The sequence below is a fragment of the Aegilops tauschii genome, chromosome 1, assembly GCF_002575655.3.
Source record: "Aegilops tauschii subsp. strangulata cultivar AL8/78 chromosome 1, Aet v6.0, whole genome shotgun sequence".
In the NCBI taxonomy this organism is placed as follows: Eukaryota; Viridiplantae; Streptophyta; class Magnoliopsida; order Poales; family Poaceae; genus Aegilops; species Aegilops tauschii.
In genome coordinates, this window is record NC_053035.3 from 259,419,968 (window position 1) to 259,480,915 (window position 60,948).

Consider the following 60,948-nt stretch of genomic DNA (forward strand, 5'->3'; position numbering starts at 1 on the left):
CGCATTCGGGGAGGAAGAGGTGTCACGGGATGGAGGGAGGCGCCAGGGCTTGGGGTGCTGCTCCCATGCGCCTCCCCACTATATATTTGGGTGGAGGGGGCTGGTTTCTTGCCCTCCAAGTCCATTGGGGCGTTGGCAAAGGTGGGGGAAAGAAATCCCATCATTTCCCTTCCCCACCGATTGTTATCCCTCTTTTTTAGGTATCTTGATCTTATCCCTTCGGGATATGATCTTATTCCTTCTAAGGTGGGATCTTGGTGCGCCTTGACCAGGGGTGTGGGGCCTTGCCCCCACTACCCACGTTCATGTGGGTCCCCCCATGCAGGTGGGCCCCACTTCGGAACCTTCTAGAACCTTCCCGGTACAATACTGAAAAATCCCGAACATTTTCCGGTGGCCAAAATAGGACTTCCCATATATAAATCTTTACCTCCGGACCATTCCGGAACTCCTCGTGACGTCCGGGATCTCATCCGGGACTCTGAACAACTTTCGGTTAACCACATACTAATATCTCTACAACTCTAGCGTCACCGAACCTTAAGTGTGTAGACCCTACGGGTTCGGGAGACATGTAGACATGACCGAGACGACTCTCCGGTCAATAACCAACATCGGGATCTGGATACCCATGTTGGCTCCCACATGTTCCACGATGATCTCATCGGATGAACCACGATGTCGAGGATTCAATCAATCCCGTATACAATTCCCTTTGTCAATCGGTACGTTACTTGCCCGAGATTCGATCGTCGGTATCCCAATACCTTGTTCAATCTCGTTACCGGCAAGTCACTTTACTCGTACCGTAACGCATGATCCCGTGGCTAACTCCTTAGTCACATTGAGCTCATTATGATGATGCATTACCGAGTGGGCCCAGAGATACCTCTCCGTCATACGGAGTGACAAATCCCAGTCTCGATTCGTGCCAACCCGACAGACACTTTCGGAGATACCTGTAGTGCACCTTTATAGCCACCCAGTTACGTTGTGACGTTTGGTACACCCAAAGCATTCCTACGGTATCCGGGAGTTGCACAATCTCATGGTCTAAGGAAATGATACTTGACATTAGAAAAGCTCTAGCAAACGAACTACACGATCTTGTGCTATGCTTAGGATTGGGTCTTGTCCATCACATCATTCTCCTAATGATGTGATCCCGTTATCAATGACATCCAATGTCCATGGTCAGGAAACCATAACCATCTATTGATCAACGAGCTAGTCAACTAGAGGCTTACTAGGGACATGTTGTGGTCTATGTATTCGCACATGTATTACGGTTTCCAGTTAATACAATTATAGCATGAACAATAGACAATTATCATGAACAAGGAAATACAATAATAACCATTTTATTATTGCCTCTAGGGCATATTTCCAACAGTCTCCCACTTGCACTAGAGTCAATAATCTAGTTCACATCACCATGTGATTAACACTCAAAGTTCACATCGCCATGTGACTAATACCCAAGAGTTTACTAGAGTCAATAATCTAGTTCACATCACCATGTGATTAACACTCAATGAGTTCTAGGGTTTGATCATGTTATGCTTACGAGAGAGGTTTTAGTCAACAGGTCTGCAACATTCAGATCCGTGTGTGCTTTACAAATCTCTATGTCATCTTGTAGATGCAGCTACCACGCGCTACTTGGAGCTATTCCAAATAACTGCTCTACTATACGAATCCGGTTCACTACTCAGAGTCATCCGGATTAGTGTCAAAGTTTGCATCGACGTAACCCTTTACGACAAACCCCATTTCCACCTCCATAATCGAGAAAATTCCTTAGTCCACTAGATACTAAGGATAAGTTCGACCGCTGTCATGTGATCCCTTCCTGGATCACTATTGTACCCCTTGACTAACTCATGGCAAGGCACACTTCAGGTGCGGTACACAGCATAGCACATTGTAGAGCCTACGTCTAAAGCATAGGGGACGACCTTCGTCCTTTCTCTTTCTTCTGCCGTGGTCAGGTCTTGAGTCTTACTCAATACTCACACCTTGTAACACAGCCAAGAACTCCTTCTTTGCTGATCTATTTTGAACTCCTTCAAAATCTTGTCACGGTATGTATTCATTTGAAAGTACTATTAAGCGTTTTTGATCTATCCTTATAGATCTTGATGCTCAATGTTCAAGTAGCTTAATCCAGGTTTTCCATTAAAAAACACTTTTCAAATAACCCTGGATGCTTTCCAGAAATTCTACATCATTTCTGATCAACAATATGTTAACAACATATACTCATCAAAAATTCTATAGTGCTCCCACTCACTTCTTTGGAAATACAAGTTTCTCATTAACTTTGTATAAACCCAAAATCTTTGATCATCTCATCAAAGTGTTCATTCCAACTCCGAGATGCTTACTCCAATCCTTAGAAGGATTGCTGGAGCTTTGCATACTTGTTAGCATCTTTCAGGATTGACAAAACCTTCTGGTTGTATCACATACAACCTTTCCTCAAGAAAATCGTCGAGGAAACAATGTTTTGACATCCTATCTGCAAGATTTCATAAATAATGCAGTAACTGCTAATATAATTCTAACAGACTCTTAGCATCGCTACGAGTGAGAAAGTCTCATCGCAGTCAACTCCTTGAACTTGCCGGAAAACATCTTAACGACAAGTCGAGCTTTTGTTAATGGTGACACTTACCATCATTGTCTGTCTTCCCTTTAAGATCCATCTGTACCCAACAGTCTTACGACCATCAAGTAGTTCTTTCAAAGTCTATACTTTGTTTTCATACATGGATCCTCTCGGATTTCATGGCCTCGAGCCATTCGTCGGAATCCGGGCCCACCATCGCTTCTCCATAGCTCGTAGGTTCATTGTTGTCTAGCAACATGACTTCCAAGACAGGATTACGTACCACTCTGAAGTAGTACGCATCCTTGTCGTCCTATGAGGTTTGGTAGTGACTTGATCTGAAGTTTCATGATCACTATCATAAGCTTCCACTTCAATTGGTGTAGGTGCCACATGAACAACTTCCTGTGCCCTGCTACACATTAGTTGAAGTGACGGTTCAATGACCTCATCAAGTCTCCACCATCCTCCCACTCAATTCTTTCAAGAGAAACTTTTCCTCGAGAAAGGACCCGTTTCTAGAAACAATCACTTTTGCTTCCAGATCTGAAATAGGAGGTATACCCAACTGTTTTGGGTATTCTATGAAGATGCATTTATCCGCTTTGGGTTCGAGCTTATCAGCCTGAAACTTTTTCACATAAGCGTCGCAGCCCCAAACTTTTAAGAAACGACAGCTTAGGTTTCTCTAAACCATAGTTCATACGGTGTCGTCTCAACGGAATTGCGTGGTGCCCTATTTAAAGTGAATGCGGTTGTCTCTAATGCCTAACCCATAAACGATAGTTGTAATTCGATAAGAGACATCATGGTATGCACCATATCCAATAGGGTGCAGTTATGATGTTCGGACACACCATCACAATATGGTGTTCCAGGCGGTATTAGTCGTGAAACAATTTCCACAATTTCTTAATTGTGTGCCAAACTCGTAACTCAGATATTCATCTCTATGATCATATCACAGACATTGTATCCTCTTGTCACGACGATCTTCAACTTCACTCTGAAATTACTTGAACCTTTCAATAATTCAGACTTGTGTTTCATCAAGTAAATATTCTCAGCATCTACTCAAATCATCTGTGAAGTAAGAACATAACGATATCCACTGCGTGCGTCAGCACTCATTGGACTACACACATCAAATGTATTACTTCCAACAAGTTGCTCTCTTGTTCCATCTTACTGAAAACGAGGCCTTTCAGTCATCTTGCCCATGTGGTATGATTTGCATGTCTCAAGTGATTCAAAATCAAGTGAGTCCAAATGATCCATCTGTATGGACTTTCTTCATGCATATATACTAATAGACATGGTTCGCATGTCTCAAGTGATTCAAAATCAAGTGAGTCCAAATGATCCATCTGTATGGACTTTCTTCATGCATATATACTAATATACATGGTTCGCATGTCTCAATCCTTTCAAAAACGAGTGAGTCCAAAGATCCATCAACATGGAGCTTCTTCATGCGTTTTATACCAATATGACTCAAGTGGCAGTGCCACAAGTATGTGGTACTATCATTACTATCTTATATCTTTTGGCATGAACATGTGTATCACTACGATCGAGATTCAATAAACCATTCATTTTAGGTGCAAGACCATTGAAGGTATTATTCAAATAGACAGAGTAACCATTATTCTCCTTTAATGAATAACCGTATTGCGATAAACATAATCCAATCATGTCTATGCTCAACGCAAACACCAAATAATTATTATTCAGGTTTAACCCCAATCTCGATGGTAGAGGGAGCATGCGATGCTTGATCACATCAACCTTGGAAACACTTCCAACACATATCGTCATCTCACCTTTAGCTAGTCTCCGTTTATTCCGCAGCTTTTATTTCGAGTTACTAACACTTAGCAACCGAACCGGTATCTAATACCCTGGTGCTACTAGGAGTACTAGTCAAGTACACATTAATATAATGTATATCCAATATACTTTTGTCGACCTTGCCAGCCTTCTCATCTATGAAGTATCTAGGGTAGTTCTGCTTCAGTGACCGTTCCCCTCATTTTAGAAGCACTTAGTCTCGGGTTTGGGTTCAACCTTGGGTTTCTTCACTAGAGCAGCAACTGATTTGCCGTTTCATGAAGTATCCCTTCTTGCCCTTGCCCTTCTAGAAACTAGTGGTTTTACTAACCATCAACAATTGATGCTCCTTCTTGATTTCTACTTTCGCGGTGTTAAACATCGCGAGTTGCTCAAGGATCATCATGTCTATCCCTGATATGTTATAGTTCATCACGAAGCTCTAATAGCTTGGTGGCAGTGACTATGGAGAACCATCACTATCTCATCTGGAAGATTAACTCCCACTCGATTCAAGTGATTGTAGTACTCAGACAATCTGAGCACATGCTCAACGATTGAGCTTTTCTCCCTTAGTTTGCAGGCTTAAGAAACTTGTCAGAGGTCTCATACCTCTTGACGTGGGCATTAGTCTGAAATCCCAATTTCAGTCTTTGGAACATCTCATATGTTCTGCGACGTTTCAAAACCGTCTTTGGTGCCACAATTTTAAACCGTTAGCATCACACACTGAACTATCACATAGTCATCAAAACGTGTATGTCAGATGTTTCGTAACATCTACAGACGACGCTCGAGGTTCAGCACACCGAGCGGTGCATTAAGGACATAAGCCTTCTGCAGCAATGAGGACAATCCTCAGTTTACGGACCCAGTCCGCATAATTGCTACTATCAACTTTCAACTAAATTTTCTCTAGGAACATATCTTAGTAGAACTAAAGCGTAAGCTACGACATTATTTGCAAAGACCTTTTGACTATGTTCATGATAATTAAGTTCATCTGATTATTTAATGAACTCCCACTTAGATAGACATCCCTCTAGTCATCTAAGTGATACATGATCCGAATCGACTAGGCCGTGTCCGATCATCACGTGAGACGGACTAGTCATCATCGGTGAACATCTCCATGTTGATCGTATCTACTATGCGACTCATGTTCGACCTTTCGATCTCTTGTGTTCCGAGGCCATGTCTGTACATGCTAGGCTCGTCAAGTCAACCTAAGTGTTTTGCTTGTGTTCCGAGGCCATGTCTGTACATGCTAGGCTCGTCAACACCCGTTGTATGCGAACGTTAGAATCTATCACACCCGATCATCACGTGGTGCTTCGAAACAACGAACCTTCGCAACGGTGCACAGTTAGGGGGAACACATCTCTTGAAATTTTAGTGAGGGATCATCTTATTTATGCTACCGCCGTTCTAAGCAAATAAGATGTAAACATGACAAACATCACATGCAAATCATAAAGTGACATGATATGGCCAATATCATCTTGCGCCTTTTGATCTCCATCTTCGAGGCGCGACATGATCACCTTCGTCACCGGCATGACACCATGATCTCCATCATCATGATCTCCATCATCGTGTCTTCATGAAGTTGTCTCGCCAACTATTACTTCTACTATGGCTAACGGTTAGCAATAAAGTAAAGTAATTACATGGCATTTTTCATTGACACGCAGGTCATACAATAAATTAAGACAACTCCTATGGCTCCTGCCGGTTGTCATACTCATCGACATGCAAGTCGTGATTCCTATTACAAGAACATGATCAATCTCATACATCACATATATCATTCATCACATCCTTTTGGCCATATCACATCACATAGCATACCCTGCAAAAACAAGTTAGACGTCCTCTAATTGTTGTTGCATGTTTTACGTGGCTGCTATGGGTTTCTAGCAAGAACGTTTCTTACCTACGCAAAAGCCACAACGGTGATATGCCAATTGCTATTTACCCTTCATAAGGACCCTTTTCATCGAACCCGATCCGACTAAAGTGGGAGAGACAGACACCCGCTAGCCACCTTATGCATCAAGTGCATGTCAGTCGGTGGAACCTGTCTCACGTAAGAGTACGTGTAAGGTCGGTCCGGGCCGCTTCATCCCACAATGCCGCCGAATCAAGATAAGACTAGTAACGATAAGCAAATTGAACAAATCGTCGCCCACAACTACTTTGTGTTCTACTCGTGCATAGAATCTACGCATAAACCTGGCTCATGATGCCACTGTTGGGGAACGTAGCAGAAATTCAAAATTTTCCTACGTGTCACCAAGATCAATCTAGGAGATGCTAGCAACGAGAGGGGAGGAGTGCATCTACATACCCTTGTAGATCGCGAGCGGAAGCGTTCAAGAGAACGGGGTTGATGGAGTCGTACTCGTCGTGATCCAAATCACCGATGATCCTAGCGCCGAACGGACGGCACCTCCGTGCTCAACACACGTACGGAGCGGGGACGTCTCCTCCTTCTTGATCCAGCAAGGCGGGAGGAGAAGTTGATGGAGATCCAGCAGCACGACGGCGTGGTTGTGGAAGTAGCGGGATCCCGGCAGGGCTTCGCCAAGCGCAAGCGGGGAGGAAGAGGTGTCACGGGAGGGAGGGAGGCGCCAGGGCTTGGGGTGCTGCTCCCATGCGCCTCCCCACTATATATTTGGGTGGAGGGGGCTGGTTTCTTGCCCTCCAAGTCCATTGGGGCGTTGGCACAGGTGGGGGAAAGAAATCCCATCATTTCCCTTCCCCACCGATTGTTATCCCCCTTTTTTAGGTATCTTGATCTTATCCCTTCGGGATATGATCTTATTCCTTCTAAGGTGGGATCTTGGTGCGCCTTGACCAGGGGTGTGGGGCCTTGCCCCCACTACCCACGTTCATGTGGGTCCCCCCATGCAGTTGGGCCCCACTTCGAAACCTTCTAGAACCTTCCCGGTACAATACCGAAAAATCCCGAACATTTTCCGGTGGCCAAAATAGGACTTCCCATATATAAATCTTTACCTCCGGACCATTCCGGAACTCCTCGTGACGTCCGGGATCTCATCCGAGACTCTGAACAACTTTCGGTTAACCGCATACTAATATCTCTACAACTCTAGCGTCACCGAACCTTAAGTGTGTAGACCCTACGGGTTCGGGAGACATGTAGACATGTCCGAGACGACTCTCCGGTCAATAACCAACATCGGGATCTGGATACCCATGTTGGCTCCCACATGTTCCACGATGATCTCATCGGATGAACCACGATGTCGAGGATTCAATCAATCCCGTATACAATTCCCTTTGTCAATCGGTACGTTACTTGCCCGAGATTCGATCGTCGGTATCCCAATACCTTGTTCAATCTCGTTACCGGCAAGTCACTTTACTCGTACCGTAACGCATGATCCCGTGGCTAACTCCTTAGTCACATTGAGCTCATTATGATGATGCATTACCGAGTGGGCCCAGAGATACCTCTCCGTCATACGGAGTGACAAATCCCAGTCTCGATTCGTGCCAACCCGACAGACACTTTCGGAGATACCTGTAGTGCACCTTTATAGCCACCCAGTTACGTTGTGACGTTTGGTACACCCAAAGCATTCCTACGGTATCCGGGAGTTGCACAATCTCATGGTCTAAGGAAATGATACTTGACATTAGAAAAGCTCTAGCAAACGAACTACACGATCTTGTGCTATGCTTAGGATTGGGTCTTGTCCATCACATCATTCTCCTAATGATGTGATCCCGTTATCAATGACATCCAATGTCCATGGTCAGGAAACCATAACCATCTATTGATCAACGAGCTAGTCAACTAGAGGCTTACTAGGGACATGTTGTGGTCTATGTATTCACACATGTATTACGGTTTCCAGTTAATACAATTATAGCATGAACAACAGACAATTATCATGAACAAGGAAATACAATAATAACCATTTTATTATTGCCTCTAGGGCATATTTCCAACACCAAGTACCCATCACAATCCCTATCTCTCGCACTACATTATTTGCCATTTGCCTCTCGTTTTCCTCTCCCCACTTCACCCTTGCCGTTTTATTCGCCCTCTCTTTTCCGTTTGCCTCTTTCTCGCTTGCTTTTTGTTTGCTCGTGTGTTGGATTGCTTGTTCGTCACGATGGCTCAGGATAATACCAAATTGTGTGACTATACCAATACCAACAATAATGATTTCTTTAGCACTCCGATTGCTCCTCTTGCCAATACTGAATCTTGTGAAATCAATACTGCTTTGTTGAATCTTGTTATGAAAGATCAATTCGCCGGCCTTCCTAGTGAAGATGCCGCTACTCATCTGAATAGCTTCGTTGATTTATGTGATATGCAAAAGAAGAAAGATGTCGATAATGATATTGTTAAATTGAAGCTATTTCCTTTTTCGCTTAGAGATCATGCTAAAGCTTGGTTTTCGTCTTTGCCTAAAAATAGTATTGATTCTTGGAACAAGTGCAAAGATGCTTTTATCTCTAAGTATTTTCCTCCCGCTAAGATCATCTCTCTTAGAAACGATATTATGAATTTTAAGCAACTTGATCATGAACATGTTGCACAAGCTTGGGAGAGAATGAAATTGATGATACGTAATTGCCCTACTCATGGTTTGAATTTGTGGATGATTATACAAAAAATTTATGCCAGATTGAATTTTGCTTCTAGAAATCTTTTAGATTCGGCCGCGGGAGGCACTTTTATGGAAATCACTTTAGGAGATGCTACTAAACTCCTAGATAATATTATGGTTAATTATTCTCAATGGCATATGAAAGATCTACTAATAAAAAAGTGCATGCGATAGAAGAAATCAATGTTTTGAGTGGAAAGATGGATGAACTTATGAAATTATTTGCTAATAAGAGTGTTTCTTCTGATCCTAATGATATGCCTTTGTCTACTTTGATCGAGAATAATAATGAATCTATGGATGTGAATTTTGTTGGTAAGAATAATTTTGGCAACAACGCGTATAGAGGGAATTTTAATCCTAGGCCTTATCCTAGTAATCCTTCTAATAATTATGGAAATTCCTACAACAACTCTTATGAAAATTTTAATAAGATTCCCTCTGAATTTGAGAATAGTGTTAAAGAGTTTATGAATTCACAAAAGAATTTTAATGCTTTGCTTGAAGAGAAATTACTTAAAGTTGATGAATTGGCTAGGAACATTGATAGAATTTCTCTTGATGTTGATTCTTTAAAGCTTAGATCTATTCCTCCCAAGCATGATATCAATGAGTCTCTCAAAGCCATGAGAATTTCCATTGATGAGTGCAAGGAAAGAACCGCTAGGATGCGTGCTACGAAAGATGCCTTTATTAAAGCGTGTTGTTCCAATTTCCATGAAAATAAAGATGAAGATCTAAAAGTTATTGATGTGTCCCCTATTAAATCTTTGTTTTGCAATATGAATCTTTATTAAACTGAATATGATCCACCCTTACCTAGACGGCGTTTTCCAAAAATTCGGAGTATTTAGATCTTGATGATGAAATTGATAAAAGGGGGATTGAAAAGAATAAAACCCTAGATGATGCTAAACCCACTATATTGGATTTCAAGGAATTTAATTATGAAAGTTGCTATTTAATTGATTGTATTTCCTTGTTGCAATCCGTGCTAAATTCTCCTCATGCTTATAGTCAAAATAAAGCGTTTACTAAACATATCGTTGATGCCTTGATGCAATCTTATGAAGAAACACTTGAGTTGGAAGTTTCTATCCCTAGAAAACTTTATGATGAGTGGGAAGCAACTATTAAAATTAAGATTAAGGATCATGAATTTTATGCTTTATGTGACTTGGGTGCTAGTGTCTCCACTATCCCCAAAACTTTGTGTGATTTGCTAGATTTCCGTGATTTTGATGATTGCTCTCTAAACTTGCATCTTGCGGATTCCACTATTAAGAAACCTATGGGAAGAATTAATGATGTTCTTATTGTTGCAAATAGGAATTATGTGCCCATAGATTTTATCATTCTTGATATAGATTGCAATCCTTCTTGCCCTATTATTCTTGGTAGACCTTTCCTTAGAACGATTGGTGCAATTATTGATATGAAGGAAGGGAATATTAGATTCCAATTCCCATTAAAGAAGGGCATGGAACACTTCCCTAGAAAGAAAATAAAACTACCATATGAATCTTTCATGAGAGCCACTTATGGATTGCCTACCAAAGATGGCAATACCTAGATCTATCCTTGCTTTTATGCCTAGCTAGGGGCGTTAAACGATAGCACTTATTGGGAGGCAACCCAATTTTATTTTAGTTTTTTTTGTTTTTGCTTCTGTTTAGGAATAAATAATCCATCTACCTTCTGTTTAGATGTGGTTTTATCTTTTAATTAGTGTTTGTGCCAAGTTAAACCTATAGGATCTTCTTGGATGATAGTTATTTGATCTTGCTGTAATTTCCAGAAACTTTCTGTTCATGAAAACAATTGTTAAAAATCATCAGAACGTGATAAATAGTGATTCCAATTGCTGCTGATCAATAAACAAATTGTCTAGGTCTTCCTAGTTTGGCTGATTTTTTGGAGTTCCAGAAGTTTGTGTTGGTTATAGATTACTACAGACTGTTCTGTTTTTGACAGATTCTGTTTTTCGTGTGTTGTTTGCTTATTTTGATGAATCTATGGCTAGTAAAATAGTTTATAATCCATAGAGAAGTTGGAATACAGTAGGTTTAACACAATTATAAATAAAAAATGAGTTCATTACAGTACCTTGAAGTGGTCTTTTGTTTTCTTTCGCTAACGGAGCTCACGAGATTTCTGTTGAGTTTTGTGTTGTGAAGTTTTCAAGTTTTGGGTGAAATCTTTTGATGGATTATGGAACAAGGAGTGGAAAGAGCCTAAGCTTGGGGATGCCCATGGCACCCCCAAGATAATCCAAGGACACCAAAAATTCAAAGCTTGGGGATGCCCCGGAAGGCATCCCCTCTTTCGTCTACTTCCATCGGTAATTTTACTTGGAGCTATATTTTTATTCACCACATGATATGTGTTTTGCTTGGAGCGTCTTGTATGATTTGAGTCTTTGCTTTTTAGTCTACCACAATCATCCTTGCTGTACACACCTTTTGAGAGATCCATACATGAATTGGAATTTGATAGAATACTCTATGTGCTTCACTTATATCTTTTGAGCTCTATAGTTTTGCTCTTGTGCTTCACTTATATCTTTTAGAGCACGGTGGTGGATTTGTTTCAAAGAAACTATTGATCTCTCATGCTTCACTTAGATTAATTTGAGAGTCTTAAATAGCATGGTAATTTGCTTAAAAATAATAATATGCTTGGTATTCAAGATTTGTAAAACTTTCTTTTGAGTGCGTTGAATACTAACAAAAGTTTGATGCTTGATAATTGTTTTGAGATATGGAGGTGATAATATCAAAGTCATGCTAGTAGAGTAATTGTGAATTTGAGAAGTGCTTGTGTTGAAGTTAGCAAGTCCCGTAGCATGCACGTATGGTAAACGTTATGTAACAAATTTGAAACATGAGGTGTTATTTGATTGTCCTCCTTATGAGTGGCGGTCGGGGACGAGCGATGGTCTTTTCCTACCAATCTATCCCCCTAGGAGCATGCGCGTAATGCTTTGGTTTTTGATGACTTGTAGATTTTTGCAATAAGTATATGAGTTCTTTATGACTAATGTTGAGTCCATGGATTATACGCACTCTCACCCTTCCATCATTGCTAGCCTCTTCGGTACCGTGCATTGCCCTTTCTCACATTGAGAGTTGGTGCAAACTTCGCCGGTGCATCCAAACCCCGTGATATGATACGCTCTTTCACACATAAACCTCCTTATATCTTCCTCAAAACAGCCACCATACCTACCTATTATGGCATTTCCATAGCCATTCCGAGATATATTGCCATGCAACATTCCACCATACCGTTCCTCATGACACATTCATCATTGTCATATTGCCTAGCATGATCATGTAGTTGACATAGTATTTGTGGCAAAGCCACCGTTCATAATTCTTTCATACATGTCGCTCTTGGTTCATTGCATATCCCAGTACACCGCCGGAAGCATTCATATAGAGTCATACTTTGTTCTAGTATCGAGTTGTAATCATTGAGTTGTAAATAAATAGAAGTGTGATGATCATCATTCAATACAGCATTGTCCCAATAAAAAAAAGATAAAGGCCAAAAAGTAAAAAAGAAGAAGGCCCAAAAAAATAAAAAAAATAAAAAGGGGCAATGCTACTATCCTTTTTTCCACACTTGTGCTTCAAAGTAGCACCATAATCTTCATGATAGAGAGTCTCTTGTTTTGTCATTTTCATATACTAGTGGGAATCTTTCATTATAGAACTTGACTTGTATATTCCAACGATGGGCTTCCTCAAATGCCCTAGGTCTTCGTGAGCAAGCAAGTTGGATGCACACCCACTTAGTTTCTTTAGTTGAGCTTTCATACATTTATAGCTCTAGTGCATCCGTTGCATGGCAATCCCTACTCCTTGCATTAACATCAATCGATGGGCATCTCCATAGCCTATTTGATTAGCCTCGTTGATGTGAGATCTTCTCCTTTTTTGTCTTCTCCACATAACCCCCATCATCATATTCTATTCCACCCATAGTGCTATATCCATGGCTCACGCTCATGTATTGCGTGAAGGTTTACGAGTTTGAGATTATTAAAGTATGAAACAATTGCTTGGCTTGTCATCAGGGTTGTGCATGATGAGAGCATTCTTGTGTGACGAAAATGGAGCATGACTAAACTATATGATTTTGTAGGGATAAACTTTCTTTGGCCATGTTACTTTGAGAAGACATAATTGCTTTGTTAGTATGCTTGAAGTATTATTATTTTTATGTCAATATGAACTTTTGTCTTGAATCTTTCGGATCTGAATATTCATACCACAATTGAGAAGATTTAAATTGAAATTATGCCAAGTAGCACTCCGCATCAAAAATTCTCTTTTTATCATTTACCTACTCGAGGACGAGCAGGAATTAAGCTTGGGGATGCCTGATACGTCTCCAATGTATCTATAATTTTTGATTGCTCCATGCTATATTATCTACTGTTTTGGACTATATTGGGCTTTATTTTCCACTTTTATATTACTTTTGGGACTAACCTATTAACCGGAGGCCCAGCCCAGAATTGGTGTTTTTTTTACCTATTTCAGTGTTTCGAAGAAACAGAATATCAAACGGAGTCCAAACGGAATGAAACCTTCGGGAACGTGATTTTCTCATCAGATAAGATCCAGGAGACTTGGACCCTCTGTCAAGAAAGCCACGAGGCGGTCACGAGGGTGGAGGGCGCGCCCCCCCTAGGGCGCGCCCCCTGCCTCGTGGGCCCCTCGGAGCTCCACCGACGTACTCCTTCCTCCTATATATACCTACGTACCACCGAACGATCAGAAACGGAGCCAAAAACCTAATTCCACCACCGCAACCTTCTGTACCCACGAGATCCCATCTTGGGGCCTGTTCCGGAGCTCCGTCGGAGGGGGCATCCATCACGGAGGGCTTCTACATCATCATCATAGCCTCTCCGATGAAGTGTGAGTAGTTTACCTCAGACCTTCGGGTCCATAGTTAGTAGCTAGATGGCTTCTTCTCTCTTTTTGGATCTCAATACAATGTTCTCCCCCTCTCTCGTGGAGATCTATTCGATGTAATCTTCTTTTTGCGGTGTGTTTGTTGAGACCGATGAATTGTGGGTTTATGATTAAGATTATCTACGAACAATATTTGAATCTTCTCTGAATTCTTTTATGTATGATTGGTTATCTTTGCAAGTCTCTTCGAATTATCAGTTTGGTTTGGCCTACTAGATTGGTTTTTCTTGCAATGGGAGAAGTGCTTAGCTTTGGGTTCAATCTTGCGGTGTCCTTACCGAGTGACAGAAGGGCAGCAAGGCACGTATTGTATTGTTGCCATCAAGGATAACAAGATGGGGTATTTATCATATTGCATGAATTTATTCCTCTACATCATGTCATCTTGCTTAAGGCGTTACTCTGTTTTCTTGAACTTAATACTCTAGATGCATGCTGGTTAGCGGTCGATGAGTGGAGTAATAGTAGTAGATGCAGGCAGGAGTCGGTCTACTTGTCTCGGACGTGATGCCTATATACATGATCATACCTAGATGTTCTCATAACTGTGCTCAATTCTGTCAATTGCTCAACAGTAATTTGTTCACCCACCGTAGAAATACTTATGCTCTTGAGAGAAGCCACTAGTGAAACCTATGGCCCCCGGGTCTATTCTCATCATATCAATCTCCAACCACTTTATTATTGCTTTGATTTTTTAATTTGCCTTTTATTTTACTTTGCATCTTTATACCAAAAATACAAAAAATATTATCTATCATCTCTATCAAATCTCACTCTCGTAAGTGACCGTGAAGGGATTGACAACCCCTAATCGCGTTGGTTGCGTTGAGATATTGATTTATGTAGGTACGAGGGAATCGCGCGTAGCCTCCTACTGGATTGATACCTTGGTTCTAAAAAACTGAGGGAAATACTTACGCTACTTTGCTGCATTATCCTCTCCTCTTCGGGGAAATCCAACGCAAGCTCAAGAGGTAGCACCACGCAGCAACCACGCCGGCGTGCGCGCTCGCCGCTGCTTCCCTTCCCCGCGGCTGCTGCAGCTCGCTGCGGTGGCCGCCGGAGCCCCGCTGCGGCCCTCGCGGCTCCGACCGGCCAGCTGGGCCTGTGCCCGTAGACGCGCACGCCCACGCGCCCGATCCGCCAGCCCCAGGGGCCTATGACATGGGGGCCCCACGCCCCCCATAACGTTTTATAAAAAACAAAGAATTAACTAAAATAATATTAATAATTAATTAATTAATTAAAGAATTAATCAACTTAATTAATTTTGATTAATTAAACTAAACAACTAATTAAACATTAGCTATCTAATTAACCTAGTTAGTTAATTAGCTAATTAAATAGTCAATGACAGTGGGGCCCACCCCTAATTAATCCGGATTAGGTTAATTAATATGTTTAATTAAAATGTGTCACTGACCAGTGGGACCCACTGGTCAGGTTGACCAGTCAACCCCCGTTGACTGCTGACGTATGCATGACATCATGCTGATGTCATAAATCCAATTTCAGATTAAATTAAATAATTAATTAAATTCCAAAAATTAATAAATTCTTTTGAAAATCATATCTTTTAATCCGTAACTCGGATTAAAATACTTTCTACATGAAAGTTGCTCAGAACGACGAGACGAATCCGGATACGCAACCCATTCGTCCGCCACACATCCCTAACCTATCGAACTCGCAACTTTCCCCCTCTGGTTCATCTCTCCGAAAACGCGAAACACCGGGAATACTTTCCTGGGTGTTTCCCCCTTCGCCGGTATCACCTATTACCGCAATTGGGCACACCTAGCATCACGCTTTGTCATGTCATGCATCGTCATGCATTTGTTTGCATTGTATTTATTGTTTCTTCCCCCTCTTCTCTCGCTAGACACCGAGACCGACGCCGCTGCTACCCAGTACGACTACGGTGTTGACGACCCCTCCTTCTCGGCTGAGCTTCCAGGCAAGCCCCCCCTTGATCACCAGATATCGCCTATTCTTCTCTATACTGCTTGCATTAGAGTAGTGTAGCATGTTACTGCTTTCCGTTAATCCTATACTGCTGCATTGCCTGTCCTTGCTACTACTATTGTTACCTTTACCTGCAATCCTACATGCTTAGTATAGGATGCTAGTATTCCATCTGTGGCCCTACATTCTTGTCCGTCTGCCTTGCTATACTATCGGGCCGTGATCACTCGGGAGGTGATCACGGGTATATACTTATGTACTTTACATGATACCTGTGGTGACTAAAAGACGGGTCGGCTCGTAGGAGTACCCGCGAGTGGATCTTTGTGACGGAGCGACAGGGCAGGTTGAGACCACCTAGGAGAGAGGTGGGCCTGGCCCTGGTCGGCGTTCGCGGTTATTTCAAAATAACACGCTTAACGAGTTCTTGGTATTTGATCTGAGTCTGGCTACTGGCCTATACGCACTAACCAACTACGCGGGAACAGTTATGGGCACTCGACGTCGTGGTATCAGCCGAAGCCTTCGTGACGTCAGCGACTGAGCGGCACGCGCCGGATTGGACTGGAACGCCTGTTAGGCTAGGTCTGCTTCCGGCCGCCCACGCAACGTGCAGGTGTGCTAAGGGCGATGGGCCCAGACCCTTGTGCGCTTAGGTTTAGACCGGTGTGCTGACCTCTCTGCTGGCCTAGGTGGGGCTGCGACGTGTTGATCTTCCGAGGCCGGGCATGACCCAGGAAAGTGTGTCCGGCCAAATGGGATCGAGCGTGTTGGGAAATGTGGTGCACCCCTGCAGGGAAGTTTATCTATTCGAATAGCCGTGATCTTCGGTAACAGGACGACTTGGAGTTGTACCTTGACCTTATGACAACTAGAACCGGATGCTTAATAAAACACACCCTTCCAAGCGCCAGATACAACCCGGTGATGGCTCTCTAACAGGGCGACGAGGAGGGGATCGCCGGGTAGGATTATGCTATGCGATGCTACTTGGAGGACTTCAATCTACTCTCTTCTATATGTTGCAAGATGGAGGTGGCCTGAAGCGTAGTCTTCGACAGGATTAGCTATTCCCCTCTTATTCTGGCATTCTACAGTTCAGTCCACCGATATGGCCCTTTACACATATACCCATGCATATGTAGTGTAGCTCCTTGCTTGCGAGTACTTTGGATGAGTACTCACGGTTGCTTTCTCCTTCTTTTCCCCCTATCCCTTCTACCTGGTTGTCGCAACCAGATGTTGGAGCCCAGGATCCAGACACCACCGTTGACGACGACTCCTACTACACCGGAGGTGCCTACTACTACGTGCGGCCCGCTGACGACGACCAGGAGTAGTTTAGGAAGATCCCAGGCAGGAGGCCTGCGCCTCTTTCAATCTGTATCCCAGTTATTCTAGCCATCTTATGGCAACTTGTTTATTTATGTCTGTACTCAGATATTGTTGCTTCCGCTTACTCGTCTATGATCGAGCACTTGTATTCGAGCCCTCGAGGCCCCTGGCTTGTATTATGATGCTTGTATGACTTATTTATGTTTTAGAGTTGTGTTGTGATATCTTCCCGTGAGTCCCTGATCTTGATTGTACACGTTTGCGTGCATGATTAGTGTACGATTGAATCGGGGGCGTCACAAGTTGGTATCAGAGCCGACTGCCTGTAGGAATCCCCCTTCCACACTCCTTGGTCGAAGTCGAGTCTAGACATTGCAAAAACTTTTACTAACATGGCTGTGTGTCTTACGGGCCCACGTCGCCATCGGGTAGTACTAGGATCTTTTACTCCTCGACCTTTACTCTGGGACTCTGAACTCTCTTCTACTCGGGTTAAATGAATTTACTAACTCTAACAGTAGGATCCCGTGACGACATTCACCCCAAAGTTGGATAAAGCCATAGTTATTCCTTAGAATAGTATTTTGAACAATTTCCACACTGTCATTTGACTCCTTTGAAACATCTTTGCTTTCAGATGGAACCCACGAGGCAGGTCGTGCGCCACACGACGGCCATTGGTGCCTCGGGATCACCTGCCGTGCTAGCTAAGATGATGACCTATCTGGGTTATTGCTGGCACCCTGAGTACACTGTCTTCGAGGAGTATCAGGACTTTAACCAGGAGCAGTACCGTGCCATCGTCCACCTCTACTCTCGGGAGTATGACTCCACTATTGTGCTACACATCGCTCATGGTGTTGGAGTGACCATCGATATGGCAGTTCACGATGCTGCTTATGTTGCTCTGACACGTCTTCGTGGAGAGTATCGGGAGTTGGACACCTCCCCTTTCAGGCACATTGCTATCGCATCTGATGTTGGTGCGGAGGGTTACTACACTGCTGCCTACTCCACTGTCACCCGAGAGCCCTTCTACCATCAGAACCTGGTTCTGCATGCTGATGGGCTGGATCGAGCTAACCGAGCTCTTCGCCACGAGTTGTACACCACCCGTCAGCACCTTTACCGTGCTCTGACGCTGTTGCACCCCTTTGTCGGATCTAGAGAGCTACCGCGTTCTGCGATCTACCCAGCCAGGACCGTGATGCCCCAGGGTGTCGGTTGGCCAGATGTGGGAGGCTACTCTCCCCCACTTGGTCCTCTTCTGCCACTTGAGCGTCATGTTCTGCACCAGAGTATCCGCGGACCCCAGGTTGCTGACGTGGAGTTCCCGATGCGACACTACCAGCTTTCAGGCTGCACCTACCTCCACAGTACCTCTTGGGACTGATGTAGTCTTGCTTCATAGTATTAGCTGCATTCGCCGCGAGCCTGTGTGCCGCCTATGATGTTTTTAGTCTATGTACTGAACTCTGTGTACCGAACTCTATGCATGATCCCTTTTGTAAGATATGCCGACTACTATGTAGTATCTATCGTGCTGCTTTCATTATGCATGTTTCATCATGAACGATTCTTGTCTTTGCAAATTTTTCAATGCTGAACTACTCCTGTTATATATTAGCAGGATGGTTAGACTAGGTGGTCATGGTCGTGGTGGCAACGCCCCACCACTGCCTAAGTACATGGCTGGTATGATCCAACAGCTCGAGATGAATCGCCAGTTCATGGAGAATATGATGGCTCAGCTCCCTCGCCCCAATATGAACCTGCAGCCAACCCCAGTAACTCTGCAGGATTTCATGTGCCTCAACCCAACTGTGTACCGCAGCTCAACTCAGCCTCTGGATGCTGATGACTGGCTCCGTGACATCACCTATGAGATGGAGTCTACTGATGTAGCCCCTGCCAGCTATGTCACCTTTGCTTCCTTCTTCCTGAAGGGACCCGCAGCTCAATGGTGGGACAGCCACAGGCGTACTATGCCAGCTGGAACAATCATCACCTGGCCAGACTTCCAAGCTGCTTTCCGTGCCCGCTTCATTCCTCAGGGAGTCATGGACCGGAAGAAGCGAGAGTTCCGCAACCTCACCCAGGGCAACAAAACTGTTGAAGCTTATCAGCGGGAGTTTCTGGACTTGTCTCGCTATGCTGAAGAGGACATTGCAACTGATGCACGCAGACAGGAGAAGTTCCGTGACGGCCTTCGAGCTGACATCAAGCTCGCACTTCTAGTGCATGACTTTACTGATTTCGCCACCTTGGTGAACAAGGCCATCAATGTCGAAACTGGTCTGCAGGAATACCAGAGCTCTCACAGGCGCAACCGTGCCACGGGCTCATCTTCGGGCCCGCCCTCGCAGAAGCGTAAGATATGGATTCCCAACAGCATGTACCAGCCAACTGCACCTGCCCCAAGGCAAACCTATGCTGCACCTCGTCTGCCTCCTCCACCAACTAGGTAGCCAAGGCTTCCAACTCCACCACCCCAAGCTCCTGTTCCCACTCCCAATAATGGTATGTGCTACAAGTGTGGTCAACCAGGTCACCGTGCTAGGGATTGCAATCAGAATCGGAATCAACTGGCCCTTCCCGCGGCTGGTCGTGGAAGCAACCAGCCCCGCAGCAACAATGCCAAGTCTTATGGTCGTGTTCATGCCAACCACGTTGATTTGAACGAAGCTCAAGACCAGCCTGCTACTGTGATGGGTACACTCCTCGTAAATTCAGTACCAGCATCCGTTTTATTTGATACAGGTGCATCGCATTCATTCATGTCAGAAGATTTTGCATGCTTGCACGACATTAAATGTGAGGACATGAACGCTTCGCTATTAGTGCACACCCCTGTGGGCCAATGCCGGACCTCCATGATTTGCAACAACGTCCCCGTTGAAATCGAAGGACTGGAATTCCTTGTCTCTCCCATCGTACTGAAGTCCTGTAGCATTGATCTCATTCTGGGAATGAATTGGTTAAAAGCGCATACTGCTTCTATCGTTTGCGCCACCAAGACCGTCCATCTGCTAGACCCTTCTGATGAAATAATAAGCTACAATGCTCGTCTGGTTCAGAATGCCTAGGTAAGGCTCTATGCATTGAATGCATTGAACGCTGCACCACTCGAGGGCATTGAAAACATTCCCGTCGTTCGCGAATTCCAAGACGTCTTTCTTGAAGAACTTCCAGGGATTCCCCCTGCTAGAGCCGCCGAGTTCGTCATCGACTTGAAACCAGGCACCACTCCTATAGCCAAGCGACCCTACAAGATGTCGCCGCATGAACTCCTTGAGCTTAAGGAGGAAATCGACAAATCTCTTCGAAGTGGTTTCATTCGCCCAAGTTGCTCTCCTTGGGGAGCACCTTCTCTCTTTGTCAAGAAGAAGGATGGGACAAACCGACTGGTACAAGACTACCGTCCTATTAACCAAGCTACCATTCAGAACAAATATCCTCTTCCTCGGATCAATGATCTGTATGATCAACTGGCTGGTTCATCAGTGTTCTCTAAACTCGACTTGAGGTTGGGTTACCACCAGATCCGCGTTCGTGAAGAGGATATCCCAAAGACCGCCTTTGTGACTCGATATGGTTCATACGAGTACACTATCATGTCATTCGGCTTAACCAATGCTCCAGCCACCTTCTCTCGCCTGATGAACTATATATTCATGGATTACCTTGACAAGTTTGTCGTGGTTTATCTGGATGATATCCTGGTATTTTCCAAGAACGAAGAAGCGCATGCTGAACATCTTCGTCTTGTGCTAGAAAAGCTACAGGAACACCAACTATATGCCAAGTTCTCCAAATGTGAATTCTGGCTACCTGAAGTAACCTATCTTGGGCATGTCATCTCTAAGGATGGCATTGCCGTTAACCCTGAACGAGTTCAGGCTATTCTCGATTAGACTCCTCCGAAGAATGTCAAGCAAGTCAGAAATTTTCTCGGTCTCGCCAGCTATTGCCGTCGATTCGTCGAGAACTTCTCCAAGATCGCCAGGCCTCTGACTAACCTGTTGCATAAGGGCGTCAAGTTCCAGTGGACAGATAAATGTCAGGAAAGTTTCTAGGCACTCAAAGACAAGTTGACTTCTGCTCCAGTGCTTGCTCCACCTGATACTAAGGACTTCGTCATTTACTGCGACGCTTCCTGTCAAGGATTAGGCTATGTCCTAATGCAAGACCGCAAAGTGATTGCATATGCCTCCCGTCAATTGCGCCCTCACGAAGAGAACTACCCAGTTCACGACCTCGAGTTTGTTGCTGTCATTCATGCACTAAAGCAGTGGCGACATTACCTTCTCGATAATCGTTGCGAGATCTTCACTGACCACCAAAGTCTGAAGTATCTGTTTACTCAGCCAGATCTGAACCTCCGTCAGCAGAGATGGATGGAGATTGTAGCAGACTTTGACTTGGGTATTTCCTATACACCAGGCAAGGCTAATGTAATGGCAGATGCCTTGAGCCGCAAGTCTTACTGCAACCACCTCCAGGTTCACAAAGTTTAGCCCTCGCTTGTTGAAGAATTCAGAAAGCTGAACCTCCATATTGTTCCTCCGGGTGCACTCACTCCCCCCCTAAGGAGTTTCGCAAGATGAACCTCCGTGTTGTTTCCCAGGGTTCCCTCAATACCCTGGTTGTCGAACCAGATCTCTTGGACTCCATCAAGACAATACAGGGATATGAATCTGAAGCCCACAAGATTAAGCGCTACCTCGCAGAAGGAAAGCCCTCATTCTTCACTATTGCTGATGATGGCGCTTTGTACTTCAAAGGCCGCCTAGTGGTGCCGTGTAAGGAGAAAAACCTGGATATGACTCAGAAAGTTATGAAAGAAGCTCATGATACGCCTCTATGTATCCATCCTGGTAGTACAAAGATGTACCAAGACATCCGTCAGAGATTCTGGTGGTCTAATATGAAGCAAGACATTGCTCATTATGTTGCTGAGTGTGACGTTTGCCGTCGTATCAAAGCAGAACATCAAAGGCCTACTGGAACTCTGCAACCAATCTCTATTCCTGAATGAAAATGGGACCATGTCGAGATGGACTTCGTCACTGGATTTCCCAAATCGCAGAAAGGTAATGATGCTATTCTTGTCGTCATTGACCGACTTTCTAAAGTTGCACATTTTCTGGCGGTCAAAGAAACGATCACTGCTAGTCAGCTTGCAACTCTCTACATGTCCAGAATTGTTTCACTTCACGGTATTCAACTTGTTATCAGTTCGGACCATGACAGCTTATTCACTTCAAGATTCTGGGCAAGTTTCCAAGAAGCTATGGGAACTCATCTATCATTCAGTACTGCGTTTCATCCTCAGTCGCAAGGGCAAGTTGAACGTGTCAACCAAGTTCTCGAAGACATGCTTCGAGCTTGTGTTATTTCCTTCGGCAAGAAATGGGAGGAATCTCTCCCATATGCTGAGTTCTCTTATAATAATAGCTATCAAGCTAGTCTGAAGATGGCCCCCTTCGAAGTGTTATATGGACGAAAGTGCCGAACCCCTCTGAACTGGTCAGAAACTGGGGAACGTCCACTCTTTGGTCAGGATATTATTCAACATGCCGAAGAACAAGTCCGCATTATTTGCGAGAATCTCAAGACTGCTCAGTCGCGTCAGAAGAGTCAGTACGACCGTAAACATAAAGACATGGTCTATCAACCTGGCGAAAAGGCTTATCTTCGAGTTACACCAATGAAGGGTGCTCACCGCTTCGGGATCAAGGGCAAGCTAGCTCCTCGCTATATTGGCCCATTCACTATTCTGGAAAGGCGTGGAAAAGTGGCATATCAACTTACAGGCTTGCAATTTTCCAATCCAACTCTCTTGAGAATGTCATTGGCATATTTTTCCTGTGACAGAAGTATACCATCTTTCACCTGCTTAACTTCTATACAAAGAAAGTAATGAAGATCTCCCAAATCCTTAAGAGCAAACTCCATCTTTAAATCCTTAAGCAAACAAGTGGTAGCATCTAGACTTGAACTAGCAACAATTATATCATCAACATATACAAGAACGAATATAGTGACATTGCCCTTGTTGTAGAGAAATAATGAGGTATCAGCTTTTGATGGTGTAAACCCAAGTTCTTGTAATTGAGTGCTCAACCTTGAGTACCAGGTTTTTGGGGCCTATTTCAGACCATATAAAGCTTTATCTAACTTGCAAATATAATGAGGTGTGCTAATATTCTCATAACCTGGTGGTTGCCGCATAAAAACCTCTTCTTCCAGAACACCAAGAAGAAACGCGTTCTGAACATCTAGTTGCCTTAGGCTCCACCCTCTCGAAACAGCAATAGACAGTACAAGTCAAATGGTAGCTGCCTTAACAACCGGACTGAAGGTATCTTCATAATCAATACCAAACCTCTGTTTAAAACCTTTTGCAACTAATCTAGCTTTGTATCTGTCTATGCTTCCATCAGACTTTCTTTTAATCTTATACACCCATTTGCAATCTATGACATTTTTTCCTTTTTCCAGTGGTACTAAACACCATGTTTTATTTTTTATGAGTGCCTCATATTCATTATCCATGGCTTCTTTCCAATCTTTACTAGCAAGTGCATCATGCAAATGTGTTGGTTCTCCCATACTAGTAAGAAAAGCACGTTTAATTTTATCATACCTTATAGTGCCATCTGTATACTCCTTTGCTTTGAGAATACCGGACTGGGATCGAGTATGGCGACGTGGAAGGTCTTGCGCAGGAGCTGGTACACAAACCTGTGTAGTCGTGGGCGCAGAAGATCCTGGTGTACCTGGTTCTGTAGCAGAATTTGTGGCCACAGAAAATCCCGCCGCACCTTGCACAGAAACTGCCTGCTGATCCAACGCACCTGAGATCTGCCTCGAACCCACTGTTCCATCTAGAGAACGCGACAAGACGCCCGCGCCAGGCCCCACGCTCGTGGCTTGCGACGAGACGCCAAGCCAGGCCCCACGCTTGCGGCTCGGTCGGCCGTTGGCCCGTCTCGCGCGGCTGGGGCGCCCGATGATTGGCGAGGGCTCACGCTGATTAGGCTGGCGGGCTCGTACGGCTGGGGCTGTCGGCCACCGCTGCACCCGGTGCATGCAGCGCGCTGGGATCCGCCTCGGATCGCGCGGTTGCCTCGCCTACCACAGAAATATCTTCGTTGGATCCAGTGCCGAGACTGTCGCTCGGATCAGCCTGGGATCCCATGCAGATTTTGTCCATATTCCCTTGCATAAAATGACGTCCAGAAACTGCACACTTATCATCAAAATTAAAAATTTCTTTGGAACTAGTCAAATGATCAGCACTATTTAACTCGCCCCCATGATCTGAACTAGGGATATAATCAGAAAGAAGTGCAATTTCTGCACGAAGTAAAGCTCCAGCATTAGGATGAAGTTTTGCAAAAGGGAATATTGTTTCATCAAAAACAACGTCTTGAGAAATATCTATGCGACCAGTAGAAATCTCAAGACACGTGTACCCTTTATGAAGATTACTATAGCCAAGGAAAACACACTGAGTGGAACGAAACTCAAGCTTATGATGATTATATGGATGAAGATTGGGATAACAAGCACATCCAAAGATTCTTAGAGAATTGTAATCGGGTTTATGATGAAACAATTTTTCCAAGGGACTAATGTTGCCAATAACTTTAGTAGGGAGACGATTGATAAGATAGGTTGCAGCAATAAAGGCTTCATCCCAATATTTTAGAGGCATGGATGCATGAGTTAGAAGAGATAGGCCTACTTCAACAATATGACGATGTTTACGCTCAGCCAAACCATTCTGTTGGTGGGCATGAGGACAAGAGACATGATGAGCAATACAAATATTGCGAAAGAAAGAGTTGAGTTTCTCATACTCCCCTCACCAGTCACTCTGGACTGCAAGAATCTTTCTGTCAAATTGACGTTCAATGAATTTTTGGAATTCTTGGAAAATAGAAAGAACTTTTGATTTAAACTTAAGCAAATATATCCAAGTAAATTTGCTAAAGTCGTCAATAAAACTGACATAATATTTTTTTCCTGCCAAAAGAATCTCTTGCATGACCCCATACATCACTAAAAATAAGTTCCAACGGAGCATGAGACACACTATTTGACTTAGGATAAGTGAGTTGGTGACTCTTTGCACACTGACAAGCATCACACACAGACTCAATGTTTGAACTAGATGACAATGGAAGATTGTCTGTATTTATAACTTGCTTAACTATGACCGAAGAAGGATGTCCTAATCTTTGATGCCATCTCGCCAAGGAGGGCTTGACAACAGAGTAAACTTGATGACGACGCTTTCGACTAAATGCTCCGGATGTGATGGGGTACAAGCCTCCAATGCATCTACCGTGATGAAGGAGCTCCCTCGTTGCCCGATCCTTTATGAAAAATACGTGGGATGTGTTTCAAAGAAGACATTATTATCAGCAGTTAAACGAGACATAGATGCAAGGTTCTTGTCGGCTTGTGGAACATGAAGAACATCCTTTAGAACGAGATCACGTTTAAGATTAGGGGAATTAATAGATGCTTGACCAATATGACTAATATCCATACCTCCACCGCTTGCGGTGTGAATCTGATCATTGCCGTAGTACTTATCCCTCATGGCAAGTTTCTCAAGTTCGTTGGTGACGTGATCAGTGGCTCCTGAGTCGGCGTACCAGATGGTACCATCTCCTCCTTGCTCCCGAATCGCAGCTGCAACAAGACGAGCATCGGGAACGTAGTCCTCATCATAACGGTGCCAACAATCCATGACCTCATGGCCTGCCTTTTGCAGAGTTGACAGCGAACACGTCCTTGGGAGGAGGATCTAGAGGGGGCGTGGTTGTTGTTGTAGCTGCCCCTCCAGAACGAGAGGAGGAAGGAGTGTTGTTGTATCCGCCTCCGCTTGGACGCGCCCCTTGGCCATTGCCACGGCCACGCCCGCCGCTGCTGTTCCCGCGGCCGCGCCCATGAGCAGACCTGCGACCTCGCGAGGCAGCGTTGGCGGAAGACTGCCGTATGTTGGTTCTGTGAAGAAGATTGAGACGCGCATCAAAGCTTAACAGTTGTTTGTACAACTCTTAGACGGTGACAGGCTCCACCCGCGCAGCAAGGGCCGACACGACCGGGTTGTAGTCGAGGTCAAGGCCGGCCAGAACCTGTGAAACAATTTCCCCGCTTTGCATCGCCATTCCAGTACAAGCGATCTCATTTGTCAGCGATTTGATCTTGGCTAGGTACTCTGACATCGTCAAGTTTCCTTTTTTCAGATTGGTGAGCTCAATCCTTGTGTTTATGGCTTGAGCTTGATTTTGGGCAGCAAACATGGCATGGATCGCTGCCCATACCTCTGCCGGCGTCTAAAGGGTGACCACCTGCGCAAGGATCTCGCGAGACAAGGAACCCATCAGAAAATCTTGGACTTGCTGTTGTTGTGCATACCAGAGGACGCGGGCGTAGTTCGCAATCTGCTCCTCTTTCCCATCATTGGTGATGGTGAGTGTCTCCGGTGGCGCTTGGCTCTCCGGATCAAGGTGGTGGCCCATTTGCGCGCCCTTGATTTGGGGCAGCACAATAGCCTTCCACATGAGGTAGTTTTGCCTCGTGAGCTTCTCCTGGGGTGGGGGTCCGATGGACATGGGATATGACGAGCTGGAGGAGGAAGGGGCGAAGGTGGAGGTTGATGAAACGGATGCGGTGATGGCACTCATGGTGCTGGATTGGGTGGAGGCGGAGGTCATGGCGAAAGTGGCGATGGGGTTCGGAAGTTTACGATGGGGTTGAATTAGATGCGATCCTCTTTCGATCTCTGGGAAGAAGATGCTCTGATTACCATGTAAAATAATTTGGGAAGCGTAGAACCCTTTTCTCGGGCCGCAATTTTATTTATACAAGTGATGCCGTGGCTTACAAGAAGACCGATCAAGAGTTTGATCGAGAGTTTACAGAGAAGGTCGGTAACGAGAGGAAGAAACAGAAGAAGAGATAGAACAGGTTTCCAGGAGTTTAAACCTCTAGTCCTATCCTATTACAATGTATTTCAACAGTATGTGCTTCCTTCGCCTTAGTTCGATGGGCTTGTTTCTGTATCATATGTGGCATGTTTCTGTTGTATACGCAATATGCTTCCAACTATCCCACATGTTTTCTTCATTCAGTAGATGACTTCGGCAATGCTTTGGCACTATTTTGTTCCTGCTTCAACATATCAAACTATGCTTCTATGGCTCATTGGGACAAAAAATGCATCAGTTGGAACCAATCTATTTTTTTTGCTAAAGCAATTGGAAGCAATCTACGTTCTTGCTTCAGTAATTATGCCCATTTGTATTGAAAGCAATCTCATTGGCCATGGAAGCAAAATATATTTCTTTGAAAGCAAATTATATTCTCTGTTGACACTTTGGAAGCAATGTATTTCTTTTATTTTGGCATGAAGGGTGGACATGGTAGTCAGAGTGGACGTGGTAGCCGGAGTGGCTAGCTACAGTGGGGGCTCTGGGGCTGTCGAGCCTAGTAGATTTTCTTTTCTTTGCAAACAATACATTTTTCTTTTTGATGGGTATTACCTTGGAAGCAAGTGTCTAGTTAATGAAAACAACATCACGAAGATTCTGAAACATATGGAATAGTTTCTGTTTTGATGGAAGCATGTGTGGAACAGTTCTCTATTTGCCTAGTTGTGGAAGAAAGATTGTGATGCTTCTTGAAATAATTTTATTTCTTGATGAAGCCGGTTTCGAAGCGATCCTCTAGTCATCTAGTTGGCTGATGCATCGCAATGCTTATGAAACAAAATATCACGTTGGTTACACAGGGCATAAATTTCAAATACATCGAAGCAGATTTCACCAATGATAGAAGCAAATTCTTCAATGAACGGAAACGTAATTAGTGGCCAACATAAGCTCGTGATTTGCAGAAGATGTTTAAGGTAGTTTACCCAGGCTAGTTTTAAGGGGCCAGCAGCCACATCAGATCAATCAGATCAGATGTTATCATAGGGCTCAGGACTAGTCTCATGGGAAGCAAGGCATCAGTAGTCTGATGCCTAGTGTTTCCCAGTTAGTCCTTGTACAATGGTGGGTGTTTATGCCAGCTGCTTACAGAAAAAAAGACTAGCGTTGCCTCGCAAATAAACGTGGTCTCGCAATGTAGAGGCGCTAGTCAGAGGTGCTTCGGTTGTGTTAACGTTGGTGTAGCTCTCTCCAACGTTGGGATGCTACACAACTAAAATAACGCTCGCAGCCCAGATCCTCCACTAAAATAATGCTCACTCGCTCAGCTCCCTCCTCACGCTATCCTCTCATCGCCTTCTGTATCCCGACCACACACAATACTCCCAAAATCACGCCGACGGCAACTCCGTAACAGCACCGATTTCGAAGCACACCTCCGCCCCTTCCTCTGCCGCTCCCATGGCGCGGCTTCCTCCTCAAGCTGCCCGGCGCTGCTTCGCCGGTGGCGCAGCCGCAGGAGTCCAACGGGCGGGGGTCCAGGCGGTGCTCGACGATGCAGCCGGCGTTGGGGAGGAGTCGCGTCAGGTAACGCCAGAGGTGAAGGACCTAGTCCAGGTGATTCTCGACGAGCCGTGTGCATAGGGGAGCAGGATATGTCTTCTACCTGAGGTGAGTATGTGTGGTTCGTTGATTCGTTCTTCCGGCAGGGATGTGACTGCTGGCTGCTGCCAGGTGTGGAGGGAAGACGAGAAGGGTGTGGAGGGCGAGGTCGCTGCCGGAGCTCTGCCGGACTGAGGTTGATTTGGTGTTGCGTTTTCAGCTAGTAGCTCGATTTGTGCATCTGCGTCTGCCACATGGAGAGGCTTCCCTTGCTGCTGTTGTTTCCCAACGTGTTCTGATTCTTGATCTTTGTTCGGCCTAAACATCAATATTTATTCTATCCTATTTGCTATCCTTTCAAGTCTGGGGATGGGGTTGTTGGATGAAGGGAGGAGGAGCTGGCAAAGGGCTGCAGGGTGAGTACTTGATCCTCTGCTATATATTTCAGTGTGGTGAAAAAACTAGATTTCTGGACCATATAGTTGATTATTTGATCATTCGTAGATTATATAGTTTTCCCTGCCTGCTTGTACTTAGTTGCCATGTCATATGTTGCATACTTTAGATCATCTGTTCATGTTCATCTCATCAGAAGCTACTGGAGCTTTTACTACAGGCTAGGATTTGTGAAGTGACATGTCTCATTGATTTGATCTGATACATACAGCTGGTCTAATTTATTCGGACATGTAGATAAAAGAACAAGGTGATTTTGCTTATCTCATCTATCACTTGGCAAAAATAAAACATCGATGTTCACTGAAACGAGCTGTCACCAGAAGTACACGTATCCAAAAGAAATAGAAAAAAATGGTATCATTAACTGAACTACTGATTCAACCTTATTTCAACCTACAATCGCCTAAAATGATATCAAATTATGCATCATTGTCTTATCACTAGGAAGTTGATCCAGTTCCAGTGGGGCTCATTCCTTAGCATATTGCATGAGTTCAGATCTTTGAAGGACTTGTTTGTTTCTGACTTGTACAGATCAAGTGCTCTAGACACTAATTCATCACTGGATCTGCCATTAATGTACAAATCTCTCACCCTACGCCACATGCTATCAAATAGGACAATTCTATGATTCAGCTTATACCAGTGTCGCTTGCATTGGATTGTCTGCCTCCGTCGTTCATGAAGACTATTTTCGTTGAAATCGTCGGTGATTTGGTTCCACAAATCCTCTAAATTTTCATAGATAGCCTGAATTGAGTTGTTTAAGCATGCAAAGATCTGCATGTTGGACATACTACAGTAATTAAGAACAATTTTAGAAACCAATCATTGTAGATAGTGAAAACAACCTCTTACCAGTTGTACATCTTCTTCTTCAGTCCATTGCAAGTGTATGCTTCCGTTCACAATTGCACCTTCAAGATTCATTTTCTTGGATGAAAGTGGGTTATGCGTGTACTGGTTAAATGCCATGATATTCATAGAGTGTTGACAACTAGTATCTCAACCACCACGGTTGTTATGTTGCATGTGCATGGACTTATTCCATAGGTGATCTAGTTAGGCAATTGAATTGGTCCCTGGACATATAGCAAGACATTGCATGGATGTTATCTTGCATGTGCATGGACTTATCCCCTGGATGGAAGCATGCAAGTGGTGATATAGACCATTTCAGCCATGATCGAGATAATAGCATTCTACATGATAGATTGAAACAACGAAAAATATCTTTAGTTTGTTTCTTCAAATAACTTATTTTAGAGAAAAATCAAAGCTTTAAAAGGAAACACATTACACAAATATGACATAACTAAACTATAAATTTAAAACTCTTGCATCATATAGCTAATTGTTGTGCCGGTCCTGCTGAGATTTATCCCAAATATGTTGAATTAGATCACGCTTGAGACGTCGGTGAGTGGCTCTATCACGAAAAGAATTATTCCTCTCTAGTAAATTGGCGAAACCATCAATAGGACCATTCTCGTGATGTACCGATGCTACGGGATGTCGTTCATAGTCATAATTATAGTCATGGGCACCACTATAGTTACCTCTTTCATCCTCTACTATCATGTTATACAGTATAATGCACGCATACATGATGTTGGCAAGGGTAGAGTGATGCCAATAATTGGCTGCATAACGTAGAATTGCAAATCGAGCTTGTAAAATCCCAAAAGCTCTTTCCACATCCTTTCTAGCTCCTTCTTGCTTCTTACTATATAATATGTTCTTCTCACTTTGGCCTAGAGGAATATTTTTCACAAATGTCGCCCATGTTGGGGAACGTAGCAGAATCTTAAAATTTTCTACGCATCACCAAGATCAATCTATGGAGTCATCTAGCAACGAGAGAGAGGAGTGCATCTACATACCCTTGTAGATCGCGAGCGGAAGCGTTCAAGAGAACGGGGTTGATGGAGTCGTACTCGTCGTGATCCAAATCACCGATGACCGAGCGCCGAACGGACGGCACCTCCGCGTTCAACACACGTACGGTTGGGGAAGACGTCTCCTCCTTCTTGATCCAGCAAGGGGGAAGGAGAGGTTGATGGAGATCCAGCAGCACGACGGCGTGGTGGTGGAAGCAGCGGGGATCTCGGCAGGGCTTCGCCAAGCTCAGCGAGAGGGAGAGGTGTTACGAGGGGAGAGGGAGGCGCCAGGGGCTAGGGTCCGGCTCCCATGCGCCTCCCCACTATATATAGGGGTGGAGGGGGCTGGTTTCTTGCCCTCCAAGTCCATTGGGGCGTTGGCAAAGGTGGGGGAAAGAAATCCCATCATTTCCCTTCCCCACCGATTGTTATCCCCCCTTTTTAGGGATCTTGATCTTATCCCTTCGGGATATGATCTTATTCCTACTAAGGGGGGATCTTGGTGCGCCTTGACCATGGGTGTGGGGCCTTTCCCCCACTACCCACGTTCATGTGGGTCCCCCCATGCAGGTGGGCTCCACTTCGGAACCTTCTAGAACCTTTCCGGTACAATACCGAAAAATCCCGAACATTTTCCGGTGGCCAAAATAGGACTTCCCATATATAAATCTTTATCTCCGGACCATTCCGGAACTCCTCGTGACGTCCGGGATCTCATCCGGGACTCCGAACAACTTTCGGGTTACCGCATACTAATATCTCTACAACCCTAGCGTCACCGAACCTTAAGTGTGTAGACCCTACGGGTTCGGGAGACACGCAGACATGGCCGAGACGACTCTCCGGTCAATAACCAACAGCGGGATCTGGATACCCATGTTGGCTCCCACGTGTTCCACGATGATCTCATCGGATGAACCACGATGTCGAGGATTCAATCAATCCCGTATTCAATTTCCTTTGTCTAGCGGTATTGTACTTGCCCGAGATTCGATCGTCGGTATCCCGATACCTTGTTCAATCTCGTTACCGGCAAGTCTCTTTACTCGTTCCGTAACACATCATCCCGTGATCAACTCCTTGGTCACATTGTGCACATTATGATGATGTCCTACCGAGTGGGCCCAGAGATACCTCTCCGTCACACGGAGTGACAAATCCCAGTCTCGATTCGTGCCAACCCAACAGACACTTTCGGAGATACCCGTAGTGCACCTTTATAGCCAGCCAGTTACGTTGTGACGTTTGGCACACCCAAAGCATTCCTACGGTATCCGGGAGTTGCACAATCTCATGGTCTAAGAAATGATACTTGACATTAGAAAAGTTTTAGCAAACGAACTACACGATCTTGTGCTAGGCTTAGGATTGGGTCTTGTCCATCACATCATTCTCCTAATGATGTGATCCCGTTATCAACGACATCCAATGTCCATGGTCAGGAAACCGTAACCATCTATTGATCAACGAGCTAGTCAACTAGAGGCTTACTAGGGACATGGTGTTGTCTATGTGTCCACACATGTATCTGAGTTTCCTATCAATACAATTCTAGCATGGATAATAAACGATTATCATGAACAAGGAAATATGATAATAACTAATTTATTATTGCCTCTAGGGCATATTTCCAACAGCCCATTCTAGATATATTCCGTCTACTAGGTAGTACCCCATGTTGTACTATCGTTGGTTAACTGTGAACTGAACTGGTGGTGCTCGTCCCTCCAAAACCTCAGTGAACAGTGGTGACTGATTTAAGACGTTTAGGTCATTGTTTGATCCAGCAACCCCAAAAAATGAATGCCATATCCAGGTGTCTTGTGATGCAACAGCCTCAAGCATAACCGTAGAGACTCCATAGTCTCCTCGAGTGAATTGACCCTTCCATACAACTGGGCAATTCTTCCATTCCCAGTGCATGCAGTCGAGGCTTCCCAACATTCCTGGAAAGCCATGCACCTCCCCCATTTGGAGCAATCGTTGAATGTCCGCTGGTGTAGGTCTCTGAAGATATTCTGCACCAAATACTTCCTTTATTCCTTGCATGCAGTGGACAAGGATATATGTAGAGGAGAAAACGGGCACACCTGATGATGATGATGTAGCACGTGAGATTCAAGAAGAAACAAGGCCACCAGGGAGAAATATTGCGAAGGACAAAAGGAATGGAAAAGGTAAAATTCCATCTGAATTTTCTTCAGGTCTTCCTCATGATGACATGCAATTGTATTATGATACAACTGTCTACGAGCCTCCACAAAAGAGAAGATACACGATGTCCAGCTTCAGGTCTGCAAGGATAAACGTGTTGCAGCCGAAGCACGGGAGAGGACCGCAATAATAAGAAAAGAACAAGCCAGTATGGAGAAGTACATGGAACTGTTGATGGCCAACAAGCTGTAATGTCTGACTTTCAAAGGGCGGAACATCAGAGGGGGCTAGAATTTTTCCACGATAAAGTGATGGGTTCGGGATACAGCAGCTGAGCCGTAGTCATCATTTCTTTTGTACTTTGTTTAGATCAACAGAAATAATGTAATTAGATTTTTGTTTCATTCTTCATTTTTGTAATAAAAACATTGAAGAATAAAGTCTCTGTTACTTTACCATTACTTCTTGAGGAATTTTTGGCAATTTTTACTGTCTTGTGCACACAAACTTTTTGTGGATCTCCCTGTACATGCGTGCACTCCTACTCCCACTCACGTGCAGGTTCAGGAAGTAGTTGAGATTTACTTTTTGAAGTAATAAAGAGGTTGAGATGTTGGAGGAGACGGCTAACAACCTAAAAATACAAGAGAAACAACCAAACAAACTTACTAGACGTGAGAAACAGACTAACAACATCTTATCAGATCCATTCATACGAACCCTCCTAAATCTCAAACAGAGATGTATTCCTCCAGCGATAGTGCATCTGATGACAACGTCTTCGAAGATCCCATTGTGCAGCAGATGGATGAGGATTTCGATGAGCGTTTTGCTCGCACAATTGATGCTCAAATCAAAGCTCAAGTTTTGGGCCCCAGTCAGTGGCGGCGCCGGCGGCGCCGGTGCAACAGTAAAAGGAGGTACCTTGACCGAGGATGTGTGGCAGGCAATGCTCGTCTCATTAAAGACTACTTCTCAGAAGTACCAACATACACTGAAGCCATGTTCCGTCACCAATACTACTTTCTCTCTAGTTCTCATCTCAACTGAACTTGTTGTGTTGGTTACTTATCCTGATTGGATCAACACAGGAACCGAATGAGAAAGCATGTATTTAGGCGCATCGTTGAAGCTCTTGAAAATTGGTCTCCTTTTTTCACGCAGAGAAGCGATGTTGTAGGCCACATAGGGTTCTCCCCTCTGCAAAACTGCTCGGTGGCTATTCGGATGTTGGCGACTGGATGCGCCGCTGATGGAGTTGATGATTTATTCCGCATTGGTGCATCAACAACATTAGATTTCCTAAAGAACTTTGTGCAAGGAATAAAGGAAGTATTTGGTGCAGAATATCTTCGGAGACCTACACCAGCGGACATTCAACGATTGTTGTAAATGGGGGAGGCGCATGGCTTTCCAGGAATGCTGGGAAGCCTCGACTGCATGCGCTGGGAATGGAAGAATTGCCCAGATCCATGGAAGGGTCAATTCACTCGAGGAGACTATGGAGTCTCTATGGTTATGCTTCAGGCTGTTGCATCGCAATACACTTGGATATGGCTTTCGTTTTTTGGGGTTGCTGGATCAAACAATGACCTAAGCGTCTTGAATCAGTCACCGCTGTTCACTGAGGTTTTGGAGGGACGAGCACCACCAGTTCAGTTCACAATTAACCAACGACAGTACAACATGGGGTACTACCTGGTAGACGGAATATATCCAGAATGGGCGGCATTTGTGAAAAATATTCCTCTAGCCCAAAGTGAGAAGCAAGAAGGAGCTAGAAAGGATGTGGAAAGAGCTTTTGCGATTTTACAAGCTCGATTTGCAATTCTACGTTATGCAGCCAATTATTGACATCGCTCTACCCTTGCCAACATCATGTATGCGTGCATTATACTGCATAACATGAAGTAGAGGATGAAAGAGGTAACTATAGTGGTGCCCATGACTATAATTATGACCAAGGACGACATCCCGTAGCACCGGTACAACACGAGCATGGTCCTATTGATGGTTTCGCCAATTTACTGGAGAGGAATAATTTTGTTCGTGATAGAGCCACTCACCGACGTCTCAAGCGTGATCTAATTCAACATATTTGGGATAAATCTCAGCAGGACCGGCACAACAATTAGCTATATGATGCAAGAGTGTTTAATTTATAGTTTAGTTATGTCATATTTGTGTAATGTGTTTCCTTTTAAAGCTTTGATTTGTCTCTTAAATAAGTTATTTGAAGAAACAAACTAAAGATATTTTTCGTTTTTTCAATCTATCGTGTAGAATGCTATTATCTCGGTCATGGCTGAAATGGTCTATAGTACCACTTGCATGCTTCCACCCAGGGGATAAGTCCATGCACATTCAAGATAACAACCATGCAATGTCTTGCTATACGGCCAGGGACCAATTCAATTGCCTAACTAGATCACCTAGGGAATAAGTCCATGCACATGCAATAACAACCGTGGTGGTTGAGATACTAGTTGTCGACACTCTATAAATAGCATGGCATTTAACCAGTACACGCATAACCTACTTTCATCCAAGAAAATGGATCTTGAAGGTGCAATTGCGAACGAAAGCATACACTTGCAATGGACTGAAGAAGAAGACGTACGACTGGTAAAAGGTTGTTTTCACTCTCTACAACGGTTGGTTTCTATAATTGTTCTTAATTACTGTAGTATGTCCAACATGCAGATCTTTGCATGCTTAAACAACTCAATTCAGGCTATCTATGAAAATTTAGAGGATTTGTGGAACCAAATCACCGACGATTTCAACGAAAATAGTCTTCATGAACGACGGAGGCAGACAATCCAATGCAAGCGACACCGGTATAAGCTAAATCATAGAATTGTCCTATTTCATAGCATGTGGCGTAGGGTGAGAGATGTGTACATTAATGGCAGATCCAGTGATGAATTAGTGTCTAGAGCACTTGATCTGTACAAGTCAGAAACAAACAAGTCCTTCAAAGATCTGAACTCATGGAATGTGCTAAGGAATGAGCCCCACTGGAACTGGATCAACTTCCCAGTGATAAGACAACGATGCACAATTTGATATCATTCTAGGCGATTGTAGGTTGAAATAAGGTTGAATTAGTACTTCAGTTAATGGTGCCATTTTTTCTATTTCTTTTGGATAGGTGTACTTCTAGTGACAGCTCGTTTCAGTGAACATCGATGTTTTATTTTTGCCAAGTGATATATGAGATAAGAAAAATCACCTTGTTCTTTTATCTACATGTCCGAATAATTTAGACCAGCTATATGAATCATATCAAATCAATGAGACATGTCACTTCACAAATCCTAGTGTGTAGTAAAAGCTCTAGTAGCTTCTGATGAGATGAACATGAACAGATGACCTAAAGTATGCAACATATGACATGGCAACTAAGTACAAGCAGGCAGGGAAAAGTATATAATCTACGAATGATCAAATAATCAACTATATGGTCCAGAAATCCAGTTTTCCCACCACACTGAAATACATAGCAGAGGATCAAGTACTCACCCTGCAGCACTTTGCCAGCTCCTCCTCCCTTCATCCAGCAACCCCATGCCCAGACCTGAAAGGATAGCAAATAGGATAGAATAAATATTGATGTTTAGGCCGAACAAAGATCAAGAACCAGAACACATTGGGAAACAACAGCAGCAAGGGAAGCCTCTCCATGTGCCAGACGCAGATGTACAAATCAAGCTGCTAGCTAAAAACGCAACACCAAACCGGCCTTGCTCCAGCAGAGCTCCGGCAGCAGCCAGCAGTCACATCCCTGCCGGAAGAGCGAATCAACGTACCGCACATACTCACCTCAGGTAGAAGATAGATCCTACTCCCCTATGCACACGGCTCGTCGAGAATCACCTGGACAAGGTCCTTCACCTCTGGCGTGACCCAGCGCGACTCCTCCCCAACGCCGGCTGCATCCTCGAGCACCGCCTGGACCCCCGCCAATTGGACTCCCGCGGCTGCACCACCGACGAAGCAGCGCCGGGCAGCTTGAGGAAGAAGTCGCGCCATGGGAGCAGCGGAGGAAGGGGGCGAGGCTGTGCTTCTAAATGGGCGCTGTTAAGGAGTTGCCGCTAGTGTGATTTGGGGAGTATTGTGTGCAGTCAGGATACATAAGGCGATGAGAGGATGGCGCGAGGAGGGAGCTGAGTGAGTGAGCGTTATTTTAGTGGAGGAGCTGGGCTGCGAGCATTACTTTAGTTGTGTAGCATCCCAACGTTGGAGAGAACGGGTGCCAGGCCTGCTGCTACGCCAATGTTAACACAACCGAAGCACCTCTAACTGGCGCCTCTGCATTGCGAGACCACGTTTATTTACGACGCAACACTAGTCTTTTTTCTGTAAGCACCTGGCATAAGCACCCACCATTGTACAAGGCCTTCAATGCACCTGACCGCTTAAGAGGCACACCAGCACCCCAGCCAATAAGGTTCAATTCACACTAAAAACATGCTCACTTGTGATTATTGATCACATCTACTCCCTCGCTCGATGTTATTACAATAAATTTACGAGTATCGTTGGCGTCTTATATTATAGTAGGACAGAGGAAGTAACTGAGAACAATATCTAGAATAATTGTTCTAACCACAATAAAAATCAATACCATACGTACACGAATCCATGGTGCTAATCCAACTCCGTCATCGAATCACACCACCTGATCAATCACTGTCGATCTCTGGGCTCTGGGCCTCTGAGTAGGCGTAGGTGAGGCCGCACGCACGCGTGGCGGTTGCCGTGCGCCGCCATGAAGGTCCCGGCGCCGCGGTCCAGGTTGGGGCACTCCTTGCGCAGCCTCTCGACCTTGCCCGTCGCGTCGTCCACCCTGTAGTAGCCCAGCACGGCGAGCGGGGTCTTCTCGTGCTCGTGCTTGACCTTCTTGGGCGTCGAGTAGGTCTTCTTCTTGTGCTTCTTGGCGCCGTCGCGGAGGCGGAGGACCAGGTGCGGCGTCGACTCCTTCGGGATGTTGTAGCCGGCCAGCGTGCGCCCGTCCTCCAACTGCTTCCCGGCGAAGATGAGCCGCTGCTGGTACGGCGGGATCCCCTCCTTGTCCTGGAAATTGGCCTTCACGTTGTCAATCATGTCCGACGACTCCACCTCCAGCATGATCGTCTTCCCCGTCAGCGTCTTCACGAAGATCTGCATCTCGCCTTCGCTCGCCGAGATTTACGACCTGTTGCTTCGGCGGCGGCGTGGATTGGGATTTGAGAGTTTGGTTGGTTAACGGTGTCGGCCCCCGGGGGATGAGGTTATATCTAAGCCTGGTTCGTTTGATTGGTCATCCGATACGCGACGGACGCCTGTGATCGAGCGGGTCTGAACTGATTTCCGAAACTTCTTGCAAACAAACTACTACTTTATCAACTCACCAGTATCAACAACCCTCCTTGATGTGTTCATCTTGATTGAAAACCCAAGTTGTAAAGCATACACATTGTAGTGTTCTTTGGCGCCTTACAAAGTGTCAAACCTCATGCCAATGTAAGGTTCCCTAGGTTGTGACCAAGCTTCATCATCGTTCTCACCTCGCAAGCATGTCAATGCATTTCCAATAGTCCCTACAGTATCACCTGCAGCACCTGTGTCATCAAGGGTGCGCGCATCTGTCTCAGCTGCTTATGTTCCAGGGTTAGTTCTACCACCCGCGGCTCCCCCAGCATTAAGGGAGTGCCCACCCGTCAGCCGCACAGGCAGCAGCACTCCTTGAGGGTTTAAAATTGTGTCAGGCCGTTGGTTGCTCTAATATCATGGTGAGAATGGATAATATCACCGTGGTAGAAGCTCTGAAGCTTAATGAAGGACACACTATGGTGGCAGCTCCTGTACTTGAAAATTGCAGGAATACTCTGAAAGAGTTCGGGAAGGTGACTATTGAGCATTGTAATAGGGAGTCGAATGTAGTTTCTCATGAGTTAGCTACATGGGGTCGTCTTAATCCCCCTTCGGTTTGGGTGGATGACCCCCTGTTTCCTAGTTAAATTCTTAGCGGATGATGTAAGCATTATTTGATTTTAATAGCCAGTAGGCCTTCCCGTCAAAAAAAGGGAGTGCCCACCCGTATCCATTGTTTCTGGCACGGGTTTGCCAACATTTTGCGTGACCATAGGATTAGGAGATTCTGCAACGAACTCAGCATGCTCAGCATCACCTGGGTGGATGCTCTGCTGTGTGTAAAATGCAGGATCTCCAATATTATTGCTGCCAGGAATTTGCAATCCAGGGTTATTGTCTTCTGGCAGCTCATTTAGGTCAATCATCTCCATCCTACACATTTTTTCAAACCAGAGAAGCGAGAAGTTTAGTTGGATGAGGCAAGCAACTAACACACTGTCCCTAGGCAACATTTTTTGTAACAACAAGTATATGATTTCCTTTAATCACGTAATCAACATGAAAAAGTGACACAAGTTGTTACAAACTAGTATATTCAAGTTTCTTTTTGAAGTATATGGGCAGTAGCCATGGTTTCTAAATGACTGTACTTTTACAGTAGTTGCCTATGATTTGTTTCAGGCAACTGCTATCAATACAGCAGTTTCCTATGATTGCTTTAGGCAACTACTGTCAGTAGTTGCCTACATGAGAAGATGATTTTTTAGTAGTTTAATGATCAATTTATGTTATTTTGCTTTTTCTAAATGCCTGCAAGATACATCTAATTTCGTGCGTTTTCAAGGCCTGATGAAGCAAGCTTTTTTCATGGGAAAGGATGTTTTCTTTTCAAAGTGTTTTTAGCATCGACAGGAAAAGCCAATATTAGTGACTTCGAGAGTAGCTTATTGTATGTCCCAGAAAATTTATATACCAGTACTAGAAGTAGCTGGGGTGACATATTCTTCATGTTTAGTACTTTGTTTGTATGTAAATTCGTACCAGTAACATCATAACCACCTGTGTTTCTAGCCTCTTCTTTTTTCTTGTTGAACTATCTTAACGCGTTGGAGACCCCAAGGGTTCATGTGTTTTTCCTGTGTTCCTTTTGTGGATGAACCCTTCTTTGCAGGAGCAACCTAAATTTCTTCCCGGGGAGTACAATTGATAGGAAGCAATGTTCAGTCAATTCTCCGAGGCAATGTTTAGTCCATTCTCCAAAGTAATGTTCGTTTACAAATTTTTTGGTATTTCACATCGTACCTATGTTTTTTCCTTTTGATTCTGAACACACAAGTTGCGCATAGTATTTATCAATACTTGACATCTACCATGATTTCTCTTTTTTTGCACCAAATTTTACCAGTTTTGCTTCAAACCACCACACTAGTTGCCTAAAACAAGCAGAGAAGTTGCTTAAAAGACTAGGGTTTTTTGTTTAGTTCACCGGCACCCGTAGTTACTAAGGTTGCTAAGTTATAGCTACACTGATTGTTTGAAGTCAACATGGTACTCTTTCTTAGTACATGGCTTGTCTGATTTATTTCATTCCCAACACCCATCAGTTGCTTAACACAGTCATGAAGTTGCCTAAAAAAATCAGACAAGTTGCCTACACTAGGGTTATTAGTATCAGTGCTTTGCCCAGATCATATAGTTACTGATACGAACCACAGTTTTTTGCACGAAATAACCATGCTTTCTATTGCTTAAAAACTGCAGCAGTTTTTGCCTAAAACCCTGGGATTTTTTGCTTAAGAAATAACCACAACAGATGCTTGTTTCTGATTTTAGATGGAAGAGTTGAGCAAATCTGACCTTCTTTGTGTGTTTTTGCCTTTTGTTCTGAGTTTTGTCTGTCAATTTGGATCTGGCTTTCTGGATCTTGGGAAGGGAGAAACCTAACTTGGTGGAGAAGAAGATGGGTACACGGGGGTTTTTGGTATGCTCAGGAGAAGGGGAGGTTTTGAGGAAGCAAGTGAGGTGAGGGAGGGACTAGGTGGGGAGAGCAGGTTGTAGCCTGGGCCGACAAGTTTCCCTTTTTGTCAAGGAGAACCAAAAGTTTCTTGTTCTGGCCGGCTGCCAGGGATGCTAGGAGCAGTCGGCCGCTCCCTAGCCGCGTCCGATTAAAAAGGGCCGTCCGCCGTCGCTGACGCATGGGCTCGTGGTCTACAGTTGTTATTAATAAAGACGCGGAAGGTAGTTGACCAGCCACCATGTGGGGACACGGTGGACACCGAGAGGACGGGCAGCGCGTCTGTTTCATGTCCGCGCCGACATAATTCAGGCCGAAAATTGGTCCGCACTAACGTGTTTTGGGAATGGGTCGACGCGTTGCGCAAGCTTTATCCGCCGCGACTCAAACAATCGGCGCGCGAAATGGGTTGCCGCCTTGGAGTTGCTCTTAGATCGAATTCCAGCCGGTGGATTCTCACGATTTGGTCTTGCCGGGCCTCTGATTACCGCTCCATTCTCAAGCCTGCCTACTAGTCCCTCCGACCATAGTAAGTGTCAGCCAATCAGGTCATGATGCATACCAAAGCACATTCCAATTCAGACTAAAACATGCTTACTGATGACTAATTGAGAAAATTATCCAGAATAATTGTTCTTTGAAAAATTCATTACCAGACGTACACTGAATCCATGGCGCGAATCCAACTCCGTCATCGAATCACACCACCTGATCAATCACTGTCGATCTCTGGGCTCTGGGCCTCGGCGTAGGCGTAGGTGAGGCCGCACTTGCCGCAGGCGTGGCGGTCGGCGTGCGCCGCCATGAAGGTCCCGGCGCCGCAGTCCGGGTTGGGGCACTCCTTGCGCAGCCTCTCCACCTTGCCCGTCGCGTCGTCCACCCTGTAGTAGCCGAGCACGGCGAGCGGGGTCTTCTCGCGCTCGTGCTTGACCTTCTTGGGCGTCGAGTAGGTCTTCTTCTTGCGCTTCTTGGCGCCGCCGCGGAGGCGGAGGACCAGGTGCAGCGTCGACTCCTTCTGGATGTTGTAGTCGGCCAGCGTGCGCCCGTCCTCCAGCTGCTTCCCGGCGAAGATGAGCCGCTGCTGGTCCGGCGGGATCCCCTCCTTGTCCTGGATCTTGGCCTTGACGTTGTCGATCGTGTCCGACGACTCCACCTCCAGCGTGATCGTCTTCCCCGTCAGCGTCTTCACAAAGATCTGCATCTCGCCCTCGCTCGCCGAGATTTACCACCTGTTGCGTCGGCGGCTGCGGCGGCGTGGATTGGGATTCGAGAGTCTGGTTGGTTGACGGTGTCGCGGCCCCTGGGGGATGGGGTTATATGTAAGCCTGGTTCGTTTGATTGGCCGTCCGATACGCGACGGACGCCTGTGATCGAGCGGGTCTGAACCGACTCGTGAACGAGCCGGACACGGCAAGGACCCGTGAGACGGAGACCAGACCAGAGAAGTAAAACCAAAGCGGCGCACGCGACGCCTGGAACGAGGAGAGGAGAGAGAGCCGGAGAAGCGCGCGGCGAGCGGAGGCAGAGGGGCGCCGCGTTCGCCCGGTGAGAGAGGCGATGTCGTCCATCGGCTCCTCTAACATCGGCTTCCAGGTCCGTCCCTCGCTTGGTTTCTTCTGCTGCCCATCCATCCTTCCCTCCCTCCCCTCGCGGAGGATTAGGGTTTGATGCTTTGTTGCCTTGCGTGAGCCTGATGGTCGTGTGTTCTTGGGTTGCTGCAGCTGCTGAAGAAGTCCGGGTGGAAGGAGGGCACCGGCCTCGGTGCGCAGGAGCAGGTCCGTGTCTCTATTCTCTTTTCTCTTCTCCCCGATCAAGATCTCATCTGCCCATTTTCACCCAATCCGTATGTTAGTTTTAGGGATAATTGTGTTAGTTGTAGCATGGTACTCCCTAAGCGAGGCTTAGTTCTTCTTGTTTTTCTATTCTTGGTACTAGATTATATGATCCATTTTGTGAATCAAATTGTTCTGTGTTTCTCCAAGTGTTGTAAGTGTCTTATTACTGGTCTTTGGGATCACTGCGAATCAAATTGGCTCATATTGTGGACTTCACAAAATGATAAAGGGCGTGCTGAAATTAGTTTGGTTTCTGGGTAATGATCACAGTCGGACAAATAAAGCTAAATACTTGAATTTGTTAACTATAAACAACTTACCTTCGCTTCTTGTATAATCTTGTTCACTTCACAAGCTCAGGAGTAACTGTATAACTGAACACATCCATGGGTTTTAAAATAAACAAATGCACGGTTGGCCGTCTGCTATATAACAAGTTGTGATTACACACTTGGAAGGAGCCAGCTTGTTACTTATAGTTGCCTAGCTACTCCTGGATTATTTCTGTTTGTGTACTCACTTGTCCAAACTGTCATGAAACAGGGGCGTTTGGAACCAGTAGAAACTCGTGTCAAGAACAACAAACGCGGTTTAGGTTCCAAAGAACCAAAGCCAAAGCCAAAGGTTGAGGATGATGTTGAAACAGCTCCTAGTAGAAGACCCAAGGTGAGCAAAGCATTCTTGTTGACTTGATTCCAGAACTGTTTTGTTGTAGTCCATAGGTTCTGCCGAATTCACAAAAAAAATTACTACTCCCCTCCATTCACTATTATAAGATGTTCTAACCTTTTTTCTGAATCGGATGTATATAGACATGTTTTAATGTGTTTGTTTACTCATTTCAATCCATATGTAGCCATATTGAAATATCAAAAACATCTTATAATAGTGAACAGAGGGAGTACTATTTACTGATTACAGATTCTTTGCGTGGTACTGTTGAAAAAAGTGTATGTGTTTATATATAGTTAAATTAAACAAACGTAACACGTTATATTGGATGCTCATCAATTTCTTTCAGCAGAATATTTGTAAGGTTTAGAAGATAATACTGATGTGTCCTTTGTACCTTTCTGCATCTCGAACCAGCATACTTGTAGTCATCACTGATCTGACTTTCCCTTTTCATCAATGATCTGACTTAATGCCACAAATATGTTGCTATTGTCAGCAGGATGCGCCGGTAACGAAGAAGGCAAAGTTGGCCGCAAAGAGGATACGGAAGATGCAGGAAGAGGAGAAGAAAGCACAAGAGAGGGAATTCGAAATTGCTTTCTTCAGGGAATTTTGGCCTGATAATGTATAAACAACAAACCTGACAGCGTTGCACCCGTTGGCATCAACTGATAATGCCATTGTACAGCTTATCGATGCTTTTGCAGTTTGCAAGTGCTGTTCACTCTTTCTGTCTTTGTTCTCTTCCAAGTGTTACATTTATTCAGTTGTAGATGTTTGTGCCCTGCAGAGATATGTTGTAACTTGTAACAGACGTTCTTTCATTGAAGAAAATGTCACTTGGGTTTTTACTACAGCTGGGGTAATATTAGAGCATCTCCAGCCGTTCGGCCCCCCAACGGCGCTTGTAGGCGAACAATAGCGTCTCTTGGGGCCTTGCCGGCGACAATTTCGGCGTGGGGGGAACTGATTCCTAGCCGCGACCACAACGGCATTGGCCAAAAAAAAAAAAAAGCCGCGACCACAATGGCATCGGCCAAAAAAATTTAAAAAGCCCAAAGTCGACAAAATTCAGTTAATTTGGATGAAATATAGGTGATTTCATTGATATTTAGGTGAATTTACGTAGATAAAAACGTAAAACTACTCCTAGTTCATGCCGAGGAGGTTGTAGAAGACGGTGTTGTCGTCGCCGTCGCCGTCGCTCGGCAGCCCGTCCTTCAGGGCGTCCTTGCTGCAGCCCTGCCCTGGATCGCCGCTGTGGACCGGCTGGCTCAGCACAGTGACCTCATCGTCGCTGTTAGAGAGCACGATGACGCGCCCTCGTCGCGGCCATGACGCTGCTCGGCGATTTCTTCCAGAGCACGGCGCTGGTGCTCCATCTCCTGCGCCATGTAGTCCGCGCACGACCAGGCGAGGCCGCTCTCGAGGTCGGCGGCCATGTCCTCGTGCTCATACTTCACTATGGTCGCCGCCGGCTCCTTCTTCGGCTTGACCAGGCGCATGTGGCCGCGGAGAGGGGAAGGGACGCGGCCGCCCTCGTTTATGACATGGCTGCCGCCGCGGCTGCGCGGACGGAGCAGCGTCTCCTACGGCTCGGGCTTGACGGGGAGGAGTGCCGCCCGCGCCGACCCGGAGGAGTGGGAACTAGAGGACGACGAGGACGGCGTGTCCATGCGCCTCGACATCCAGGAGCTTCCGCGGCGGCGAGAGAAGAACGGCGCCTGGTACTCTAGCCGCGGCTCGTTGCCGCCCTCGATGTGCGCGAGCACGGCGGAGAGAGTCCACTCGGGCGCCCCGCCATTGACGGCGGCCCTCCGAGTTATGGCGCCCCTCTACGTCGGGCCGCCGTTGGTGGACGCCAGCTGCTCAACATGGCGTCGCTGGAAGTACGCGGTCCACAACGCATGGTTGTCCGCTGTGTACCGTGGTTGTTGCCACGCTTGCTCCGGCAGGTTGGCCCGGATTGCCGCGATCTCGGCGGGGCGTTCCGCGTCGGAGGGCACGGGGATGCCGCCTATGCTCAGCCGCCATGCGCCCGACGCGTGCATGTCAGACGGCGTCGGGTAGTTGGCCTCCTGCAGCAGGCGAGCCTCCCACTGAAGGACATATGCCCTAGAGGCAATAATAAAGTGGTTATTTATATTTCCTTATATCATGATAAATGTTTATTATTCATGCTAGAATTGTATTAACCGGAAACTTAGTGCATGTGTGAATACATAGATAAAACAGAGTGTCCCTAGTATGCCTCTACTTGACTAGCTCGTTAATCAAAGATGGTTATGTTTCCTTACCATAGACATGTGTTGTCGTTTGATGAACGGGATCACATCATTAGAGAATGATGTGTGACCCAACCATTAGCTTAGCATTGTGATCGTTGAGTTTTATTTCTATTGCTTTCTTCATGACTTATACATGTTCCTCTGACTATGAGATTATGCAACTCCCGAATACCGGAGGAACACCTTGTGTGCTATCAAACGTCACAACGTAACTGGGTGATTATAAAGATGCTCTACATGTGTCTTCGAAGGTGTTTGTTGGGTTGGCATAGATCGAGATTAGGATTTGTCACTCCGTGCATCGGAGAGGTATCTCTGGGCCCTCTCGGTAATGCACATCACTATAAGCCTTGCAAGCAATATGACTAATGAGTTAGTTGCGGGATGATGCATCACGGAACGAGTAAAGAGACTTGCCGATAACGAGATTGAACTAGGTATGATGATACCGACGATCGAATCTCGGGCAAGTAACATACCGATGACAAAGGGAACAACGTATGTTGTTATGCGGTTTGACCGATAAAGATCTTCGTAGAATATGTAGGAGCCAATATGAGCATCCAGGTTCCGCTATTGGTTATTGACCGCAGATGAGTCTCGGTCATGTCTACATAGTTCTCGAACCCGCAGGGTCCGCATGCTTAACGTTTGATGACGATCGGTATTATGAGTTTATGTGTTTTGATGTACCGAAGATAGTTCGGAGTCCCGGATGAGATCACGGACATGACGAGGAGTCTCGAAATGGTCAAGACATAAAGATTGATATATTGGATGACTATATTCGGACACCGGAATGGTTCTGAGGTGTATTGAGTATTTACCGGAGTACCGGGGGGTTACCGCAACCCCTCGGGGGGTCAATGGGCCTTCATGGGCCTTAGTGGAAGAGAGGAGGAGGCGGCCAAGTGGAGGGCGCATGCCCCCCAAGCCCAATCCGAATTGGGGAGGGGGCCGGCCCCCCTTTTCCTTCTCTCCCTCTTCCCCTTCCTTCCCCCTCCTAGTTGGACTAGGAAAGGGGGGAACCTACTCCTAGTAGGAGTAGGATTCCCCCTCCTTGGGGTGCGCCCCATGAGGCCGGCCGGCCCCCTCCTCTGCTCCTTTATATACGGGGGAGGGGGGCACCCCATAGACACACAAGTTGATTTCTTAGCCGTGTGCGGTGCCCCCCTCCACAGATTTCCACCTCGGTCATATTGTTGTAGTGCTTAGGCGAAGCCCTGCGTTGGTAACTTCATCATCACCGTCAACACGCCGTCATGCTGACAAAACTCTCCCTCGGCCTCAGCTGGATCTAGAATTTCGAGGGACGTCCCCGAGCTGAACGTGTGCAGATCGCGGAGGTGCCGTGCGTTCGGTACTTGATCGGTTGGATCGCGAAGACATTCGACTACATCAACCGCATTACTTAACGCTTCCACTTTCGGTCTATGAGGGTACGTGGACACACTCTCCCCGCTCGTTGCTATGCTTCTCCTAGATAGATCTTGCGTGATCGTAGGATTTTTTTTGAAATACTACGTTCCCCAACAATGGCATCAGAGCCAGGTCTATGCGTAGATGTTATTTGCATGAGTAGAACACAAAGAGTTCTGGGCGATAATAGTCATACTACTTACCAGCATGTCATACTTTGATTCGGCGGTATTGTTGGATGAAGCGGCCCAGACCGACATTACATGACCGCGTTCATGAGACTGGTTCTACCGCCGTGCTTTGCACACAGGTGGCTAGTGGGTGTATGTTTCTCCAACTTTAGTTGAATCGAGTGTGACTGATATGTCTCCGTCGTATCTACTTTTCCAAACACTTTTGCCCTTGTTTTGGACTCTAACTTGCATGATTTGAATGGAACTAACCCGGACTGACGCTGTTTTCAGCAGAATTGCCATGATGTTGTTTTATGTGCAGAAAACAAAAGTTCTCGGAATGACCTGAAACTCCACAGAACTTCGAGTTAAAAATAAAAAAAAATCCTTGCCTAAGATGAAGACCAGGGGGCCCACACCCTGTCCACGAGGGTGGGGGCGCCCCCCCTAGGGCGCGCCCCCCTACCTCGTGGGCCCCCTGGAGCTCCCCCGACGCCAACTCCGACTCTATATATTTGCTTTCGGGGAGAAAAAAATGAAGGAGAAGAAATCATCGCGTTTTACGATACAGAGCCGCCGCCAAGCCCTAAAACCTCTCTGGAGGGCTGATCTGGAGTCCGTTCGGGGCTCCGGAGAGGGGGATTCGTCGCCGTCGTCATCATCAACCATCCTCCATCACCAATTTCATGATGCTCTCCGCCGTGCGTGAGTAATTCCATCGTAGGCTTGTTGGACGGTGATGGGTTGGATGATATCTATCATGTAATCGAGTTAGTTTTGTTAGGGTTTGATCCCTAGTATCCACTATGTTCTGAGATTGATGTTGCTATGACTTTGCTATGCTTAATGCTTGTCACTAGGGCCCGAGTGCCATGATTTCAGATCTGAACCTATTATGTTTTCATGAATATATGTGAGTTCTTGATCCTATCTTGCAAGTCTATAGTCACCTACTATGTGTTATGATCCGGCAACCCTGAAGTGACAATAATCGGGACCACTCCCGGTGATGACCGTAGTTTGAGGAGTTCATGTATTCACTATGTGCTAATGCTTTGTTCCGGTTCTCTATTAAAAGGAGGCCTTAATATCCCTTAGTTTCCATTAGGACCCCGCTGCCACGGGAGGGTAGGACAAAAGATGTCATGCAAGTTATTTTCCATAAGCACGTATGATTATATTCGGAATACATGCCTACATTACATTGATGAATTGGAGCTAGTTCTGTGTCACCCTATGTTATGACTGTTACATGATGAACCGCATCCGGCATAATTATCCATCACCGATCCAATGCCTACGAGTTTTCCATCTACTGGTTTACGCTTATTTACTTTCCCGTTGCTACTGTTACAATCACTACAAAACACCAAAAATATTACTTTTGATTTCATTACTCTTTTGTTACCGTTATCACTACTATCATATTACTTTGCTACTAAATACTTTGCTGCAGATATTAAGTTATCCAGGTGTGGTTGAATTGACAACTCAGCTGCTAATACTTGAGAATATTCTTTGTCTCCCCTTGTGTCGAATCAATAAATTTGGGTTGAATACTCTACCCTCGAAAGCTGTTGCGATCCCCTACACTTGTGGGTTATCAGTGACTACGCCCGATCTTTGTTGAAGGTTAAAACAACACACTTGACGAAAAATCGTTGTGGTTTGATGCGTAGGTAAGAACGGTTCTTGCTAAGCCCGTAGCAGCCACGTAAAACTTGCAACAAGAAATTAGAGGACGTCTAACTTGTTTTTGCAGGGCTTGCTGTGATGTGATATGGTCAAGACGTGATGATATATAGTTTGTTGTATGAGATGATCATATTTTGTAACAGTTATCGGCAACTGGCAGGAGCCTTATGGTTGTCGCTTTATTGTATGAAATGCAATCGCCATGTAATTGCTTTACTTTATCACTAAGTGTAGGATCGAAAGTATGTCTAGAGGGGGGTGATTAGACTACTTGACCAAATAAAAATCTAGCCTTTTCCCAATTTTAGTTCTTGGCAGATTTTAGCTATCTTAGCACAAGTCAAGCAATCTCCACACAATTCAAGCAAGCATGCAAAAGAGTATATGAGCAGCGGAAAGTAAAGCATGCAACTTGCAAGAATGTAAAGGGAAGGGTTTGGAGGATTCAAACACAATTGGAGACACGGATGTTTTTGTCGTGGTTCCGATAGGTGGTGCTATCGTACATCCACGTTGATGGAGACTTCAACCCACGGAGGGTAACGGTTGCGCGAGTCCACGGAGGGCTCCACCCACGAAGGGTCCATGAAGAAGCAACCTTGTCTATTCCATCACGGCCGTCGCCCACGAAGGACTTGCCTCACTAGCGGTAGATCTTCACGAAGTAGGCGATCTCCTTGCCCTTACAAACTCCTTGGTTCAACTCCACAATCTTGTCGGAGACTCCCAAGTGACACCTAGCCAATCTAGGAGACACCACTCTCCAAGAAGTAACAAATGGTGTGTTGATGATGAACTCCTTGCTCTTGTGCTTCAAATGATAGTCTCCCCAACACTCAACTCTCTCTCACAGGATTTGGATTTGGTGGAAAGAAGATTTGAGTGGAAAGCAACTTGGGGAAGGCTAGAGATCAAGATTCATATGGTTGGAATGGAATATCTTGAGCTCAACACAAGTGTAGGTGGTTCTCTCTCAGAAAATGTGTATTGGAAGTGTAGGTATGTTCTGATGGCTCTCTCCTCGAATGAAGAGTGGGTGGAGGGGTATATATAGCCTCCACACAAAATCTGTCCGTTACACACAATTTGCCAAACTCGGTGGGACCGAATGGTTAAACTCGGTCGGACCGATTCAGCAAACCTAGTGACCGTTAGGATTTTCGGTGGGACTGAGATGCAACTCGGTAGGACCGATATGGTTAGGGTTAGGGCATAAAGTAATCTCGGTGTGACCGATTACACAAACTCGGTGGGACCGATTTTGGTAATAAGCTAACCAGAGAGTTGGTCAGGTAAACTCGGTGGGACCGATTCGCTCATCTCGATGAGACCGAAATGTTACAAAAGGGAAACAGAGAGTTTACATTGCAATCTCGGTGGGATCGATCGCTCATCTCGGTAAGACCGAAACGTTACGAAGGGAAACAGAGAGATTACAATCCCATCTCGGTGAGACCGAGATCCCTATCGGTGAGACCAATTTGCCTAGGGTTTGTGGCAGTGGCTATGACATCTGAAACTCGGTGGCGCCGGATAGAAAGAATCGGTGGGGCCGAGTTTGACTTTTGGTTTAGGTCATATGTGGATGTGGGAAGGTAGTTGAGGTTTTTGGAGCATATCACTAAGCACTTTGAGCAAGCAATCCATTAAGCAACACCTCATCCCTCCTTGATAGTATTGGCTTTTCCTATAGACTCAATGTGATCTTGGATCACTAAAATATAAAATGTAGAGTCTTGAGCTTCAAGCTTGAGCCAAACTTTTTGTCCTTAGAATTTTGAGGGATCCACTTTCCTCATGCATGCCATGCCATTCATTGAGCTTTTCCTGAAATATTAATCTTGGAATAATGTTAGCTCAATGAGCTATATGTTGTTAGGAATTACCAAAACCACCCAGGGATAGTTGCACTTTCAATCTCCCCCTTTTTGGTAATTGATGACAACATATAGATCAAAGCTTCGACAAATGATAATAAGAGTGAAAGATATTGTCGCTTTGAGAAGTATGTGAAAAGCAAGAGCTCCCCCTAAATTTGTGCATATCTTAAGATTTGCTTTGGACTGCAAATGCACAATGAGCTAGGATCATGGGTTACTCTTCCATGTCACATACATCTTGGTGGAGCGCTCAAAATGATAAGAATTAAATACATGCACTCATCACCAAGCAAAGTGAATGATCAAATAGGGATAAAATGATAGTATCATCCAACAAGCATTAATGTAGCATATGATCAAACACACATGATCATCCAAGTATCTCAAACAAGCAAATAAAGTTCAACCACCAAAGCAAGAGAGAATAAAAAGCAACGCTCTCTCTCTCGAAGCCTATGATCTATACATTTTTCTCCCCCTTTGGCAACAAGTTACCAAAAAGTTCATAGAAAATGCATAGCACTAAAACGTCTCTCAAGCTTGGTCTTCAGGTAGTGGTGTCCGGATAACTCCAAGAACGAAGGCTTCAGTCGAAGTAGATGGAGCTGCTGGAGCTGGTGGCACTGAAGCTGTAGCTGGTGCAGATGAAGTAGCTCTAGTGTCTGGTACTGGTACTGCAGTTGACCTCTGAGCTCTAGGCACTCTGGCAAATGCCTCAGTTGTTGTCTTGCCCTTCCTCTCCTGCATGTCATCCTGAAGTTGCTCCACAACAGACTGGATCTCAGTTACCTTCACGTCCATGTCATAGAACTTCTGCTCCATGATTCTTTCCAAGCTCTCCTGGTTTCGAGTCAGGGTGGCCAGTCCTTCCTCTATCCTTAGAGTGGATGCAATCAAGTAGCCAAGCTGGTCTTGCTTGCTTTTTAGAAGATACTGAGATGCCTCCTCCTGGGTTGGCATCTTTGCAGCTTTTTCTGTCTTTGCCTTCTCTCTCTTGGCTTGTGCTTGTACTGAGGATGGCTCATCTTCATTCATAACCACTTGGCTGTCCTCGAAATCTGGATAGATGGCCAAGTGTTCCTTGTCCAACAAGTATGTGTCAGTACCCATCTTTGAGTTAATCTGTTGGGGAACGTAGTAATATCAAAAAAATTCCTACGCACACGCAAGATCATGGTGATGCATAGCAACGAGAGGGGAGAGTGTTGTCCACATACCCTCGTAGACCGACAGCGGAAGCGTTATCACAACGCGGTTGATGTAGTCGTACGTCTTCATGATCCGACCGATCAAGTACCGAACGTACGGCACCTCCGAGTTCTACACACGTTCAGCTCGATGACGTCCCTCGAACTCCGATCCAGCCGAGTGTTGAGGGAGAGTTTTGTCAGCACGACGGCGTGGTGACGATGATGATGTTCCACCGACGCAGGGCTTCGCCTAAGCTCCGCAACGGTATTATCGTGGTGTAATATGGTGGAGGGGGGCACCGCACACGGCTAAGAGATCTCAAGGATCAATTGTTGTGTCTCTGGGGTGCCCCCTGCCCCCGTATATAAAGGAGCAAGGGGGAGGCAGCCGGCCAAGGGGAGAGGCGCGCCATAGGGGGGAGTCCTACTCCCACCGGGAGTAGGACTCCTCCTTTCCTTGTGGGAGTAGGAGAAGGGAAGGGGGAAGGAGAAAGAAGGAAGGGTGCGCCCCCCTTCCCTAGTCCAATTCGGACCAGACCATGGGGAGGGGTGCGGCCACGTTTTGAGGCCTTTCTCTCCTTTCCCGTATGGCCCATTAAGGCCCAATACGAATTCCCGTAACTCTCCGGTACTCCGAAAAATACCCGAATCACTCGGAACCTTTTCGAAGTCCGAATATAGTCGTCCAATATATCGATTTTTACGTCTCGACCATTTCGAGACTCCTCGTCATATCCCCGATCTCATCCGGGACTCCGAACTCCTTCGGTACATCAAAACTCAATAAAACTGTCATCGTAACGTTAAGCGTGCGGACCCTACGGGTTCGAGAACTATGTAGACATGACCGAGACACGTCTCCGGTCAATAACCAATAGCGGGACCTGGATGCCCATATTGGCTCCCACATATTCTACGAAGATCTTTATCGGTCAGACCGCATAACAACATACGTTGTTCCCTTTGTCACCGGTATGTTACTTGCCCGAGATTTGATCGTTGGTATCTCGATACCTAGTTCAATCTCGTTACCGGCAAGTCTCTTTACTCGTTCCGTAACACATCATCCCGCAACTAACTCATTAGTCACAATGCTTGCAAGGCTTATAGTGATGTGCATTACCGAGTGGGCCCAGAGATACCTCTCCGACAATTGGAGTGACAAATCCTAATCTCGAAATACGCCAACCCAACAAGTACCTTTGGAGACACCTGTAGAGCACCTTTATAATCACCCATTTACGTTGTGACGTTTGGTAGCACACAAAGTGTTCCTCCGGTAAACGGGAGTTGCATAATCTCATAGTCATAGGAACATGTATAAGTCATGAAGAAAGCAATAGCAACATACTAAACGATCGAGTGCTAAGCTAACGGAATGGGTCAAGTCAATCACGTCATTCAACTAATGAGGTGATCTCGTTAATCAAATGACAACTCATGTCTATGACTAGGAAACATAACCATCTTTGATTAACGAGCTAGTCAAGTAGAGGCATACTAGTGACACTCTGTTTGTCTATGTATTCACACATGTATTATGTTTCCGGTTAATACAATTCTAGCATGAATAATAAACATTTATCATGATATAAGGAAATATATAATACTTTATTATTGCCTCTAGGGCATATTTCCTTCATAATCAACTCCTGGATTTGTGGGGCATACCCACAGCTTCTCTTCTGGTCTGCAGCAGTCCTCTTGATAGTTTCAACAATGAGACTCATAACCTTGAACTTTTGTGGCACATCAAATATATGTAGCAGATTGATGGAGTGGCCTCTGATCATCCTGTGATCTCCAGACTTGGGCAGAAGAGTATGCCTTAGTATCCAATTGATAGTAGGCAGTCCTGACAGCAAATGTTTCACTGACCCAAACTGGTGAGTCTCAAGCTCTACATCTGGAATTTCCTTGTACATGCTGGCCATGGAGTTGTGATCCTTCTTCTTCTTGGCATAGACATCCAAGTCATCTTCTTGCTCTTCTGGGGCATTGATCAACTGAGCCCTTTCTGCAACTGTAGACTGGTATCTAGTGCCTTCAGACATCCAGACAATTCTTCCATCTGGGTAGAAGTGAGCTGTGGAGTAGAATTGCATGATAAGTTCATCATTCCACTTAGTGAGCTTTTGAGCCACAAACTCATCTACTCCACAAGCCTTGAAACTGTCATACACACCAGGATAGTGTTCCTCATTCTCCTTCATGTAGGTCCAGTCGACCCACCTCATGTCACACACTATAGGTTTCTTGTCAAGCAGCACTCTCTCATAGAAATCCTGTTGTTCCTTGGTGTGGAACCTGTAATCCACAGCAGTTCTTCTTCTGGTAGCATAAGGATCTGTCTCTCTCCATTTCCTCAGTCCTGAGTCTCTCCTGATCTTCATGTTCTCAGCCACAGGATGAGCATCATTGTGGTCTGGAATTTTTGGCTTCAATTTTCTCAGAACATGCTCTTCATCTCCTTCTTCTTCAACAGTCTCAGGCACTGGGGCCTTGTTCTTCTCAGCAGCAGATATGTTTCTTGTATTCCTCTTTGGTGCAGTCTTGGGCTTGGAGGCAGCTTTGGGTGCTTCTTTGGGCTTTGATGATGCAGCCCCTGTCCTGATAGCATCACCCATAAGCTTCTGGGCCTTAGGTGCTGGTGCAGCAACCTCTTCCTCTTCTTCTTCTTCTTCTTCTTCTTCTTCAGAATCTCTCCTCATAGAGGGTTTGCCAAGAACTCTGGCAGTAGTGGTTCTGACTCTCTTTTTCTTTTTATCTTGGCCAACAGCTTCCTCTTCTGACTCAATGGTAAACTTTATGGTTTCTCCAGTGGCAACCTTCCTAGGTTTAGAAGTGGGAACTCTCCTTGCAGGTGCCTTCTTCTGCATACCTGGCTTTGTGGCTGCAGCTGAGCCATATTCCTTTTTCAGCACTTTCTTCTTTGATGTGGCATCATCCTCAACTGCCACATAGTCTTCATCCTCAGACTCTGAAGTTTTCTTCTTCCTTGTTCTGGTGGCAGCTTTGGGTAAGTTGCTGGGAGTGCTCCTGCTTCCATCATCTGAGCTGCTAGAGGGACTAGTGCCCTCACTCATGTGAACCTGCTCCTCTGACTTGTTCTGACTGTCACTCTGATCAGACATGATGCAAACACTGACAGCTGACCCTGTGAATAGATTATAGATGAGGTAGAGTGGATAAGCATCACAAAATACAATGGTTTTTGCAAAAGAATGAATCAAAAACTTAGTTTTATTTTTCCTCAGAAAGCATTTCGGATCAACCGATTTGTAAACTCGGTGATACCGAAGCAGCTGTTGGAACCAAAACTAGTGAACTCGGTCAGACCGAGTCACAGTTCGGTGGCACCGAGACTGCTAGGGTTTCACAAAGTCCTGAACTCGGTCACACCGATTTTCAATTCTCGGTCAGACCGAGAATCTCATGTGCAATGGCCTGAGCCGAATCGGTGGTACCGAGTTCCACAACTCGGATGGTCCGAGATGGTTTTGGCGGAAACCTAACCCTAAATTTTCAATTCAACTCTAATCTACGGAGTGTTTTGACTGGATAAGATCGTTTCAATCGTGGCAAGATTCATGGAAAACACATTGTGCTAGGAATCGGATTGAGGATAGCACACTGATCAAGTTCATACCCTAGTTCGGCGATGAACTTGCTACGGCGGCAACGGCGGGAATGATTTCCATTGACGACGGCGGAGACCAGCGGCAGGAGGCAACTGGCGACGAGGAGGACGATCCGGAGACCCTGGAGGCAGAGCGGGCTAAGCGCGGGCGAAAAGACTTCGGAGAAATTTCCAAAATTTTGCCCGTGGGTATATATAGCCCGACCCTGTCGGTGTGACCGAGTGGAACAACTCGGTGGCACCGAGATTCATAACTGCAAGCAGTTACTGAAACTCGGTGTGACCGAAAGGTTCAAATCGGTTGCACCGAGATTGAAAACCTAGATCGACTTAGTGATCTCGGTATGACCGAAATGGATGAATCGGTCAGACCGAAACGCACAAAGAAGTTTTGGAAGTTTAAGTCTATGACGAATCGGGGACTCCGAGTGCTCCTCACACAGAGTGGTTCGAATCTGACTTGATCAAATTTTGTGATGTAGCATGAATAGAGTTTGAGACGAGAAAAGCATAGATAGCTAGAGAGGGTTCTTAGGCATTCTTGTCCATCCACTTGGCAAAAGAAAAGAAAACCAATCAATCAAAACAACAAGTGGATGTCCTCGAATGAGTAAAATATGCAATCAACATGCTCACACAATAAAATGGCAATTGAAATATATGGCAAAGCATGCACAACCAATTCTAGCATCTATCAAACAATTTGCGATGACTAGGCCATCTATATATGAGTATATTGACTTAGGAGTCAAATGAGAACATTTGATCATAGGTCATACTCATCGTTTAAGCACAAGTGGGGTTACCACTTTTACATAAAGCATTGTTGTGTTCACACCATTAGAGTTGCTTTAGCTCAATTCTTAGAGTAAAGCTCCCCCTAGATGTGAGATCCCCCCTAAGAGGGATGAACTAACCTTGGGTTTTGTCGATGATGACTTCATGTAGATATTGAAGATGTGGATGCTCAATGTTGATGTAGATCATTTGGAGCTATCCATTGGAGTGAGTTGCACTTTCAATACCTACACGGGTTAGTCCCACAAGGAACAAACAAGGATATCCATAGACATAGAGTGATGCACACACAAGATGATGTCTATGAAAGCTTTTAGGTTACCTTGTCCCTTGTCTTACCAACAAGAGGGTTTGTGACTCCTTGAACTAGTGCAAGATGTGGAAGTTGATTTCACTTGTTCTTGCCAAGATGATAAGAGTGAAGTATGTTGGCGGAGTCACCCTCAAGAACTCTCTAGTTCTTCTTCTTCAGGATCCACACCATCTTGATGGGAATCCTCAGTGTTGTAGTTGTACTTGATGAAGTGTAACTTGAAGTAGTCTTGGGAACCCACTTGACCAAGGCCTTAGGAGCTTCTTCAAATGCATCAATTTCCTCTTGAAGCTTGTCCTTGCCTTTTTGCTTGTGGTCTTGTGGTGGAAGATCATCTTGAGCTTGTGTCCCTTTGAAAGAAGTAGGATCATACTTCTCTTGTTGAGGAACAAACTTCGTCTTGGGGTATTGATCTTCTTCCCACTCAACTCCATTGGCATTGAACTTTCGTTCAAAACCAACACCTTGATTCTTCCGGTGCCTTCCTTGCTTGCGTACAATTTCCTCGAATTGCTTACTTCCGGCAAGGCTCTTGTAAACACCTTTCTCTATAATTCCCTTCAATAAGCTATTTTCTTGCTCAAGTGTAACTTGGCTAAGAGAATCATTAGTGGAATCAAGAGAACTACTAGAAGCAACAATATTGGATTTAGCATGATTATTGTTACTACTAGAGGAAGAATCTTTCTTGTTCTTGTTACTAGACTTGACTTGAGGCATGTAAGTGGATAAGAGTAAACGCTTGGCAATGTAAGAAGAACTTTTCTTACGAAGATCATCATTGATTGCTTTTAAGAACTCATGCTCTTGCTCAAGGTTGAGCTTTTCAAAGCATAATTTCTCATGAGTCCTTAAAAGTTCTCGATGATCTCCTAAGATAGTTTCATGAGCTAACTTAAGAGTGTTTAGTTCTTTAGTTAGAGACTCAATCTTCTCCTTATCATTGTCATTCGTTTTATCTTGATTAGCATGATTAATTGACGTTTCATCATAGTATTCATCACTAGAGTTGTCAACAAGTAAATCATCATCACCTAACAAGTCATCTTCATCACTATTGAAATCAACATACTCGGGGTGTGATACCTTTGGGCCTTTAGCCATGAAGCTATTCCAACTCCTTCATTTGGTGAGTCAAATATGTCGTAGGAGTTGGTTGTCACAAGTGCTAGACCGGCAACACCTTCATCTTGAGTATATTCGGAGTCGGAGTGATAGCTTCTCTCGGAGTGGTTGTCGGAGTCGGAGCCAGATACCCATTCACCAACATGAGCTTGATGTCTTCGTTTTGTGTAGCTCCTTGATGACTTGTCCTTTCTTTCCGAATCCTTGCTTATCCATGAGGGTCTTCGTTCATAACGATCATCTCTACTCCTTCTTTCTCTAGATGGTGATTCTTCTCTTCTACTTCTTCTCTTGGGAGAATCTTCTCTTCTCTTGTAGGGGGTCGTACACTCATTGGAATAGTGTCCGGGCCTTCCACAATTGTAGCAGTTTCGCTCTCGACTAGAAGATCTTTTGTCATTGTAGGACCTTGACTTGGAGCTTCTCTCTTTGCTTCTACTCTTGTAGAACTTGTTGAAGTTCTTCACCATTAAGCTCAATTCTTCATTGAAGGTTTGTTTCTCACTCGATGATGTGGGGGCTTCACATGAGGCTTTGTAAGCACCACTTGATTTGTTGTGAAGTTCCTCTTTATCCTTGAGTGACATCTCATGAGCAACAATTCTTCCGATGACTTCCGTTGGCTTGAGATCTTTGTAATTGGGCATCATTTGGATCAATGTGCACACGGTATCATATTTTCCATCCAAGGCTCTTAGGATCTTCTTGATGATGAATCTATCGGTCATCTCTTCACTCCCTAAGCCGGCAATCTCATTTGTGATAAGAGCAAGCCTAGAGTACATTTCAGCGACACCTTCACCATCCTTCATTTTGAACTTGTCAAGTTGACTTTGAAGCACATCCAATTTGGATTCCTTGACGGAGTCGGTACCTTCGTGCATATCAATCAAAGTATCCCAAATTTCCTTCGCATTCTCAAGACGGCTGATTTTGTTGAATTCTTCGGGGCACAATCCGTTGAAGAGGATATCACAAGCTTGAGCGTTGTATTGCAGCATTTTCAACTCTTCCGCGGTGGCTTCACGGTTTGGTTCTTTCCCATCAAAGAATTCACCTTGCAAGCCAATACACACAATAGCCCAAACGGCGGGGTTATGTCCAAGAATATGCATTTTCATCTTATGCTTCCAACTAGCAAAATTAGTACCATCAAAGTAAGGACCTCTACGGTGATAATTTCCCTCGCTAGACGCCATACTCTCCTAGGTTGTGAAACCAAGGCTATGACCGCCAAAAGCTATGGAAATCAAAGCAAATGGAGATCAAAGCTCTGATACCACTTGTAGGATCGAAAGTATGTCTAGAGGGGGGTGATTAGACTACTTGACCAAATAAAAATCTAGCCTTTTCCCAATTTTAGTTCTTGGCAGATTTTAGCTATCTTAGCACAAGTCAAGAAATCTTCACACAATTCAAGCAAGCATGCAAAAGAGTATATGAGCAGCGGAAAGTAAAGCATGCAACTTGCAAGAATGTAAAGGGAAGGGTTTGGAGGATTCAAACGCAATTGGAGACACGGATGTTTTTGTCGTGGTTCCGATAGGTGGTGCTATCGTACATCCACGTTGATGGAGACTTCAACCCACGGAGGGTAACGGTTGCGCGAGTCCACGGAGGGCTCCACCCACGAAGGGTCCATGAAGAAGCAACCTTGTCTATTCCATCACGGCCGTCGCCCACGAAGGACTTGCCTCACTAGCGGTAGATCTTCACGAAGTAGGCGATCTCCTTGCCCTTACAAACTCCTTGGTTCAACTCCACAATCTTGTCGGAGACTCCCAAGTGACACCTAGCCAATCTAGGAGACACCACTCTCCAAGAAGTAACAAATGGTGTGTTGATGATGAACTCCTTGCTCTTGTGCTTCAAATGATAGTCTCCCCAACACTCAACTCTCTCTCTCACAGGATTTGGATTTGGTGGAAAGAAGATTTGAGTGGAAAGCAACTTGGGGAAGGCTAGAGATCAAGATTCATATGGTTGGAATGGAATATCTTGAGCTCAACACAAGTGTAGGTGGTTCTCTCTCAGAAAATGTGTATTGGAAGTGTAGGTATGTTCTGATGGCTCTCTCCTCGAATGAAGAGTGGGTGGAGGGGTATATATAGCCTCCACACAAAATCTGTCCGTTACACACAATTTGCCAAACTCGGTGGGACCGAATGGTTAAACTCGGTCGGACCGATTCAGCAAACCTAGTGACCGTTAGGATTTTCGGTGGGACTGAGATGCAACTCGGTAGGACCGATATGGTTAGGGTTAGGGCATAACGTAATCTCGGTGTGACCGATTACACAAACTCGGTGGGACCGATTTTGGTAATAAGCTAACCAGAGAGTTGGTCAGGTAAACTCGGTGGGACCGATTCGCTCATCTCGGTGAGACCAAAATGTTACAAAAGGGAAACAGAGAGTTTACATTGCAATCTCGGTGGGACCGATCGCTCATCTCGGTAAGACCGAAACGTTACGAAGGGAAACAGAGAGATTACAATCCCATCTCGGTGAGACCGAGATCCCTATCGGTGAGACCGATTTGCCTAGGGTTTGTGGCAGTGGCTATGACATCTGAAACTCGGTGGCGCCGGATAGAAAGAATGGGTGGGG

At 45.2% G+C, this 60,948-nt stretch overlaps 2 protein-coding genes, 1 long non-coding RNA gene and 2 pseudogenes across 4 annotated transcripts; 2 read left to right on the plus strand and 3 right to left on the minus strand.

Annotated features, from left to right (window-relative positions):
• Positions 1-33,034: 33,034 nt before the first annotated feature.
• On the minus strand, positions 33,035-33,507 carry LOC120976199 (uncharacterized). Its single transcript, XR_012180905.1, has 2 exons — positions 33,372-33,507; positions 33,035-33,288 (listed from the first exon to the last, which is right to left on the minus strand). It is a non-coding gene; the product is annotated as an uncharacterized lncRNA (long non-coding RNA).
• Positions 33,508-34,533: 1,026 nt separating this feature from the next.
• LOC141020906 (protein ANTAGONIST OF LIKE HETEROCHROMATIN PROTEIN 1-like) lies at positions 34,534-35,570 on the plus strand (annotated as a pseudogene).
• Positions 35,571-36,793: 1,223 nt separating this feature from the next.
• LOC123495367 (ubiquitin-ribosomal protein eS31y fusion protein-like) lies at positions 36,794-41,773 on the minus strand (annotated as a pseudogene).
• A 112-nt stretch (positions 41,774-41,885) lies between these two features.
• Positions 41,886-42,605, minus strand: LOC109751331 (ubiquitin-ribosomal protein eS31y fusion protein). Its single transcript, XM_020310221.4, has one exon. The coding sequence runs from the start codon at positions 42,507-42,509 to the stop codon at positions 42,021-42,023; it is 489 nt and encodes a 162-aa protein (XP_020165810.1). The 5' UTR covers positions 42,510-42,605; the 3' UTR covers positions 41,886-42,020.
• Positions 42,606-42,661: 56 nt separating this feature from the next.
• On the plus strand, positions 42,662-44,672 carry LOC109751334 (uncharacterized). Of its 2 annotated transcripts, none has more exons than XM_020310224.4 (4): positions 42,662-42,901; positions 43,030-43,083; positions 43,687-43,809; positions 44,318-44,672. In XM_020310224.4, the coding sequence occupies exons 1-4, from the start codon at positions 42,866-42,868 to the stop codon at positions 44,447-44,449; spliced, it is 345 nt and encodes a 114-aa protein (XP_020165813.1). In that variant the 5' UTR covers positions 42,662-42,865; the 3' UTR covers positions 44,450-44,672. The 2 variants fall into 2 exon arrangements, with proteins under 2 accessions (XP_020165813.1, XP_020165812.1); XM_020310223.4 differs by having other exon boundaries at positions 42,675-42,901; positions 44,315-44,672.
• Positions 44,673-60,948: the final 16,276 nt, after the last annotated feature.

Excerpts from the sequence above, each read along its gene's own strand:
- LOC109751334 (XM_020310223.4), top strand. The coding sequence starts at position 42,866 with ATGTCGTCCATCGGCTCCTCTAACATCGGCTTCCAG. Across the intron at positions 42,902-43,029 it reads CCTCTAACATCGGCTTCCAG|CTGCTGAAGAAGTCCGGGTG; the intron begins GTCCGTCCCTCG and ends GGGTTGCTGCAG. Across the intron at positions 43,810-44,314 it reads CTCCTAGTAGAAGACCCAAG|CAGGATGCGCCGGTAACGAA; the intron begins GTGAGCAAAGCA and ends TGCTATTGTCAG.
- LOC109751331 (XM_020310221.4), bottom strand. The coding sequence starts at position 42,509 with ATGCAGATCTTTGTGAAGACGCTGACGGGGAAGACGATCACGCTGGAG.